Source organism: Saccostrea cucullata, unplaced genomic scaffold (assembly GCF_032062105.1).
Source record: "Saccostrea cucullata isolate Sc308-1 unplaced genomic scaffold, CSIRO_AGI_Scuc_v1 ctg12, whole genome shotgun sequence".
NCBI classification, from domain to species: Eukaryota; Metazoa; Mollusca; class Bivalvia; order Ostreida; family Ostreidae; genus Saccostrea; species Saccostrea cuccullata.
In genome coordinates this window covers 143,273-215,361 of record NW_026933001.1, presented here as the reverse complement: position 1 = coordinate 215,361, position 72,089 = coordinate 143,273, and the positions used below count along the sequence as shown (strand labels likewise).

The 72,089-nt window shown below is 34.0% G+C and overlaps 1 protein-coding gene across 2 annotated transcripts; it reads left to right on the top strand.

The window, feature by feature from the left end:
• Positions 1-11,919: 11,919 nt before the first annotated feature.
• LOC134236845 (ciliogenesis and planar polarity effector 1-like) lies at positions 11,920-70,949 on the top strand. Of its 2 annotated transcripts, XM_062718985.1 has the most exons (41): positions 11,920-12,055; positions 15,043-15,184; positions 17,095-17,214; positions 17,738-17,964; positions 20,951-21,057; positions 23,174-23,428; positions 23,954-24,136; positions 24,641-24,939; positions 25,301-26,147; positions 29,351-29,538; positions 30,423-30,482; positions 35,138-35,212; positions 35,385-35,605; positions 35,714-35,885; positions 41,034-41,259; positions 42,586-42,719; positions 45,896-46,122; positions 47,500-47,667; positions 48,938-49,168; positions 52,674-54,028; positions 54,141-54,227; positions 54,385-54,736; positions 54,953-55,729; positions 56,402-56,511; positions 56,601-56,643; positions 56,867-57,011; positions 58,145-58,275; positions 58,367-58,484; positions 58,719-58,855; positions 59,505-59,788; positions 64,276-64,420; positions 64,875-65,080; positions 65,383-65,526; positions 65,705-65,951; positions 66,339-66,807; positions 67,091-67,414; positions 67,565-67,684; positions 67,841-67,939; positions 68,707-68,826; positions 69,077-69,240; positions 70,658-70,949. In XM_062718985.1, the coding sequence occupies exons 1-41, from the start codon at positions 11,975-11,977 to the stop codon at positions 70,874-70,876; spliced, it is 9,759 nt and encodes a 3,252-aa protein (XP_062574969.1). In that variant the 5' UTR covers positions 11,920-11,974; the 3' UTR covers positions 70,877-70,949. The 2 variants fall into 2 exon arrangements, with proteins under 2 accessions (XP_062574969.1, XP_062574970.1); XM_062718986.1 differs by lacking the exon at positions 30,423-30,482.
• The last annotated feature ends 1,140 nt before the right edge of the window (positions 70,950-72,089 follow it).

The following is a 72,089-nucleotide window of genomic DNA, read 5'->3' as shown; positions in this document are numbered from 1 at the left end:
TTTTGACACCAACACCGTGCGCGACGTCTAATATATATATATTTCTTTCACAGGCACCTGCCGTTACTTATTTTTCTTTTAATAAAAAAAATATACCCTTACCTTATAATAAACCAAGCCTTGGTTTTTTTTTAATAAAAGAAAAATAAGTACCGTCAGGTGCCTGTGATTTCTTTAGTTGGAATGTAATTATTTAGCGACACTTGAACGTCATGGTTACTATTGAGAAGTTTGTAACAAATCGCGGGAATGCCGGATTACTTTACAAGACAGTGTGAAGACTGTGGGTTTTATCTATGAAGAGTGCTTGATTTTAGAATTTTTAAAGTGTTTTATTAATTAAAAATAGATTTTAATTAAAAAAAATTTAATAATAAAAAAAAATATCCTGCTCAAAGTCCTTCTTTCACCCCATCATAAGTAGTTGGCTAACGAAAGAGGCAATGTAGCGGTAATGTATAGGCCTACTTTTATATGTAGCGGTAATGTAACGTTTTTTTATAGCGGTAATTACTATGTAGCGGTAATGAAAAATTCAAAAATGTATAGCGGCAATGATACGCACCCTTTAGTGTGCGATGTTTAATGTTTAATGATACATAAAAAGGAAATCAATTTCTTATGATTAAAATATATAATTTTTTTCTCAAATGTGTTATTTTTTCAGCATGTGCAAAAAGTCGCACCTTGGTGCAGTGGAAATATTAAGTACCAGTCCACATAAAAATCAGACAAAACTGTAAAAAAGTGATACATGAAGGTTTTCAGAATTTGATGATTTTCCACTCATAGATTTATTTTGAAGTATGAACATTGTATGTAAAGTGAAAAATGTTTTGAGTCATGGTAACCATGGAAACCCTGCCAAAGAAATTTCCTTAGCAACGGGCAGATTTTTCAGTGTTGAAGGACAAAAAAATCACCTATCTTTGAGGCTTAAAATAACACGTAAATACCATGAGAATTATTCTTACTTATAGGTGTAATAAAGATACATATTTATTGTGTTCTAATAATGTAATAAAAAATATTTAGGTCTTAAGTCAGTTCTGTGGTAGACGTTGGAAGGTACACATGTTTTACAAGATTTGCTGATTCAGCATTTTTCGTGATTTTGGCAATATTCAAGGCCAAATTTTAATCAAAGTACTCAGAAGTACAGAGAGCCGGGCTCATTTACAGAGTAGAATGGATTTCTTACATGAAGAATTTGAAGTCAAATCCATAAAAATCGAATCTGTTGCCTATCATGTTTATATTCTGATGAAAAAATTATTTTAAAACTATCAATACAAATGATAAGACACTGACAGTGAATTTCAATCCTAATACCACGGTCCGATTTTGTCAGAATCAAAATTAATCTGGAACCGCAGCTGAATGTAAACAAACAGGCCAATCTGGTTCCCTCTCCTGCTTTACCTCGTATGTGTAGAGAACTACGGTAACACTGATTATCAAAAATCCTTACGCTAATGAACTATGTTCTTTGACTTATGAAGTTTTCAAAGTCATTACTACTAATGTTTATTTTATATAGATAAAACTTCGTTTTATTTTTGTTGTTTTATTTAGCGTTTGTATTATCTCAAAAGCGGTTGAGAGTAAGAACTATATTTTTGCACGTAACTTTAAAATGGCGACTATGGGGTCAACATCCTGCCTTGAACAGGATCACATAAGCCGGCAATTGCTCTTTGAGCAATAAGCCCGGCTAAAAATGGCCAGATTAATACAGTTGTTGCATGTATCTCACATTAAAGCAGAGATATTTCTCTTTTAGAATTTGAAGTCAATTCCATGGGCTCTTTTGAAGATCGAATCTGTTGCCTAGCAACAAAAATGGGCTTTCTGATGCATAAAATGAGAAACAATGTAAAAAGTTTAGGGAAAAATCAAATGAACGGTTATTTATGATAAACGAGATACAAATTTTAAAATAGTATAATTAAATTCGGTTCGCCTAGCACATTATAGAATATTGCATAATTCATTATCTCCATAGCAACGGCAGGTTCTCCATAGCAACAAGGCAAAGAAACGTAATTTTGGCGTGTATTCGTGTAATCTTATTAAGGCTTATTCAAAATAAGTCAGAAAAATCCGGTTGAGCAAAATTGACGATGAAATGTTGGTCAATCTTAATTTTTTTCCCCGTCTTTAATCAACACATGGCAACGATTCCCAGTGCATGGCAACCAATGTACCCTATGCCTCCTGTAAAGAGATTTGACTTTTGGATCAGTGTTCATCATGGAAATGAATATTAAATTAATGTGTTGATGATTGTATTTATGGAGAGTGCAGAAAAAATATATGAAATATTCCATCAATTGTTGTCATGGCAACAACTACATGTGAGTGTATTTAAAATGGGGCGAGTTAAAAAAACACAGTATAAATTCTTAAACAGAACTGTGACTGGGCGAATTTAAAACGGGGCAAAATTTCTTGTATGTGTGAACGGGCAAAAATCATATGATACCAAATTAAGGATGTTTTCCATAGATAATGTTTTAATGTAACTTGTACGATATTGTGGATTAGATTCAAGACACTCACGGTGGATGGTTTCAATGGCTGCATTTTATTTCCGGAACTGTTTTCATTTCCGATATTTTAAAGTTTTCATCTCTGACATTTTTCAAGCAGTACTTTTCTGCAATGAAAGTAGCTAGGATTTAAGACTTAACTCATGAAAAATATTACAGAATAAATCATGAATAAATTATTGAAATCCAAAATAATGAGTTTTGCAATTGACTTTGGGTTATGTTTTAAACCAAAGGCCATGATCTGGGAGGGGGGGGATTCGATATTCAGTACCAAATTTTTTCCAAACAGCACCACTTTGAATTCCTAATTTTAAAACTATTCTGCAACATGTCTGTAAAAATTGGGGGGCTAAACCTACGCAGCAATGTTCAATGGCTATACTAGTAAAAGGCTAAGGCCCTAGCCCCCCCCCCCCCCCCCCCCCCCGGTTCCGACGCCTATGTAGTTTGGTAACTTTATAACCATAGACAGAGTAGGGGAATAAAAAAAATGCATTTCAACCACTCTAAGTAATATTCAGCATTACTCAGTAGTGTCCCCACCCCACAAGAACCCCTGACCCTCAGGTCCACACATTTCACAATTCTTGCTCATCATAAATGTTTGATTAACATCATGGAGTGGATTTCAAAGAAATGATTCATTTTTAGTATATAGTCAAAGACACCCCCCCAACCCCTGCCCTCTATGATACCCCTGTTCCGGGGGGCTTGGAATTCACAGTTCTGGAAGAACGATCATAGCTATATCATAACAATATGTCTGTAGTCAGTTTGTTAAATACCTGGGAGCAAAGAAGAAGATTAATTATCAAAGATTTATTGCAATTTCACCATTTGATGATTAGAGCCCCACCCTAAGTAACACCAGAAATCCTGGTCCTTGTGCCATGAAATTCACAACCTGATCCTTTGGCCATGAAATTCACAATTTTCAAAGAGGCACTCTTCCTCATTGTATCTACGCATGTAATTAGTTGTTTAATACCCAGGGACGGAGAAGATTTTCCATTTTAAAAATGCATGTTTACTACCGGTATATAATCAAAAGAGCCCTGCACCCTAACACCAGAACTCCTGACCCTGCGGCCATGAAGTTCACGATTTTAGATGAGGCACCCTTCCTCATCATAACTATGTATTTTTCAAAGAATTAATGCATATTAACTATATAATCATTTAAGCCCCGTCCTAACACCAGAACCCCTGTCCATAGGCCATGAAATTCACGACTGTAGAACAGGAATTCTTTCTCATCGTAACTATGTACTTAATTAATTTTACCCAGGAGCAGAGAAGAAGATTTTCAAAGAAATAATGTATTTCCACTATATAATCTATTTAGCCCAGCCCTAGCATATAGAACCCCTGACCCTGGGGCAAAGAATTTTACTATTTTGGTACAGTGTAGAGGACTCAATACTTATATTACAATCATTCCAACAGTTTCACTGCTTGATGTCTAGAAGTAAAGAAGATTTTTAAAGACTGCATTAATTTTAGTGGTTTTGGTCCCACCCCTCAGGCCCAAGGGACCCTGAAATTCACAATTTTGTGTTCCTCTTTTACCCATAGATGGGTTATTTCAAATTTGGTTGAAATTGGTTCAGTGGTTCCAGAGAAGAAGCTAAAAATGTTCAATTATGTTTACGACCGCCGAATGACGTACGACGACGAACGAACAGAGATAGCAATAGGTCACTTGAAAGACGCAGATGATCTGAAATTCTCGGAAGCACATCTCCCTTTTAAAGTGCAGTTTTAAGTTTGAACTCAGATATGGAAATTAAAAGGCATACAGAAACCACTTCTGGTAAATACAGACCCTTAGTAAGCAATTTCGGGGGTGGCGGGTTGGGTGTTACAACCATATATTTTCAGTTTGGGCACTATCAACAACCGAAAATTCCTTGGCAAACAAACCAAAAAATAGAAGATCGTCAGATATTATTATTATTGAGGGGGCACATGTATATTGTAGTGAAGTTTTCAATAGTATTCTATAGCTAAGTATCGGCATCATAGCCTCCCCCTGCTTCTTACACGGCCATAGGAAAAAACAATCATCGTTGAAGGAATTCTCAAAAGACAGTAGAATGTTTTTAATACGAAGACATCACAAGTACGCCTGTACATGTAGCACAGGGAAAGATATTAATATAAGTATTATTGCTACTTGTATAAGTATGTATTGAATTATAAATATGTTTTTATTTTTTGAACATGAAATAAATTTATTTAAAATTTTATTTCCAGTTTTTTGGCAAGCAATAAAATTGTCAGAAAGGGATCCTGCAGATATCCAAGAAATACAAAAAATGTCGGAAATGAAATAAAATTGTCGGAATTGAAATTTTAAGCATGTCGGAAATCCTATGCAAAATACTGGAAATTAAATGCAGTGAAAGAAAACATGAATATGAAATGAGCAAGCACACAAAATTGTGTACACCTAATAAAACCCTTAACCCTGGTAATGTTTATCTAGCATATATTGTGTTCATTTGAGATAATTTCCATTTTTCAAAAGATAAGATATTAATTCTATAAGCTTGTATCTTTAACTTGTTGTTGGGAAGCTGACACTTATTCAGTTCACAAGGAATCTGTAGCTCTGGAGCATCAAACGCTATTACCCAGAGAACAGGCCCATAGCAACGCGTATCAAAGTAGCGGGAGCAACCTCTAACATCGCTCACCTGAGCACATGGGCTAGGTAAAAACAAATCAGCTCAGCACTCAAAAGTTTACTTGGGGAAGGGAGGGGGATGGACTTGAATTTTATACTTCTTGCCACCATATCAATATAAACTAGTGCTAATTGTAACGGAGACCGTTACAGCTGTTCCCCAAACGCTCCCTAACTCCCTTTTGATGCCATATTCCCTCTAAGCTTCATTAAAGAAGGCAAACGCTATGCATTTTAGACTTTAACAACGTTTACCCAGAAGTGTACCAAGTTCATTCAGATTTTAGCATTGCACGCGTGCACATGTGAATGCATGTACGTAATGACCATATCATCTTGTCTAAACAATCTACATGTAATTAATAATGTATGAATGTAAAAACTTTGGGCCAGGAAAGATGAAACTTATGTAGAAGCATCCTCAGGTAGTGTACATTCAAGTTTATTCAAGTTATGACCCCCGTTGGTATGGTGGGGCAACAATGGACGACCAACGTTTTAAATAGGAATGTACAGTCAAACTTGTTTTAAGAGGCCACCGTTGGGAAGTCTGGAAACTGGCCACTTAAGACAGGTGGCCTCTTATTCCAGTTTGCCCTCGAAAAAGACATTCGGGCAATGAATAAACAACATTAAGCACTACAGTTAAATTAATAATAAAATAATAAAACAGGTCAATTTAACAAAGGCTTTTTATGTGTATATATAATAATTCAAGCTCATTAAAAAATATATTAAAGAAATAGAGTTTTTTAAAGGTTTTGTGCATGTTTCTGTTCCTACATATTGGTTAAATACGAAATACATACAGTGTCTAATTATTATCCTTTTTTAGAAAGAAAAAATTACACAAAAATACATTTTAGTGGTAAATAAAATAAAGCATAGAAATTAAGTAAGAATATGTCAATAAAATTTCACTTGCATATGTTAAAAAATGGTCAGCAGTGTAACCCCCCCCCCCCCATTTAATTCATCGGCAATTAACTTACTTGCTAAAGTTTTTAAAGTCTGGTAAATTTTATTGTTTACAAAGCTGTCAGAATTTCTATGTAACATACACAAACACACAAATAAAATTAACCACTTGACCAGAGAGATGTATTGACGCAGTTGAAAATCATTCAATAACACAGGTGTCATATGCAGTAGAGCGTGACTAATCCCTATAGATCGTCTGTTGATTGTGAAATTCACGAGATAATCATCCCACATGAAGCACTTTGTTTTCACAAGAGAAGCAATTAGGGTTTCTACATGGAACCAAAATCTAAAAGGTGTGAATTTCTTTAGGTAGAGGAAAGTATCAATTGTATTTAAATTCTTTTTTATTTTTCAATCGGCGATCTTGAAAAATAATTACAATTTCATCTAACAGGTTTTTTTTAAATAAACACAAATAGAGTTCAGTGTATCCAATAGTAATTTGTTTAATTGCATTAATAGCTGGGTTAAATTGGCTATCGGGATATAATTACCCAAGCGAAGGAGTTTAAAAGACATGATAGAATCGCAGCAAGTGACGAAATGGCCGCCTATTACAGTGTCAGTAAGGCTGTTTGGGGAGGATTTGAGTGGCCGCTGGCCGCGTTACACAGGTGGCCGTTTATTCCAGTTAAAATATATAGGAAAAATCGTCGGGGGGAACTGAAAGTGGCCGCTGACCGCAAGTGGCCGTTGATTTCGGGTGGCCACTAAGACAAGTTTGACTGCATAGGAAAAATCTTCTTCTTAATAACAGCAAAGCCATGATTGGTCATGTTTATATGGAAGCATCCTCAGGTACTGTAGATTCAAGTTTGTTCAAATCATGACCCCCGGGGGTACAGCCACAATGGTTGATCAAAGTTTTACATAGGAATATAATAGGAAAATTATATAAAAATCTTGATTGGCCTTGTTCAAATGTTAGCATCCTCAGGTAGTTTAGATAAAGATTTGTTAAAATCATGACCCCCAGGATTGGGTGGGCCACAAAAGTACATAACTTATTTGGAATAAAGCCACAGTTAGTCAAAAAATATGTAAGCACCCTTAGTTAGTGTAGATTCAAGTATGCATAGATTCAAGTTTGTTCAAATCATCCCCCCATCTTTTAGGATCGGGACTACTTACGCATTTACTGAATTGATTTTTCCTAGCCACAGTGCTCAGGTGAGCGATGTGGCCCATGGGCCCTGTCTTACATGGATGAGTTCGATGTCAATTTGTTTTTGTTGCATAATATTTCCATTTTAAGATATGAACTAACCGGATACATGAAGATGACCCTCTGACCATCGTTTGCATAATTTTTGAAATATGTTTGCACTACATTAATGCAAATCTCACCAAACAACATACAAAAATAAAGTTTCTACTTGTGTGACTAGCCATGTTTTAAATTCATTTGTATTTGATCTAGCTTTTGACATCTTGCAATATTTCTTTCAAATGGTGTAAACTCGATGCGACTTTTCTTATTTTGATTTATTTTAATGTGCCGCGTCGCCCTCATGGAGCAATGGTTAGAGCGTCTTCCCTACAGTCACGAATTAAGGAGCTGATCCTTACGTCGCGGGTTCGAATCCCACTGTGGGACGCAGTAGGTGCTACCTTTGAGCTTCCGCGAACGGTTCTTTTCGTTTGGAAAAAAAACCTCTCCAATCTATGACAAGTATCAATAGAATAATTAAAACTTGATCTTCCTATTCAATTGGAAATATCATTGGAAATGTTTCCATAGTAACGTTATTCATTTTATTTATCTATTTATTTTCATGAGGAAATAATTCATACATTGTAATACTTTCTGAGAAATCTGTGACGAGTGCCGACTCTTTCAATATTAGGAATAACGACTACAGAGTATCCCATACTGAAAATGTAACATTGTTTGCTATGTGCTAGAAATAGTTGTTATGGATTAAATGAGTTAAAAATACTTTCGAAAAACAAACATTTCAAAATCATTTTTTTCTTCATGACGTGATTTAGATAAAGATTTACAGGTAACATGAATATGCGTCAAACTTTCTTTGTGTCGTTGCTAGGGGAGTGGTGTTGTTGCTATGGAAATAAGTCATTGAACAATATTCAATAACTTGATACAACATTTAAAAGTCTTTCTGAACTATCAACATGCAATTATCAGCATATTACTTGAATATCCAATTCCATGACAAACAATACAATCCCAAAGTCATATCTGTTTTACAGGAGACATAGGAACTTTGGTTGTCATGTACATGGAATCCTTGCCATATGGGTTGATTAAGTACCAAAAAAAAATAACAATAATAAAACCAACATTTCATTGTCAATTTTGCTCAACCGGATTTTTCTGACTTATTTTGAATAAGCCTTAATAAGATTACACGAAAACACGCCAAAATTACCTTTCTTTGCCTTGTTGCTATGGAGAACCTGCCGTTGCTATGGAGATAAAGAATTATGCAATATTCAATAATGTGCAAGGGAGACCGAATTTAATTATACTATTTTAAAATTTGTATCTCGTTTATCATAAATAACCGTTCATTTGATTTTTCCGTAAACTTTTTACATTGTTTCTCATTTTATGCATCAAAAAGCCCATTTTTGTTGCTAGGCAACAGATTCGATTTTCAAAAGAGCCCATGGAATTGATTTCAAATTCTAAAAGAGAAATACCTCTGCTTTAATGTGAGATACATGCAACAACTGTATTAATCTGGCCATTTTTGAAATTTGGCCTTGAATATTGCCAAAATCACGAAAAATGCTGAATCAGCAAAACTTGTAAAACATGTGTACCTTCCAATGTCTACCACAGAACTGACTTAAGACCTAAATATTTTTTATTACATTATTAGAACACAATAAATGTGTATCTTTATTACACCCATAAGTAAGAATAATTCTCATGGTATTTACGTGTTACTTTAAGCCTCAAAGATAGGTGATTTTTAGTCCTTCAACACTGAAAAATCTGCCCGTTGCTAAGGAAATTTCTTTGGCTGGGTTTCCATGGTTATCATGACTCAAAACATTTTTCATTTTACATACATTGTTCATACTTCAAAATAAATCTATGAGTGAAAAATCATCAAATTCTGAGAACCCTCATATATCACCCTTTGTCTGATTTTTATGTGGACTGGTACTTAAACTTTGAACTCTTTTGAATACAGTGCATGTAAAAATAACTCACCAAATTGCGTCTCCTTGAGAGACTTTGTACTCAAAGTTTTAAAAGTTTTGGGGCTATTGATGAGTGGCCACACAGTTATTTCTTGAATGAAATTATAAAGGAGGGCAGTTATGGCCAACAGGATATAAATTGATTGGTAACAGTTAAGCACAATGAGAAGCAATCATTCTTAACCAAAATGTAGTGGAGAGTTACTAAACAATGGAATTCATATTTTTGCTTAAAAGTATTCAACAGCTGCAATGTTAGAATTTTCTATGATTTAGGTTGTAGTTTTGATAGCCCATAGTACATATATGAATAGTCAAATACTTGCGACCTTTTGTTTATTTCATGCAAAAAAAAGTTTATGTGGTAAACTGCATAATTATAAATAGCTTTATCAAGCTATTTTGAATGGCTTGATAAAGCTATATAGCTTTTTAAAGCAATATAGCTAAATCAAGCGATTGTGCTGGACCTGATACAACTGTACTTCTAAGTGTTTCAAGATCTATACTTCAATTGGATCTTAGTTTGACAGCTACCTATAAATACCCCCCCCCCCCCCCCAATGTATAAATTATGTTAAGAAATGATGTGGCAGGCCTTGTTAAAATGTCTTCCAAAAGTTTTTTGAATGATATAAGTAAAACAAATTTTGTCATTCTTCACAGACCAATAGTCTCGTTCAACCAGACACGGTTGAACGAGACTAACGACCAAAGGTTAAAAAAAAAATGATCGGGTTCGTTGTTCAATTTTAAATCTATGGCGGCGGTTCAAAACAAGTATCAACAAGACAAATTATCATGTAAAGCTTCTCAATGCCGGTGGCTTAATAAAGACAAGTACGTAAGATTTTGTTGCAGAATCCTATTGTTTTAGACTTGATCGAATTATTTTGGAACTATTCGTTCAGCTGCCACCGCGGAATCAGGGTCCATTAAGTGAATCGCACCAATATTCTGCTCCATCATATTGTGAGGACACTGATTGAATCAACTGTTTTTTTAAAATGATTTATTGAAACTATTAAGATTCATGAAGAGGTTTTGGCTTTTCTAATTCAAGTTTTACTCGCCATTTTAGACCGCATGATACAATATCACAGAAATATACTCTCAGGTAGTTTTTGGTCAAATAATGCAATTATACATATTTCTTGAAATGAGTATTTTGTTAAAATATATATTCTAGAATCAAATGCCACTCGAAGTCTTATGTCAGCTGAATCTTTCATAATAATATGTTTTACGGTGTGACTGTTAGGGCAAGCACAGTTATTGGTGTCCCAGTCAACACAGACCGAGTCATACACCATGTACACAGACCGAGTACACAAAAAGTCAACTCATACACAAATCAGAAGTCAACTCGTATAAAAATCAGATGTCAACTCATACACAACGTTTTATTACCAATTGTTAGGAATTATTTTTATATGAAAAGTGCATAATCTAGAAAAAAATAAAATAAGGATGAAGAGAAGTACATGTTAATTTTTGAAGTTATTTCATAAATACTTTAAGTAATGGTTTAACATTTTAATAACTTCCCTTGTTATGTCTAAGGAATTCAAACAATTATTGTTAAACCAACACAAGCACGGGTGTTTCTTGGATCTGCGACAAATGCTAATTACCATATGCTCCTAATTTGGTCCAAATTTCTCCCTTCTTTAAACTTCAACATGGTGCGAGAGACATATATATATATTTATCCTGCAGTAAAACTAAGTTTTTAAAAATTTTTCTAACGATCCTACGAAACATGCTAAACAGAGTATGCTGGTACAATAGGGTATTAAAGTTCTTTAGAGTATGCTAGTAAAATTTTATAATTTAATGCAATTAAACTGCTTTTTTAAAATGTTTTTCTACATTGGTTTAACATAATAAACATATATTTTAGATAAAATATGTATGTATGTTCCTTGTTTTAGAAGTTACTGAGGAGGGGGGTACTCTGTGTAATTCAGAGTTACATGTAGATACCTTGTGTTATTATTATACTATTGGTTAAAAATTTATTACCAAATCAAGTGCCTATATAATAAAGTATTTTTTGAACCATTTTCTAAATACTGCCATTATCTGCAATTTTACTTCTATTCTCTCTCGCACAAGACTGATATTTTACTTACTTTGCTTGGTTAATGTACATGTATGTAAAACCCTACATTAATTTCAAGACATCAGATCACTAACACTCTGTGAGAATGCAAAAGTAGATTTATTTTGATAAAGGTTTAGACCACTAGACCAGATATTGTCACCATCTTTGATCAAAACTGGTCAACAAAATAAATACAATTGTGCATTCTCACAATATATGACATAAGTGGTCATCTGAACATGTTCTTAGTTTTTAACTTTGGATCCAGACTCGATTGAATACCTTTTGGTATTCACTCGTAATAATCCACTGCATTTTTAACTCTAAGGTGTTTGATTTCATTTTAATTTGTATTGGATTAAATAATTATAATAAAAAACGATTTTCTTGAATTACTCTCAGGTTAACAATGAAGATGGGCAGTCACATTCTGATGCAGATACGTGTATTTTTTAAACAAAAATGAAGTTGAAAACCGAAGTGCTAGCATCATCTAGCATTAAAAGGAAAAAGCCCTGGCCAAAGATTGTCTGGATTGGTGAGGTAAGAATCAGTTACACTAAACACAAGTAGAAAGCTTTAATTCTCAAGAAGTTGTGTTTCTATAATCCTTGGAATTATAGGTATAATTGTTCAGATAGTGGCAAAAATAAAGTTAGTGTTAATTATGTGAGCACGATCAATATTGAAGTCTTCAAAATATGAACATGATCTTGAATTAACACTTAATACAAAGAAGCCTCAAGAGTTGTACTTACATAATACGTTTAATTAATTGTTTAATTATACCCCCCGCAAACGAAGTTTAGGGGGGGTATATTGGAATCACCATGTCCATCTGTCCGTCTGTCTGTAGATGAGATTTTGTCCAGACCATTACTCAGAAACTATTGGAAGGATTTGTCTGGAAATTTGTACAAATATTATTCACCATATAAAGGTGTGCACCCGATATTTTCATTGTCTGTCAGAGCACTTCATTACTACTAGATGACCAGCTCTTTATTTTCAAAATGAATTTTATATAAAGTTATCAAGATTAATTTGATTTTGTTTAATATGATTTTTTTTTTTCAACAATCAGTTTGCGGAGTGTCATGACACATAATTGCAATATATTCTTTTTAATGCAGAAGTTAAAAAAAATGTTACAATGGAATTACAATATATTAGTATTGATGTTTTATTTGGTTGCACCTTTGTTTCATTCATTAGAAATATAATGAGCAATTATATAATTATTTTCACCGCAAATTTTTGTAAGAAAATTGTGAACACCTCTAGATCTGTAAAGTATTTGTGAATTGGCACCTTCTCTGAAAAACCCAGCGGGGGGTATTTGTCCCTACTGGACAGTTCTAGTTTAAAGTAGAGCAAAAGTATTTCTAAAAAGAGCAAAAGAAATTTGGTGAATCAAAATACTTAAACTTATATACAGTATACAAGGATATCATTTTGAATGATTTTTGTCTCGCCTGCGACGAATGTCGCGAAGCGAGACATAGCGACCATAGATTCCGTCGTCGTCGTCGTCGTCGTCGGCGTCCAACTTTTGGTTAACCCAAATGTCAAAGTTTTATAAACTGCAATAACTTTCTCAAATTTTATTCAGTCTTCTTGAAATTTGGACACAATATTCAGTATGGATAAAAATTTATATCCCAAGTATGATTTTGAAAAAAAAAATTCAAATTTTTCCGTATTTTTTCCTTAAGTTGGACTTAGTTTTTTCATGATAATTTATGGTGAAGACCTATATTCCAGCAACTATAAGTTATAGGGATATGATAATTAGTCAGTGGATACATCATGGGTAACCACAAACGTCAGTACCAGAATTAGGTCATCTTGACCTACATTTTTCTGCATGAGTGACTTTGGTTAAATTTTTGGTGGAGGTCCATATCTCAGCATCTATAACTTATAATGGCATGATGATTTGTCATTGTACAGGTTATAAGTAACCAACAACATCAGTACCAGAATTAGGTCATTTTGACCTACATTTTTCTGCATGAATGACTTTGGTTAAATTGATAATGGAGGTTCATATTTCAGCAACTATAACTTATAGTGGCATGATAGTTAGTCAGTGGATACATCATGGGTAACCACAAACGCCTGTACCAGAATTAGGTCATCTTGACCTACATTTTTCCGCATGAGTGACTTTGCATAAATTTATGGTGGAGGTCCATATCTCAGCAACTATAACTTATAGTGGCATGATAATTTGTCAGTGGATACATCATGGGTAACCACAAACGCCTGTACCAGAATTAGGTCATCTTGACCTACATTTTTCCGCATGAGTGACTTTGCATAAATTTATGGTGGAGGTCCATATCTCAGCAACTATAACTTATAGTGGCATGATAATTTGTCAGTCTACACATCATGGGTAACCAACAATATCAGTACCATAATTAGGTAATCTTCACCTACATTTTCTGCATGAATGACTTGATACATATACAGTGGATTTGATTTCAAAATGCAAGTTCAAATTATTGCGACTCATAACACGTTGCAATATTCGCAATAATAAAAACATCACAATAATTTGTGAATTTACAGGGTATATGTATATATATATAAATGCCAATATAATCGCCAAGGGATTAGATATTAAGTCAGCTGTTCCATTTCTTTATTATTGTATTTTTGAGTTATTCCTTCTGAAATGTCAATAAATGCTTCAGTTTATCAGACAATCATTTCTTACTAACCACAGCGACAGCAGGCGAGACACAGGGTTGCGGGCAACCCTTACGTACTTTTTTTTTAGCTCACCTGAGCTGAAGGCTCAAGTGAGCTTTTCTGATCACATTTTGTCCGGCGTCCGTCTGTCTGTCTGTCCGTCTGTCTGTAAACTTTTCACATTTTCGACTTCTTCTCAAGAACCGCTGGGCCAATTTCAACCAAACTTGCCACAAAGCATCCTTTGGTAAAGGGGATTCAAGTTTGTTCAAATGAAGGGCCACGCCCTCATTCAAGGGGAGATAATTGGGAATTAATGAAAATTTGGTGCTATGTTTTAAAAATCTTCTTCTCAAGAACCACTGTGCCAGGAAAGATGAAACTTATGGGGAAACATCCTCAGGTAGTGTAGATTCACGTTTGTTCAAATCATGACCCCCGGGGGTAGGGCGGGGCCACAATGTCCGACCAAAGTTTTACATAGAAATATATAGGAAAATTCTTTAAAAGTCTTCTTCTCAAGAATAACAAAGCCATAATTGATCATATTTATATGGAAGCATCGTCAGGTAGTGTAGATTCAAGTTTGTTCAAATCATGACCCCCGGGGTAGGGCGGGGCCACAATGGCCGACCAAATTTTTACATAGAAATATATAGGAAAATTTATTAAAAATCATCTTCTCAAGAATAGCAAAGCCATGATTGGTCATGGGACTACTTTTGGATTTAAACTTTTCAATAATAAACCAATTTCTACTTTTTCCTAGCCACAGTGCTCAGGTGAGCGATGTGGCCCATGGGCCTCTTGTTTTTTACATATTTTTGTAGGAGTATGAAAGCCTCCTTCTTTTGGATGAGGATAATCATCGGATCAGTGTTCTGTACGTTCCATCTGGAAAGACCAAGAAGAGAATCACCAAGTTATCTCCCCTTATATTGAATACTGTTACAGTGCAAGCCACAAAAAATGGTTTGTATGTCAAAGTCTGGGCAAAGGGAAATGAAACTATATTATAGCAGAGACATAAATAACAGAGATTCGCAACTCCGCCATTAGCATTTTTGTTTACCAAAACGTGACGATCCTAGTACTATTTTAAGAATAACTCTATTTTTTGTCTCATTTATTATTAGAAAGTAAAATCAATATTAATTATACCATATTAGGGTGTATGACTTGTAAGGTTTAAATAATTTTTAAAAGCAAACTAGGCAAATAAGAGAGGTTAATGATCGACAGTCGGCTAAATCATGGCAGTATGGCCGTCCAGGAGTCACATGTCGTAATTTCAGATTTCTCCTTTGTTATTGTATTACATAAACAGACTTATAAAGAAATAGTATTATGAATAACTTCTTGATATATATTTTAAAAAATTACTATGTATTTCCTGATAATTTCAAGGTTTTAGGTGATTTAATTTGCACGAAATTTGAAATATTAAACAATAGGGAACCCAAGATCGTGCAAGACTTTGAAGAGTTGTGAATCTCTGTTATTTATGTCTGATTATAGTTATACAAAAAATATCAAAGGTCAGCACTATGTATAAGTTTTATTACTGTAATCGTAAAATGAACTAAATACTGTAAATGTATTATATTAAGTGTGTAGGATATTTGGCCCAAATTGACTTTCGAATACATTAGCGTAGGTTTGAATTAGCACAGTTCTTATTTTGTCTTAGACTTTTATGTATACATTTAGCCTTGTACTTTATAACCAAGTGGATAAGGAACGCAGGTTTAATAAATTTATTTAGAAAAGAAAAAGCAATGGCAGATCTGAAATATATACAAATACAAATAAATTATACAATATTTTAATACACATAGACATGCAGCAATTTTTTTCTGAAGATAAATAATATCTTATAGGCTTCAAAAATAACAAAATTTTACAGAAATTAGCCCAAATTTGATATTTTCTTAGTTTAAAGTGTTCATTTCAGAAATATGAAAACTACTTAAGCTTATAACTTAATTGGACTTCAGATAAGTAAGAAATTTGATAGACATGAAGAATTTACCTTCCAAGTGGTTCCATTTCCCGCACTGATAGGAATGGGCCTATATATTTATAGAAGGAAAAACCAGTTAAACAAGATTTACTGGGGTACAAACTGGCCAAAGGAAATTGATGAGTAGAATGAATGAAAACCAAATCACGAATGGGCTATTAGCAAATATGGCATAGAAAGTAAATCATGGCTCAGCTAGTTCTTAAAAAATGATTTTTAATAAATAATCACTCTGCCACATTGGATAAGCGGAAGTTTCTTTCCACCAAAAGCGCTAAAAAGAATACAAAGCTAAATGTAGTCTGTTTACACTAACATTAATTGCTAAATATGAATCCTCTCACAATTTTCAATCCACAGTTAAAATTTACTGTTTTTGTGTAATGTGAAGCATTAATTGTTCATTTCTAGAAGAGGTATCCAGTTTTACTGTTTATTTATGATTGAGCTTGGATGCAAGATTTTAACCCTCTTCATTATTCACAATCAATTTCCTTTTTTTATTTTCCACAAAATATCAAGTTCTTTCATAAGTTTATACATGTACTACTGAAAAGGAGAAGAAGTTATTTATTTTATTGCAAAAATATTTGAAAACTTTTAATAGTGATTATGGATTCTGATATTGTAGATTTAAAATATTGAACCCATCTCAAGTGACATACCCTTGTTTTGAACAGAGTCTAAATTTGATTAAATTATGAGCCCTTTCTTAAATGAATATTATAATGCCATACACATGTACATGTTTTATTTCATTTACAGATGATTTGGCATTGTACCTCTAAAATGTTCAAACATTTTCGAGATTTAAAAACAAAAAACCAAATGACATGCAATTTTGAATTTTATTTCACAGGTCATTATCTGATAGGATTACAAAGTAATGGAGAACTGTTTGTGTGGTTTAAAGACAAAGATATTTTAAAGACCATCCCTGGTTTAGAAGGCATTGTTTCATTGAATGATTTAAGAAAAGGTGAGAATATCTACGTGCATTGATACCAAGTACTATTGTTTTTATGCCATTGACATGAAATGGTGGGTGGTGGAGATGTCAACATTTGTTCATTTCCATCCGCTTGTTTTTCTACCATTCCATCTCGGGACTTGTTATCAAAATCCATAAACCCATTCATGCCTAAATATTCACAATATCAATAGTAAGTGCAACATAACCAGGTCAAGCACAGGTGTAAAACTATCTTTAAAAGCATGCTTTAAACGTATGTATGTACATCGTATATTTTGGTTGAGAATGCATAGTACATACTGCATATTCAAGAGAATTTTCATTATAAATCAGGAAAATTTCTGATATTTTAAAGAAATCTTTTTAAATTTTGACATTTCTGTATGGAACAAATTCTACTTGTGTTGCATGATACAACAACAAAAAACACCCAATTCATAGACCATTTAAACTTTAAAATCCAAAAACATTTATGCTATGTTTGATAAGAATTTATGATGCATTTATTAATTATTGTTGTACTTTTCAGAAAAAGTTAGTCTTCATGGCTCAAATGATTGCCGTAACATTCTCCTCACTGTCGGGTCGGACCAAGTTTATGTGTGGGTCATGCAGACGGGTCAGACCTTCCTCCACTCCAATGTACCAGAGGTCAAAGGTCACTGGAACCGAATCAACGTACCACATGACATACAGATGCCCCCCGCCACAGAGTGTAGGGAACTGAGTGTGGAGGCTGTCTTCTTCTCTCATCAGGTACAGTAGAAGGGGGCGGCTTTCTGATTTAAAAAAAATTACTTACATACAGCTTTGTATTCATTGTTGTTTTTTTGACTTATTATAGTAGATTACAACTTCTGAATTTTATTGGATGTTAGATATTTATTAAGGGAAAAATGGTGGGAAATTAAGAAGAGGTAAAGCAAGATTTGTTGCCATGTTAATGGAGAGAATCTAAAGTTTTTTTGAAATACTTACATATACGGTATATACTGTAAGTTTAGTTACCAAATTTTTTAAATTCATTTTTTGCAAAATAGGTATTTTTGTATTTAGACAAAGTTTTCATGAATTCTGGTTATTGCTGTATATAATCTTTGCTGATAAAAATATATGCAAGAATGAAAAGTTTGCAAACAGACAATAATCATGTGAAAATAAAGTTCTCACAAATATAAAGTAATTTATAGTACATGTACTAATGAAGTACTCACTTGGTGTTTTGTTTATTTGTAAGCATGAATAAACATGTATGAAAGAACAAGAACTAATTTCATGAGCAGTGCTGGTGAAAGATGGAGGAAACAGCCATATTTTTTAAGAAGGCAATGCATACCTCTCCCTCCCAAAGGGGTTATGTAAAATATCAAAATCAGTTTCTCATTTAAAGTTGTACTAAAACTTATCATATACTGCACTTGTATTCTGTCATATGTTTTATTTTTGGATGAATATTTCTTTTTTGTATCATCAAAATCTTGACAGTTGTAGATTCTGCCTTTGTATTTCCTGTAGCAGTAAAGAGTCTTATGTGGCTCAACTGAACACAAATCTCCAAAACATGTATATCATTATATTAAGTTACCTGAGTCATTCACATACCTTGGGAAATTTCTAACAGGCAAATTGTTTTGTTTATTACACTGTATAATGATTTTTGTATGGTTTCTTCTTTAATCATGCATGTATCTATGTACATTTATTAGACAAACTGGATGCAAGATTATGATGCAGATAAACCTTGAACAAAATTGTGAAATAAATACCTCATAAGTTTTGGCCACATGATGGGGAGTTGGAAATAGGGAAAATTCATTATATCCCTGAAAATCTTTTTTTTTTTTATTTCTTACCACTTAGCAAACGAATTGTGTATTCTTGATGACTATAAACTTTTATCCCTTTATCAATTATGGTACATATTGTGAAATTGTGTCCTTAAGGCTCAGACCCTTGTTGGGTCTAAGTTAGTAAATGATTGAAATGCATTTGTTAATTAAATATTGCAAAAATTCAAAGAAAGAAAGTGCAGTGTAAGTTGAATTATTTTTTATTGGTAAGTAAGGAAAGGTGTAATGGTTGTTGAAAATATTTGTGATTTTATTTAAACTTGTTCATGCATTTTTCACATAGTATAAGCATTTTGTAATTAAGGTAAGTTTTTTGTGTAAGTTTTGACCAGCACATTCCAAATTTCCTCTATCCTTATACCCAAGGAAAATGAATTCCCTTGTGATTCTGGAGATGAAGACCTTTACATTGAAGTAGAAATAAAACATAAGTTCATTTAGAATTTCATACCTCATTCCATTCTCCATCCTCATTGAAATGGCACTTTATGTCAGGAGTGAACTCACAATTTATTTAAATTAATGAAGATTCACAAGTTTAAGTAATTGTTTTACATTGAAATTCACATTTAACACATAATCACAGTTTGGAATTTTAAAAAAAGGGGGGGGGCAAAATAGTCACCTTTTCCTGCAGAGCACAAATTCTACAGTAACATTTTATTTGCAGATAGTGTCACGTACAAGAGGAGTGAAGAATTTTTGATTCTGGGAAGCAAAGTATAGGAAAAGAGCAAAATTAGTAATGATGTGTAAATTAAAAAAAAACAAAACAAACAAAATATATTTATTTTTGTATATCTTATGGATATTCCTCTCATCTATGGATGAAAGTTCAGATCACATGACTTAATCTGAATAAGCTACTTTTCAAACATTGTTTTATTTATTACTTTCAAACTTAAATCAATATTGCAATGAGGTTAAAAAGAATCATCATTTTCTGTTTATGTAGAGTTAGATGTTGACTTACGAATCACATCACTAAATGAACACATTCACAGTCAATGAATATTTTGATTACTTGTATAAACGTATCACTATGGTATAATAATTTCACATGCCATAATGAATAATCATATGATATGATCATAAATCATACAATCATTTCATATGTCATGAAGATAATTATTTTATACAACTTCCAGGGAAGTGTATTAGTAATGTAATATCTATATTTTCCTCTCATCTATGGATTAAATATTCAGCAATGAGATCTGTTAGCTAAAAGTTTTATTTATTACAAAGACTTACGAATCACATTAAATGAACATCTATATGTTTTATTTATCCATATGTTGGAGGAAATCTTTTCAAAAAATAGTATGAGGTATGCATAAGAAATTCAATTTTATTAAGAGGGTAATACTGGTATATGTTACAAAATGTTATGGTTGTGTTCAAGCTCCAGGAAATCTCTTGATTTAGTTGTATTCAGTTGCAAGACTTGATGACTATTCTATAGAATATAGTATAAAGCATCCAGTGTACATAAAATGTTAATACTTGTTAAGTCTATGTGAAGTGAAAGTTTGTGTAATTTATACCTGAAGATTTAGACTACTTGTCATTAAACTGAAAGAACAGTCAGGGTTAAGTAATGGAGTAAATAAAGAAACAACAGGGGCAATTTCAGTGAGATTTTTGAGTGAGAATGGCTAAGAATGAAACATAACAAAGGAAAATCTTAACATTCTTAGCAGCATTGAAGAGAGAAAGTGTATTTTTGGTAAAATATCCCCAAATACTTGGAGAACGTTTGACTACCCCGATACATGATAAGGAAACTACCTCAAAGCTAAACAGGAAAAGTTTTTTGATTTGGTCCAGCTCATTTTCATGTGATGTAATAGATCTTGCCTGTGATCAGTATTATAAACTTTTGTTTACAGAGCCTAGGCCATTGCTGCCAGTGTTCGTTTGTCTACAATAATGGCAGCGACGTATGTATCGTCACCCTCTTGCTGCGATTTACAAGGATCGATGCCAGCCACGATGGGTAATAAGTTTGTAATGGCTATGTCACATCATATAATTATGTTCCCCAAACGGAGTTTGGGAACATATTGTTTTTACTCTGTTTCTTATTATTATTATTATTATTTTTTTTCTTATTTCTTCTCCGGTACTTTTTTTGTCCGCGAGTGTTCTCAGAAACTGTTCACCCAACTGAGCTAAAACCTTTTTAGGGTTAATAGGTGTGTAGTGTAGGTGTGCGGAACGAAGGTCATTTTGCGCGCATACGCCTGCACGTGCGTGCGCGTGAAATGAGTGAATTGACTGATATACTTAATATAGCTATAACTTTTACATTTTTTGATGAAATGATTTGAAACTCATTATATAAAGATATATTAATACTATAGATAATGTGACACTGTCAATTTAGCATGAACTCACGCGCATGCACGTGCGCTTCACTCTGATTGGCTGAAACAAAAATCTCAATATCTTTTCTGTTTTTTGACAAAATGCTATGAAATTTAAAAATTTATCATGAATTAGGATAACCTACAATATGATATGGAAAAAATTTCATGAAATCACGCGCATGCACGTGCGCTGCAATCTGATTGGCTGAAACTTTAAATGGCTATATCTCCTTTGTTTTTTGACGAAATGCTTTGAAATTTAAAACATAGTCATGCATTAGGATAGCCTGCAATATGATGTACAAAAAATTTCAAGAAATCACGCGCATGCACGTGTGCTGCAATCTGATTGGCTAAAACTTTAAATGGCTATATCTCCTTTGTTTTTTGACGAAATGCTTTGAAATTTAAAACAGTGTCATGCATTAGGATATCCTACAATATGATATAGAAAACATTACATGAAATGACGTGTATGCACGTGTGCTGCAATCTGATTGGGTGAAACTTAAAATGGCTGTAACTCCCTCGGTTTTCAACGAAACAGGATGGGATTTAGAACATAGATAGATATAAGGAACTCCTTCAAGAAGATATGATCATCATGCACGTGCACACACGTGCGTGCATATAGAACGACTGAAATTAAATATACACTTCAATGAGTGATTTTTAATACTTCTTAACTAAATGTTTTAATATAAAGTATATTTAAATATATAGATAGTGTAGACAAGATGATATGATCATTACGCACATGCATTCATGTGTGCATGCGTGCAATGCTAAAATCTGAATATAATTCGTATCCTTCTCGGATAACGTTGTTTAAGTCAAAAATGCACAGAGGTTGTCTTATTTAATAAGGCTTACAGGGAATATGGCACCAAAAGGGAGATGGGGAGTGTTTGGGGAACATCTGTAACGGTTCCCGTTACAATTAGTACTAGTTTTATTTAGAAAAACAATTTTCAATGAAGGTTTACTATTTAGGATTTCTAAGTTTTTGATCTTTACAAGTGACATGCTTCAAAAAAGCCACCCCCTCCCCCCACGATTTTGTAATTTAGAATATTACGAACAGACTTCTAAAGAAACAACAGTAAAACAAGATGTGTTTTTGAAACACATATGCCACTGTATGACAGCTTATGGCTAAGGTTGAATTCTCTCAAATGCATGTCAAACTTCAAAGGTCAAGGTCAAAAGTCTTGGTACCTAAATGAAGGACTGTTACAAGGAATACACCTGTGAAATATGAAAGCCATACATGTAGTTCTAACTGTTCAAATGTTCAAAAGTTATGACCAAGGTTAAAATTTTTAAAAAGTGGGTTAAACTCTTAGGTCCAATGTCAAAAAGTCAAAAATATCTAACCAGCTGAAAGGTCTTGTCACAATAAATGTACTTGAGAATTATGAAAGCCCTAGCTGCAACTGTTGAAAAGTTATGGCCAGTGTTAAAGTGTGGTATTTTTTTTCGTAAAAGTAGGTCGAACTCGAGGGTTAAGGTCAAGAGGTCAAATTTGGTGGTACCCAAAGAAAGGTCTTGTTACAAGGATTACACTGTGAAATATGAAAGCCAGAGCCCAACCCACTCAATAGTTAAAGTCAGACAACAGACAGACAAACAAACAGACAGACAGGACAAAAACAATATACCCCCAGGATCTTTCCTTCTGGGGGCATAATAAAATTGAAACTGAGTGTTTTGCAGGAAATTGTTCATTGTGTTTTTTTTCAGATCTCCATCATTCCATGTGGAGTGGAATGTCATCAAGTACCCCTTCAAACACATCAATTCTCGATTCCAGCCTTTGTCATCTAGAGGGGCTATTGTGACTAATTATATTAGAAGTGGGCAGATTGTGGCGGTAGCCATGAACCAGAACAGACCAGCTCTAACCAGTCTTTTGTTTGTTTCACCTCTCACTGACACTGTTCTTGTGTCCAGCCTTAAAGGTTGTGGGGTCAAGGACAAAAGGTCACTTAGAGGAAGGTAGGCAAGAAATCCCTCACATTCAGTAAACCAAATCTTTTTTCCCCCAACCAATAGTGCTTTATAGAGAGAGATGTAGATTGCATGATTTTCATGCATGTTTCTCTGAAAACATGTTAAAGTTAATTTTGTTCGACAAGCACATCATTTCAACTGGGTAGAGTAAGTTTTAAATTGAAGATATATAATCATTGATAATAAATTTGTGGCAGCCATCAAAGATTTGATTTTTGGTGACATTCTTGGCAATGCTAAGAATAAGAGTTGCCTATAATTCAGTCATAATTACAACACATGTTTGATAGATAAAGTTAACCCTAAAATTGGTCAAAATTAGCAACGCTACATGTAATAATAAATGCCCACTTTTAAGATACCGGTACATGTTTTGAATAAAATTTACAATAAATGACATGTGATCAATCTTGTAATTTAGAAAGATCTGTCACCAAAACAGTATTAGAAACTCACAAATTAACGGTAAAACACACTGTGAAATTGAAGCTTTTCTATGGATGTTTTTAGAAATTACTGGGTGGCAGATATGGCGTGGACAGCAGATGATTTGTTCCTGGTCTGTATAATGAAGAGTGGGTCAGTTTGTGTGGTCAGCCGACTAGGAGAACCACTGATCCTCAACATTCAGGGCCAGGGACTCAATCTGGGACCTTCATACTATCTCCCTCTGCATCCCTTACAGATTATCAGGTAAAAGGCAAGATGCTTTCCAGCATATGTTTTTTTTTCTTCTTCTAAATGTGATCTGTTACCTTGAATGTCACTTTATGTGTCTTAGTATAGAAGATGTAATCATGTAAAAATGACTTTAAAAAAATGGAAATAAAATAAATTTATAAGACTGCCAGAGAGCATTTTGATATGGGCAAATTTGGGGTAAATAAAGTGTGCAGATGTTGACATGAAAGAAGAGTGTTTCAGAAGTGGATCAGTTACCTCAGTGTCTTTCTTGGTATAATGATTCAGCTGTTCTTTAAAAATATATATTTGACAGGCATATCATTTGCTGTGGCATATTGCACTTTATTTCAAAAGCTTCAATTTTTACAGTTTTTGTCTAGTTTGGGTATTCAGTAAAACACATATTTGATTATCTGTTATTGTAAAATTTGGATAAGTTCAACAAATCCAAGTGCATCATTCCTATAATCTAGTAGAGCCTACAGATTCTTCAGAGATTTTTTTATACTACAGCACTGGTGAAGAAGGGAAGGTGTTTTCTGTTGATGGTAGGCCAGTCTCTCCAAGTTCCACCATATCTGAGGCGGATCACATGCGCCAGCGATTTTCTGTCACCACTCATCCTGGATTACCCATAATTCTGTTCTCTGATGGCTTCATGGTCACGGTACTCCAGATCGGTGCAGAGGTCACGTGTTTGTCACTAATGAGGGACCTGATTCTACTGTCATCTCATCACATGCAGAAAATAATGGAACAGGAGAACATGGACCACTCTGTTGTCACGGCTTACAATCTTCCTAACCACTCAGGTTTGTGTTGTTTGCTGCAAGACGCCCCCAAAAAGGCAATGAAAATAAAAGAAATTGTATTATAGCTGGATGATAGTGTAATGAAAATCTCATGGAATAATTTTTTTATCTTCTTTTCAATTGTGCCCTAATGTCTTATTAACGCAGATTCTTGTTTTCATAACTGAACGTGATATTTGTTAATCTATATTTGCTAACGAGAATTAGATGTACGAGGGTCATTTAATAAGTATTAATGATGACAAATACCTACCGTATAAGTGTGTCTACAAGACCGACTTAAATAAAGAGGTAGAGTGAGAAAAAAATGTTGATAAACAACCTTTTTAAAACACAGTCAAAGTTTTATTTCTTCCCACAGGTACAAAGCAAGGCAGATTACCTTTGTCAAAGAAAAAACTTTTTCGGTTTGAAGAACCGGATACCACACTGAACGGCACACTGGACAGTGAGGATACCAGTTTACTGGAACCAGAAAATCGGGGATTTGATGCCCTCAGTCACGGCAAGATCTTATTTGCTGAGTGTGATGATGGTGTGATCGATTTAGACAACACAGCTGGAATGACAAATATTGAGGCCATTGCCAGGCATTTTGAAGTGGCAGAAAATTCTCTCTTCACTTGTTGGAAGTTGGCAGTTTCCTTCACTGATATTTGGAATACAGAGACAGATACAACAACCAAATATGTCACCCATAATTTTGTAAAACTTTTCTCCATCATTCTTGATTTTCCAAACATGGAAGACATTCTCTCCCTTCAACAGTTAAAGCCCTCCACAGCTCAAAATCCAAGACTCTTCTTCATCGTCAACACTTTTAAGAAGATAATGGAACTTTTAAGATTTGACATTATCAATCAGCATCTGATGCCTCCTGCTTTAAAATTTGTTCACCATACTTTAGAACTTGTCCTTAACAACAGAGAACTAGATGCCTCTGACCCAAGAATCAAAACCCTGTCCGGCTGCTATGCCCTCTTGAAATTTTCAGAATCAATTTTGAACAGAGTGTATGTATGGGTGCCCAAGTCCTCTTCTGCCTACACAGGTTTACCTTTAGAGGTCAGAGGTCAACAGAGACATGCCTTTGAACCAGCCATTTTGATGAAGGCTCATCTGTCACCAAGATCTGTTGCAAGGGAGATAATTTACACTGATCCAAGAACTCTTGGTTTGGACCAGCAAGCTCAGCTCCCAGGAAAGAGGTGTTTTTTTTTTTAATTTTAGAGCATTTGAGTGTAAAGCTCAGGTGTTTTTTTTTATGAATGCTTAAGCTATAGGCTCAAGTAAGCTTTTTCTAATCACATTCTGTCCATTGTCAATCTAACTTTTCATATTTTTGAAGAGAAATTTTGTTCAAATAAAAGTCCATTTCGGCTTTCAAAGGGGTGATGGTTAGGAGAAAGGATGAAAATATGTAAAAACTTTATTAAAATGTAGATTCAAGTTTTTTTTTTCAAGTTATGACTACTGGGGTAGGGTGGGCCACAATAGGAAATCAATTTTTTTTTACAAAGGAATATATAGAAAAAATCTTTACATACAATTTCTTTGAATCTTTAATTAATAACAAAGCCATTTTTTAGTCAAATTCAAACATCATGTGTTAAATAAAAATTTAACAATTAATTGATGTCCTACCATTGGTGATGGGTTAAAACTTGACTTAAAAGGAATTTATAGGAAGGTATTTTAACAAGTTTCCGTAAGCATTTGCTTTTAAATTTTTAAAAGATAATTTCGAGGGCCGTTAAAAAATTACATGGACTTGTTGCACAGAAAAAATATTTGACGACATAATCGGGCAAAATGTCACACATGATATAAAAGAATCTTTACTTATATGGTCTTCAAAATTTCATATCAAAATGTTGTAAATTGGTATCATTTTTGAGTGATTTTTCAGGACATATCATTACGTCATGGAGCAGCAAAATCTTCGACATCACGGACATGATTAAAAAATTTTTGATTGAGCTTTCATTTTCTCAACATTTTCTAAAGAGTACCTGTACGGTTTGAGTTACCTTATCTACTCAACATCCAAACACCATTTCTTGTCAAGCTTAAAATCTGTTAAACAAGTAAAGAATATTCTTTTTTGTTTTAAAACCAAAAACGGCAGGTATTTATGAGATATAGTGTGATATTGATGACTCTCAATCACGTTCTTTACAGTCCGGATAAAGTTTTCGTCGATAATCTTCTTCCCGTCCTCCCGTATAGCCTTTTTACAGAGGTCTAACTGTCTAAAATTTCAATTTGCTATTTGTTGACGAATGTCACAAATACCCTAGTTTACCACATGTTTTATTATGCATATTTTAGATCAATGGTGCCGATTTCTCGAGCATTACACATAATTTAACAAAAGTGTGGTGCGCCGTCAATTCAGGAGACGTCATTTTCACAATTGTTTTCACGGGAATTGCATCAGAGAAAAATCACTATATTTCTGTTAGTACTTCAAATATCACTAAATACATAATAATAAAACAATTTAAAGATACATTTGAGAAAATTGTCGAAAGATATCGCGAATTATAGAAAATAAATGAGTTAAATTTTGGATTTTGCATGCTTTTGCTTCAAATTTTTTGTCGTGCTCCGTACCTCTCCATCAGCGATATCTATATACCCATAATTTTAGTATAATTTTTTTAAAATACAGAAATTGTGCCCAAAATTTATTGGAATCTGTAAAGTACATATTTCTGTGAAATTTCATAACTATATGACATCTGTAAGAGTAAATAATAGCACAGTCCACGTAATTTTTGAACGGCCCTCGTATTACACTAATTTTTTAGCCCCTACAGGACTGTTATTTCAAATCATTTGAGTATACATAACTGCAGTTGAGAAAATTGCACACATCCCTATCAATTAAAAATTGTCCAGATCATGACCCAGGGAATAGGGTTTGGACAAAATTGTCAATAAAAGTGTTATATAGAAATACTCAGAAAAAATCTTAGAAGGGCTTCTTCCCAAGAACAGCAAATCCTTGATTGTTCATATTTGTAAAAAAAAATTCTTAGGGAGTGAAGATCAAGCTTATTGAAGTCAAAACCCCTGGGGTATATGAATTAAAATTTTACAATAAGAATATGTAGGAAAAATAATCTGCTGAATAATGGAGAACAGGTGAGTGTTGTGACCCATGGGCCTCTTGCTTATCAATATCTGGTTTTTCCCGGTACCTTTAAAAAATGTCACCAGGTTGAAGATAATAAAATTTGATCGAAATCACAACAGTAAAAGTGCATTTGATATATCATGATCTTCTTTAAATGATTTAGATGAAAACAGAACAAGGTGGGATTTTACGTATGTTCCTCCTCCGCAATAAATTAATATAAGATTTTAATTATATATGTCTATCCATAATTTCTGTAATTTACTTCAAGTAGTGGATTTTTAAGATTTATGATTGTTGTAAAATGTATATTAGGCCATGCAAAGTTAATTTCTTGTAAAAAATATGTATTTTTTTTATTTTTATTGCCCCCAAAACATGATGAGGCAGCTTTTTACATTGTACAAAATCTCAAAAAATAATGAGGGAGGTGATTTGGTGTTTTTATTTTATTGGTTTAGCAATAAAAAGGGTCAATGAGGCACCCTTGGAAGAGATGAGGGAGGGCCTGAGAACCAAGAAATTAATTTTTTTTTGCCTTAGAATATGTTTTTTTCCGTGAAGTAAACCCTCTTTACAGAAGTCTCAAAATCTTCTGTTGGTTGAATGGCTATACAGTAAAACTCATTTAGTACGAATACAGATATTGCAAATTCACGGAAATAGCAAAGTTATCTTGGATTCCAGCTATATAAATTTAACGAATTTCTTATACGGATATAACAAATTACGGATATCCGAAGTAATTTCATTGGTCCCAGTGGCTTTGCTATGACCCGAGTTTTACTGTAATTATAATAAATTCATTTAAATGTGCTGGGCTCAATGTTCATTTATTTGTTTTTGTAACTTCTTGATAGGATCTGATTGATTCAGCAAAATTCAACATAAGGAGGAATTATTTTACCCTCATTTCTGGATTTCTCATACAATTTTGTCTAATAAGACATATTGATTCAGATCTCACATTTATTGATTTTATATCTCACATTTAAAAATGTTAGTTTATAGTAAATCTGGATCACTTAAAGGGGACACTTATCATAAGTTAAAAAAGCATTAAAAATTACAGTTTGAAATGACTTTACAATTATACTCCTTATCTCAGATACTGATTTTTCAAATACTAGAGAAAAAAAAACAAAGAGAGTCAGTAGGCCCAACCACTTTGTGAACTTAATCTTCAACATGTATATATCAAAATCTCTGATGATGTATCGCAGATGTTTGTTAGTCCTACCAGTACTATCCTCCCATCTCTATTGACAGACTGTGTGGGACGTGGAAGCTGCTGTATCGCGGTTTGCTGCAGTTTCAGTCTGATCTCCAGCAACACGGTGGTGCTCAGAGAGATGTGGAGCAGCTACGCAGTCTCCTATTTGCTGTGGAGCAGATCATTCATCAGATAAATGGCAGCGCTCCACCCGATAAATCGGCAACTCCTAAATTACCACAAGGTCAGAAGTCTTGTTGATATAAATGTTGCAACTTCTCAACAATCTCTTGTACTCAATTCTGAATTAAAATCTCACTTGTGAAAGAACAGGAAATCTCAGATAATTGAAAAAGTAGATTAAGTAATGATTTTAGAATATTGGTGAACTTATTATTAAATAACAAGATCGAGTAATGTAAATTAAAAACAATTATTTGATGGTTCCTTGGGGTAAATTATAGGCTTAAATTGCAGTATTTGGTATATTTCTGATGACTAGTGTTCTTACAGCATGGAAACTTTCTTTTTTCTCTGAATTCAACCCCTCTACTCACCCACCAAAAAAATTTTGAAACAAGTAAATTTGTTTTTAAAACAAAAAATAATTAACCAATTCCTGACAGTAAAAGTAGAAGTTGTAAAATGTAATTAGAAAAATAGGTGTGTTCCCATTTCGCCCTAACTGTGAAATACATGTAAGAAAAGACTCAAAAGTACTAAGGCGAAATGGGAATTTTCTTCTGATACAGTTGTATAGACAAACTTGTTGATTGACCAGATGCTTTTGTAATCATGAGTTTAAATTTTAGAGGGAATATTCTATAGGAGTATTTGAAATTCTTGTTTTTTTCGTTTGTATAATGTGTAGAAAAAATAAGCAAAACTTAGCATTTACACAGTGAATGAAATAATACACATTATACTAAATATTCAAATAAAAATATTTTATGCAAAATATGTACTAGCATACAAACAATATTTAAGACAGAATTAGGTGTTTATACAAGTTCCCATCTGGCCTTAATTCACCTAAAAGCTTGCTAAGGCGAAATGGGAATGCTAAATTTTACAGTTAAGGCAAAATGGGAACAAAACGAAATATATATATATGTTATTTTAATACAGGATTTCCTGGAGGACAACTTTATTTAAACTGTTGTCAGGAGGAGTACATGATTCTTTGTTGTAAGACGTCATCTCAAAATTATTTTTTCTTTTACTGGTATGCTGCATTGGTGAATTTAGACCCAATCCTTTTCAAATATTTTGAGGGAAATTTTGCATTTCTAAAAAAATGTATTTTTTTTTCTCAACATTTAAATATCTACCTTTTTAATACAAATACCTATACACTGTACATAAATGTTAATTTAAATGTGAAAATGAAGTGCTAATGAATTAAATTGTTTATGGCCAGTTGCACATGTAATCGTCTCACAAGTGGGTCCTTAGAATTATGAGTAATGTAGAATAATGGAGTGCACAAGACCTAGACCAACCTAGATGGTCAACTTTTTTGAAATTTCACTAAATTTCACTTTACAATAACTTTCATCTACTTGACTGAAAAAGAAAACTTTTGAGATGACCCCTAAGAAATTGGGGTGGTAAACATTCCATTTTTTTAATCTTAAAACAATAAATATAACAGTAAAAATTAATTAACGAAAAATTGTCAAAATCCTTAGGATAGAAATAATTAGACTCGGCCTCATTAAAGAAAAAAAAAACAGGCTGTCAATGCCAGTTATAAATTGCATTTTTAGCTCACCTTGAAAAAAGTTGAGATGAGCTTACTTTGGATTGGGTGTTAGTGTCTGCCTCACAGTTTATGTTTTATGAGTAGGTCTATAAATTATAAGTCCCTCTTAAACCATGGATATTGATCTTGAGATACACTGTACATACTCATGAGAAGAAAATTGTTTTCAGATTTGCCTGATGATGATAACATTTGTGGAGATGAGCTTTGTAATCTTTGATTATACCCATGTTTTTCTGTATAAATTAGAAAGTAAACATCACTATACCTCTTAAAATTTTCTAAGACAATCACATCAACTTTTGGGGAGAAATTGATAATTATTTCCAGTGGGAGTATACGTTCTGCAGTTTAGACTTTTTAATATTGTCTTCACTACTCCCAACAACAAATAGGGTACATCAAATGTGCAAGATGTCAATAAACCTTATGCCTTTTGTAATTAATAGAAATCATGGTGGTATAATGAATATAGTGATAAACTGAATTTTTCAACTTTGGGGGAAATAAGAAATATTATGACTATACTTTGAAATAAGAATTATAGGCATTTTAAACATATTTCTAAAGTGAGAAAATGTTGAATATAAATATATATATTTTTAAACATACAGTAGTTTTGTTTTTAAACAAAGTACACAATAATTATAAAATCAAGACATGCACAAGTACATGCATGTGAACCTGTATGTATGATAAAAACAATTTTGCAATGTCAAATAACATGTCTGTGAAGTTTAAAGCTCTATATGGCACATCTGTCAGCTTAAATATAAAAGTACGAGATTAAGTGTAATTTACATGATATTTGCTATCTTAGTTCAAATTAAATTTTTCACCGATTTTGAACTAAATATCCCCATGTTTCTATAGGTTAAATTAACTTTAAACTGCATGTGTTTGATATTTTTAATCTGAGTGGGAAATAAATCGGTTATTGTTTCAAATCTTGGATATGTATAAAACTCCATTGATTTAAATTGCATAATTTACAGCAAAGTCCTATCTTTATACATAAAGTAACAAAAAAAAATACATAGTTTTTTTTTTTTTTTTTTACTTAAGTCTGAACTTATCAAAAATACACCATATATGACTTTAACAACAGCTTTGTAGCAAAGCCATGGTTAAATCATATTTTACTGAACAGAAAAATGCAGAGAAAACGTTCTTGAAAAATCATAGCTTTATTGCAAGAATGACAATGATTCGAAAGGCACTGATTCAAGAATTGACAGTAATATTAATCTATCAAGAACTCCATTAAATGATGTCTGTTTCACTTATTATCTGGATCCTTAAGAACCCTCTCTTCACTGCACACTAAAGAGTTCTGATTCTATGGCATTTATTGCCGCATTTTTCTTCAGTTAGAGTGATCTGCCCTCAGATTAAAATTCTTAAAAATAGATATTACATTATATAATATTGTATATTACTCAATTTGCATTCACTTAAATTATTAAAACATTTTTAAAGAACTGGATGAATTTATTGAACAAAGTTATTTTCATCGATTTTTTTTCTATGGAAGTAATTAACAGTGATATATCTTCACTGATACTGTATTGTGTTTGATTATTTTTTTCTGGGGGTAAATGCCACGTACCATATTGTGAAAATTAAATAAAAAAGCCTAATATTAACACTTTAAAAAATATATTTTTCTCAATGTTCAAAAAATATTTTGCACTGGTGTAAAAAGGTTCTTAAAACATTTTCTAGAGAAAATCGACAATTGTGTGTACGAGGGCCGTTCAAAAATTACGCGGACTGTGCTATCATTTACTCTTACAGACGTCATAGAGTTATGAAATTTCACAGAAATATGTATCTTAAAGATTCCAAAAAATTTGGCAAAATTTCCGTATTTAAAAAAAAATCTACTAGAATTATCGGTATGTTGATATCGTTGATGGAGAGGTACGGCGCACGACAAAAAATTTGAAGCAAAAGCATGCGGAATCCAAAATTTAACCCCTAAATTTTCTGTAATTAGCGACATTTTTCGACAATTTTCTCAAATGTATCTTTAAATTATTCTATTGTTATGTATTTTGATTTCTGACATGATATTTGAAGTACTAACAGAAATATAGTGATTTTCCTCTGATGCGATTCTAATGAAAACGACTGAGAAAATGACGTCTCGTGAATTGACGGCGCACCACACTTTAGTTAAATTATGTGTAATGCTCGAGATATCGCCAACATAGATCCAAAATATGCATAATAAAACATGTAGTAAACTAGGGTATTCGTGACATTCGTCCACATATAGCGAATAGGAATTTTAGACCGTTAGACCTCTGTAAAATGGCTATACGGGAGGACGGGAAGAAGATTGTCGACGAAAACTTTATGCGGACTGTAAAGAACGTGATTGAGAGTCACAATATCACTCTATATCTGATAAATACCTGCCGTTTTTGGTTTTAAAACAAAAAAGAATATTCTTTACTTGTTTAATAGATTTAAAGCTTGACAAGAAATGGTGTTTGGATGTTGAGTAGATAAAATAACTAAAAATGTACAGGTACTCCTTGGACAATGTTGAGAAAATGAAAGCTCAATCACATATTTTTTTATAATGTCTGTGACGTCGAAGATTTTGCTGCTCCGTGACTTAATGATATGTCCTGAAAAATCACTCAAAATTGATACCAATTTACAACATTTTGATCTGAAATTTTGTAGACCATATAAGTAAAGATTCTTTTATATTATGTGCGACATTTTGCCCGATTATGTCGTCAAATATTTTTTCTGTGCAGCAAGTCCGCGTAATTTTTGAACGGCCCTCGTATAAGTACATCAATTTGAAACAACACAAGCTATAACTGATATGACATCAAACCCGTATTTTGTACACCAGGCTCTGAATTAGTTCAGTAGCCAATTCCACCATGATTTAAGTCAAACTCACAAGAACTAATCTATGACTACATTCTTTGTAATCAATTTAATGTGTGCAACTGGCCAGCATTTTAGGACTGGATGGTTTATCTAGGGACAGGGTGTACATGTGAGTGGATTGAATTGCACTACCTCATACATAGTTATACCTTCGAAACTGGTGTATACCAGTGATAGATGATTTACTTCTAGATTTCCGAAACATAAAATAATTCTTTTCTGGCAGTACATTGATTGTTCAATTTTTTATATCTTTCTACACAAAAATTGTACAAAATGCAAAGTTCAGGTAATTTTTACATGAATAGAAATGAAAATATAATAGAATTTCCCTTAAATTTAAACTGGCAATAATTTCAACATTTAGTTAGTGAAATTATTGTTTCATGGTCAAGACTATTATATAAAACCATAACTCTACAGATCTGCAGCTAATTCAAGAGTTGGTTTATTGTGATTTTTGTCTCCTTCTTATATATAACACAGTCAAAGAGACAAGTAAGCACTGGCTATTAATTGTGTTGTCTGTGGCTTGGGGGTAAATTTTATGGAAGCACGTTCATTTTGAAGATATGTAAAACTATGCACAATGGCAATACACATACCTGGGTGTGCTGCTAAAAGTATATATACAAAAGTCTTGTACATGTATTAAATGTCAAACTTCAACAATTAAAAAAAAAAAAAAATAGAAATACAATACCGATTTCTTATTGGAATGAATTTAATAGCTATTCAAGTTACTCTGTGTAACCTCAGTTGGAGCAGCTTTTGCTCTATGTTAAATTATGAAGCACTTAAAAAAATAAACTACATACAAATGAAGGTAATCAGAAAGATGTATATGATTTTGAAATGTCAATTTGAGACATATGGTAGGAAATACGATTTTAATTATATGATACATATAACCTAATTTTTTACCCAAACAAATTGTGTTTTACAACAAAAATAAATTATAGAATAAATCTTCTTTGGAAAAAATCAAAGGGAAAAGGTCACCATAAGAAAAACAGTTCAGATTAAGTCTCAATTCAGATAGTCTTCTGTTTGTCTGAAAAAAGTGTGTCTTTGAACTCTAAAACTCTTTATTATTAGTTATACCTTATGTTCTTTTCTATGATCTCGCAGACAACTAAAAATGTTTTACCAATTATTTCAGGGGAGAAACTTAGTGTAGATGGCATGCATACCAGAGCAGTGGATGCTTGGAAGCAAGAAATACAGAATATGACCGGTAGATACTTTCATATTTTCATATTTAATGTTGATTGAACAATTTTTTCAGACTGATGCTTTTTTGTGATGAACATTGTATATGCATATATTACATCAATTACTATACCTATATAAGAATCTGTTATATTTAGATTTACTTTTAAATGTAATAAAATCCTTTAATTTTGAAGATAAAGCAGAAGATGCTGAGAGAGTAAGCAAGGTGCTCCATTCTGTTTTGTACACCTACATCATGAGGGGTGAATTAGGTAAAGCCGTGGACTTTGTAGACTCTCTAGTTGTCCAGGGCAACGTTTCTGACTCGATTCTGGACCACCAGCTGCCTGCTAGTGGACCGGGGCGAGAAAAGCCCCCACTCATGACCATAGTTTACGACTCCATGAAGAGAGAGGTATAGAAAAAAATTCATATGAGTATCCAGCATGTCCACATCTTTTAAGTCAAGTATTATTAGAAATATGTATAGATTATTTCGCTTTGTTCAATGCTTGTCTTGTAGCCTTACGGGGGAGAACACCAAGTCCCTTGTATCAGGGATCGGGGAGTGAGACAGCTGGTTCAGAGCATGGCCCGATTCATGGCAGCCTACTTTACCAATGAGACCCTGTACATATTCCCTCCCCATAGTCCTCAGCCACTTCCCTCCATCCACCTGGGGGCAAAAATCAAAGGTATAATGACAGGTCAACAAATTCTCATATAGTCATCATAACAGATCTTCATATAGTCATCATAAAAGGTCAACAAATCCTCATATAGTCATTATAACAGGTCAACAAATCTTAAAATAGTCATCATAAAAGGTCAACAAATCCTCATATAATCATTATAACAGGTCAACAAATCTTAAAATAGTCATCATAAAAGGTCAACAAATCCTCATAAAGTCATCATAACAGGTCAACAAATCCTCATACAGTCTTTCTTCATAATAAGTCAACAAATCATCATATAGTCATTTTATTTCACTTTAATTTATGCTTGGTAAAATTTGACTTAAGATCTGAACTCACAGTGCAAACAACAGTAATGTAGCAAACATATTTTTCATGAAAATACAACTGTGGTAAACAAAAAAAAAATTAATTGATTGTATTTACATGTAAAAAGGCCATGAAAAAGAAATATATGTATACAGTGAATTTGTGCTTTTAATTTAATGTTTATGTACAATATACTGAGGATTACATGTATTATTGTGTAATGAATACTTGCTTTATGATAATCAATCAACCCATATCGAAAATAAATATAAAAATAATACATTAAAATAATACTAAAATAATACAAAAAAAGTATATTTTTAATGACCAAATTTGGAACCCTTTTTATCTTGGTTCCAAATTAGGTCAAAAATAATACACTTTCTTAGAAATGAAACACAAAAAAATATATTTTTAATATACTTTATTTCTCAGTAAAAATACAAAAATAATACACTTGATGTATTTTTTCTGTACTCTCGTATTTTTTCTGTATTAAATCCTTATCCAAAGTACAAAAATAATACAATTTAGAGAAGAACTAAAAAATACAGAAATAATATAAAATGTATTAATTTTGTATCAGTCTATTATTTCTGTATTATTTGGAGCACCTTGAAAAAAAAATAATAGGAAAATAATACAAAAAGTATTAATTTTGTATCAGTCTATTATTTCTGTATTATTTGGAGCACCTTGAAAAAAAAATAGGAAAATAATACAAAATGTATCAATTTTGTATCAGTCTATTATTTCTGTATTATTTGGAGCACCTTGAAAAAAAAAAAGGAAAATAATACAAAATGTATTAATTTTGTATCAGTCTATTATTTCTGTATTATTTGGAGCACCTTGAAAAAAAATAGGAAAATAATACAAAATGTATTAATTTTGTATCAGTCTATTATTTCTGTATTAAAATCGATTTTAAAACAAAAAAAATCTAAAAATAATACATTCTGAAAGATACAAAAAAATACATTTAGGAGTTCAAAAAAGGTACAAGAATGATAGACAAAAAGTACATAAAAAAGCTTAAAATAATACAAAGCAGTGCCTAGAAAAGTACTAAAAACGTGAAAACTTCTTCTTAGATGCAGCTTTCAATCAGATTTTAAAGAGAAATGGCTTTAGATTACTGATTTAGTTACTTTTTGTGCAATAATCTTGATCTTTTCTGTCTTACATACAGTATTCACTCTTCAATTGTCCTCATTTCTAAGTCATGTTTTATCAATCTTATTGTCTTTGTAAATTGTACATTTATAATGAGATATGAATTCAAAAGTCTAGATCTCTCTGCTTTGGGGTTTCTTTTGCACAGCACTTTACTTTATTGAAGAAGTACATCTCCAATTTTCTCACTGTCATCCTGCTTTGTCCTGCATAACCTTAGACTACAAAATAGAATATCAAAATGTACTGGGGTATATCAAAAATAGATGCACAGACACATACAAAAAGAAATCTTCACATGATAAGCTGATATTGTCATTTGTTAATGTTACACACCTGTAATGCTTCAAGGGGTAGGGTGGAAGGGTGGGTGGGTGGGTGTCCTATTCCTCTATAACTAATCAGCTTTTCTTCTTTGGCTCTGTAGAGGCACTCAAACTGAAAAAGTAATGATACTAATAAATGTTTTGCAGAACAGGTAGAAATACAGACCATTAAAAAATGAAAATATAAAACTGTCAATACACCTCATTGGAATTGGGGTGGGGGGTGGGGGTCATCATGATTTGAAATCTTAAACTGATATTGGGGAAGGAAAATATGGATCATCATATATTGATATAAAAAATTAGTTTGTGCCCAAAAAAATCTTTCTTACCACCTTCTTCTCAAGTCATTTTTGAAATAATTATAAGTATGCTAAACCATAAATCCATGAAGCTTAGCTGCAATGATTACCCCCCCCCCCTTCACTTTTCAAAATTTAAATGGTTGTATGCCAAGATGGTTTTATCTGTTATTATTCCATGTTTAGGCCTGAGGGATAGGGTGAAATTAATTTTTAAGTCATTTTTGGTCCATGTAAATAATATTATTTGCCATTGAAAGCCCGTAATTATCCATACAATTCAAGATAGAAAGTAGCATTACAAAACTCTCTTTCGCCACAAATCCAACATCTCCAATATATCTGCATTCAATTTGACCTACTATGAACTGGTTATAAAAGATATTATTAACATTTATTAATCTACATTTCACATTTTAAAAATTGAACCTACTGTGCTATTTTATGTAAATTCTTACCGCATATGGCGTTGTTTACACCAGGAAAGCCAGGGCATGATGCTTGAAAAACGCCAACCTCCTTCCGTTTTCGCTTTTCTTTGTTTATAAATGTGATCCATGCTAACATGCTGTAGCTAAACATCTATTTTCTACCAATTTCATCGGCGAATATTAGCTAAATTTTTATTAAACATCACCAACTCTCTCGATTCGGTTCGTCGATCTATTTTTCAAAATGGCGTGGGTAAATTACCATTAACCAATCAGAGAAAAGCAAAGAAAAATTTTAAAATCTGACCAATCAAATGGCTCCTTATTTACGAAGATTTTCGATTTTTAAATATAAAATATTTTTAATAGTCTAAGGAAATGTATTTATGTACGAAGTCTAATAAGTAATATGGAATTAATTTAATAAACCCTTGATCATTACTAGAATAATTATTAGGATCATTTCTTATAATCTTTATATTTGTTTTTAAGAAATTTTCCGATTACAGATGAAAGATTTCTGGGCAGCCATATTGTTTTGTTTTTGTTTTTTTTAATTAAACAAGTTGACCTGTAAAGTAGACCATAAAGTTCAAGAAGAAGGATCAATTTAGTGTTAAATCTAAAGCAAAATAACAAGGTATAGAGCCATGCCCCCTTTCCTCGGCGCCATGTCCTTTATTCCTAACAAAAAATTAATAAATATTCCCAGTGTAGGCAATATTCCTTAGCTGTTCTGTTTATTCAGTGCATACTGATAATCTCTTGTTTACATAACGCAACCAAGTGTGAATTCACGACAGGAAATCACTTCACGCTTGAGCGCAGCACACAGCCACCTGGCTAATTAACATGCCTCAGGCTGTCAGGGTAGAAGATTTAACTTGAGAAACTGTCATTTGATTGTATTGATTATACAAGAATTAGCCCAAGATCAAACATAATTAACTTGTAAATTATTAACTAATTAAAATCAGGATCATTTTTTTTTAAACTGAGAGTAGAATTAAACACAGAGTTGAAGAAAAACTGATATTTTATCTGAATAAAAACAACTTACTTTGTACCAAAAACTGAATGTGATGTGACAAAAGGCTAAAAAAACAACAACTTAAGTTAGTTTCTTTGAATGTAGTGATAAATTTGACAAGCTGAGGGTCAACGTTTCTTATTTAAGCCAATTTTTTCAAAACAAATTTATACATGGCATTATTTATTTATTTTTTTTTTTTGGGGGGGGGGGGATCAATTTTCACTTGATAATGTTGGTAGATTATTTTCCAAGTAAAGAGAATAGTCTCTACATGTATTTTCCAAAAATGCCCCCCCCCCTCCTTCCCTGGAAAAAAGTATTTTCGTTTAATGTTTAATTAAATTGACAGTACTACTACACAAATAACACAGTCCAAGCAGGTTAGAAAAAATTTATACTTCCAAACTTTAATAATTTTTGCACATGTTTCAGCTAACATTCTCTAGTGTAAATATCTATCTTAAACACTCTGATAATTTAATTAGGAAACCTACTAGACTTGAACATTGTAAGCTCATTTCTTGAAATTTATTTAGGATAATTTGAATATGATTCCTTCTCTGAGCGAAAAAAATGCACATGTATACTAAAATCTGAAGAAAACATCGTATGCATGGTAGTTGGGACTTTCCATGTGCACAGGTAAATCACGTGATTTCTGAATTGTAGTATTATGCAATCATTTGTTAGCCTGCAAGACCACCTGTTGTGTGATAGATCTAAACACGTGAAAGATGTAAACCCGCTGAAAAGTTAATGTAAACCCGCTGTAAAATCTTCATGCCCAAGATGGAAATATTTCTCTGGATTACCACTGATTGAGATTAACATAAATTTTAGTACCAATTAATTATTTAAGTTCTATTTAAGTTAATTTCTCTAATATTTATAAAGTTCATAAAGACAAATGTAAATAGAAAAAATATGTCTAAATTTAACCCCCCCCCCCAACAACAAAAAGAAATAGAGACCAAATATATGGAATTTTCTGTAAATGTACTAAAATCAAATTTGAGACAAAAAATACTGACCGTCTTTCTGTAAAATTACCAAGTCCAAATTTAATATAAAAATAATACAGAAAAACTGTGTAAAATCACTAAGTCTAAATTTGATATAAAAATAATACAGACAAACTGTCTGTAAAATTATTAAGTCCAAATTTAATACAGAAATGATACAGACTAACTGTATAGACTTCTCTGTAAAATTACTAAGTTGAAATTTGATACAGAAAAAATACATCTGGATAAAATTAAGTCCTGAAATAATACAAAAATAATACACTGAAAATAATGTAAGTCCAAAAAAATACAAAAATAATACACTGAAAATAATCTAAGTCCAAAAAAATACAAAAATAATACACTGTACAAAATCAAAGTCAAATTTTAATACGAAAATGATATACTGAATTTTTTGTGATAGGAAAATAATATATTTTTTCTGTATTATTTTAAGAAAGTACAAAAATGAATGTATTAAAAGTATATTAAAAATATACTTTTCTGTATTATTTTTTGATATGGGAAGTGAAAGCTTTAACATTTCAGTGACTTTCTTTACAGACAGCCGAATCATTCCTAAGTACCATGACAACATTAACTCCCAGATAACTAAGGAGGGACTGAGTCGAGTGTGGACGACAGAGCGGGCCCTAGAGTACCTGTTACTGAGTGGTCTGGTGTGTGAAGCCGCCTGGTTCGCTGATCAGATGGGGGACTGGAAAGTAGGATTCCTCCTCTCAGTGGCCTGTACTCAACACAGAAGTATTGCCCCCCAGGTGTATAAAAAGTGAGTCTGGAATAGAGGACAGGGGGATTTAAAGGCAGAGATTTTTTATCGGGTGGTAAATTCCAGGTGAGGGAGGGGCTTATTTTGTACAGGTGTGAATGCCTTGGGGGCTAGCAGTCTACCTGTGGTCATCTGTCTCCTAATCCCTATACACAGGAAGTGATTTAATACACAGTGAAATACCCCATGTGTCAAACTTTACCTGTATTGGGGATTTTGAAACAATTTTAAATTAGAAGTGAAAATTTGTAAGTAAAGTTTTTCCTCAATAATCCATATTAATCCTTTTTGAAAGTACCCCATTAAAAAAATATCATGATATCATAATATAAAATTTTATTCAAATACTTAAACAAAGATTATTTTAGATGTTTGTGTATGTGTTAATTTTTTTTTTAAAAAAGTACATTTCATAAAAAAAAAAAATAACTGGGTTTATCCCAATTTTTGATAAGGCTTTGTCACCATGAAACATGCTAAAAAAGATTGCTGAATAAGCAAGGAAAATGTAAGCAAACCATGATAAAAAACATTTATAAATATTTAAAATTTAATTACTTCACATAATGCTGCTCTAAACTTAATCAGTAACATTTCCACATTAGGTTTACCGTTTTTAACGTATTAAAATTAATATAAAAATTTCATTTGAAAAAAAAGTTTTTATGCACCAAAGTTGATTTTTAAAAATGCATATTTTATTATAATCCTATTAAATACTATAAAAAAGGTATATTTAATTCATATATTAGCAAGCTAAAATTTCTATAGTGATACAGTTTCTCTATACCATGTTTGATAAACATCAAAGGATCAAAAGTTAATTTGAAGGTCCCAACGAGTGCCAAACAAGGTGTACAGGGTATACACAGGAACCAGTAAGTAAATGTCAATCAAGTTCCAGCATCCAATGATGGACATTCAGGCACTTGATTGACAGGGCCACCCAGACCAGGTGTTTTTGAAGGCTGTGCTTAAAATCTCTGCCTTTAAATTAATTTTGAAGAGGAAAGGATAAAAATAGCATCAGGGTGTTTTTGATAAGCTCGTATGAGTCACTGTTAGGACAGAATTCATTCTCTATTTGTCATGAAAAATCATTCATTTTGTTGAATGCTATGAAAGGAAACTATGAAAGGAACTTTTTAGTGCTTTAATAATTCTAATACTTAATAATTTTTGGAGAGAATAAGGTTACTGAATAAAAAAAGGAATCAACATTTTTATAATGCTTGTATTTTTTTTTAATGAATGCATGTTTATTATGTACCTAACTAAGCTACATGACAGAAATTCTTACTGGATAAATATTGTCTTTTATTGAAGAAAGAAGAAGCCATTAGAAATCCCGCACTTCTTAGAGCCAGCCTCCCTCCTACAGAAAAAGTTAGAATCTCTTGTCCACCTCCACAGAAGAGGGGGGCAGAAAGGAAGGGCAGAGCAGGAAGCTCACAATGAAGGTAAATCACAGTACTACAGGGGAAAGGGGGGGGCAAAGAGGTAAAAGATGTAAAGGGCAGAGAAGGAGACTCACAGTGAAGGTACATCACAGTACTATGGGGGAAAGGGGGGGAGGGGGAAGGAAGGAAGGGCAGAGCAGGAAGCTCACAGTGAAGGTAAATCACAGTACTACAGGGGAAAGGGGGGGGGGGGCAAAGAGGAAGGGCAGAGCAGAAGGCTCACAGTGAAGGTAAATCATAGTACTGTAGGGGGGGGGGGGGGGGGGGCAAAGAGGAAGGGCAGAGCAGAAGGCTCACAGTGAAGGTAAATCACAGTACTATGGGGGGGGGGGGGCAAAGAGGAAGGGCAGAGCAGAAGGCTCACAGTGAACGTAAATCACAGTACTGTAAGGGGGGAGGGGGGAGCAAAGAGGAAGGGCAGAGCAGAAAACTCACAGTGAAGGTAAATCACAGTACTACAGAAGGGGGGAGAGGAAGAGCAGAGTAGGAGACTCACAGTGAAGTTAAATCACAGTACTATAGGGGGGCGAAGAGGAAGGGCAGAGAAGGAGACTCACATTGAAGGTAAATCACAGTACTATAGGGGGGGGGGCAAAGAGGAAGGGCAGAACAGGAGGCTCACACTGAAGGTAAATCACAGTACTATGGGGGGGGGGGCAGAAAGGAAGGGCAAAACAGGAGGCTCACACTGAAGGTAAATCACACTGTAGGGGGGGGGGGGGGGGCAAAGAGGAAGGGCAGAGCAGAAGGCTCACAGTGAAGGTAAATCACAGCACTATGGGGGGGGGGGGGCAAAGAGGAAGGGCAGAGCAGGAAGCTCCCAGGATAGTTAAGTCAAAGTACTATAAGGAGAGGGGGGCATTGCCCTGTGTTGTATTTATTAATGTAATCTATATTATCTTCTACAAGATGTAAACCATGTTGTTTCCACTTGTGAGAATCTTTCATACTTCACCTAACTCTATTCCCTTAGGCCTATACCTTTTCATCCTTTCCCCCTTCATGACACGATTTGACTCCAAGATCCAAACCCTTAATGAACGACTTTTGACATGTATATTCTATTGTTAATTTAGCTTAAATTCCAGTATTAACTCTGTTTCCACAATAAATTTGATGGGTTTCATAGACAGTGGTGAACAAATAAATGCATGTGTCCTAAAAGCAAGGGTAAATGTCTGCTTATTAACTACAAAAGAGGCACGTCATAGATGAACTTTTAGTTAATATCCACTGATAAATCCACATTCTTTAAATTTTGATATATTATGTATTAAATATAAATTCACCCAGCATATGTTTTATTACTTGCTTCAGTTTATTAATACAAAGTATGAAAATTAGGAGGAGAAACTTTTTGAAGTCAATGTTTTGAGGTGTAAATTGTTACATTAATGTGGTGGATAAGTGTTAATGTGGTAGGTTGTGTTTTCACTGTGGAGGAGCAAGATAATGAATTTGTGTAAATGTCATTTCATGGGAAGAAGGAAATAATAATACAAAAAATAATACTATTCATACCATTGTTTACATATTCTGCTAATTTTGAATATAATATGTCCCACATGACTCATTTTAGAGGTTTTTTTCCTTTCAGAAAACATTGTCCCCAACACGATCACCCACTTTAATTTTCAGAAAGGTTGTGTAATATCCTTTAAATTTAAAAAGTGACATTTAATTCTCAAAATCTTTGTGGGCAATGCATGCACTCTATATTATCTGAAAGGAAATTTCACTGAAAATTGAAAATTGATGTCTTTTGTTAAAATGCGGGAAAGTTCATAAGTGAATCATGTCACAATTAGCATTTAGGAGGTCATATGAGAAAAAAGATTTGTGTATTCTTACTGCATGGAATTCCTATGATTCAGAAAGGCTGCATGATTTTTTTGTTTCTTACATCACTTCTATATTTTAGAAAAATGCAGGGCCAAATTTGTATTGAAACTATACCTTGTTCTTTGTTAGCTCTACTGGTCAGAGACCAGAAGAGCTTTGCGATAGTAATGCGTCCGTCGTCCTTCCGTCTGTCTGTAAACAATTTTTCAAAATGCTACTCCTCCTTTAGTTTTGGTCAGATTTCAATATAACTTGGCACACAAGAAGACTACACTAAGATACATAATTCTTTGTGTCGGTTTTTGATTTCGATGAACAGTGTTGCCATGGTTACTAAAAATAGAAATTTTTGAAAAATTCTTTCAAATTGCTACTCCTCCTACAGTTTTGGTCTGTTTTCAATATAACTTGCCACACAGGTAGACTACACTAAGATACATAATTCTGTGCATCGGTTTTTGATTTTGATGAACGGTGTTGCTGTGGTTACTAAAAATAGAAATTTCTTTGAAAAACTTTAAAAATGCTACTCCTCCTACAGTTTTGGTCTGATTTCAGTATAACTTGGCATACAAGTAGAATACACTAAGATACATAATTCTATATATCGGTTTTTGATTTCTATGAACGGTGTTGCCCTGGTTACTAAAAATAGAAATTTCTGTAAAATTCTTTCAAATTGCTACTCCTCCTACAGTTTTGGTCTGTTTTCAATATAACTTGCCACACAAGTAGACTACACTAAGATACATAATTCTGTTTATCGGTTTTTGACTTAGATGAACATTATTGCCTTGGTTACTAAAAGTAGAAATTCCTGTTAAATACTCTCAAAATGCTACTCCAAATACCATTTTAGTTTAATTACAATATAATGTGGCATGCAAGTAGACTACACTAAGAACATTAAATGACCTAATCAAGGATCATTTTTCTATTTATTACTGTTGTAAAGTTTCAATTCCCAACTGCTTAAGTACTTTTCCTTTGTTATAAGTACAAACCAGTAGAGCTTCAGTCTCTACAGAGACTTCTGGTTTTTAATTTCTTTTCGAAGTTTGTTCAAGCAACTCAAAAATAATTCTCTGCTGTTATGTATTTGTTTCAATTTGTTGTATTTTTTTTTTTACTTAAACAACTGGTAAGGGCACTGATTTAGTTTGATTCCGATTTCTTTGGGTTGATGAGTCTATGACCCTTCTAAGAGTGCTTGTTTGTACCTTCTTTTTGAAATCATAAAAAAATTTGTCTCTTTGAAATAAAACTAGACAGTATATACAGACCTTTGAATAATTATAATCAAAGAAAAATTTAGAATTATTTGAATTTTTCAGGTTTTATTCCAATAAGTAATGAAACAAACATCATCCAGTTGTCTAGAACGATGGAAGACATCATGACAGCAGGGATTATGAGTGGTGTGGAGGTGGTACCCTGGCTTTTGACAACCCTTGTCCACCGCCTGATGGACACAGTGGCTCAGTTGTCCCCCTTAGTCCCCCAGGATTTTTATCTCCCTTCCCCTCCCCTCTACTGCCCCCAGCCGGCAGACACAGAAAAGGTGAAAAAAAAAAATGTTCTTCTGTTAAACCATATTAAATCAGTAAAATCTCTAAATTTGTTTTAAAATGCTTCTTTTTGTCCAATTTCATGTATACACAAGTTTTTGTATTAATATATTACAGTAAAGTTTGTTTATACACACAGATATAGCAAATTCAGATACAGTGGAGCCTAAACAATTCTTTGTAAAATTTTACGGTTATAACGAACTCTGATATAGTGAATTTACGGATATAACGAACTCATTTTGAATCCCGTAGAGATTAAAAATAATAAAATTTACATCTTTTATAATAAATTTTCAAAAAGTAGATTTATTACCAGTTAAACAAAATGCAAAAATAAGAAAACTTCAAAAATTATGTTTTGTAAATATCCCTCCATATTCGGAATACTTGAAAAACATGCATTCGTGATATATGTAGTAATACAAATTCTTTATACAAAAACAACGAAGTACATGTATAGTGAGTTTAGGTCCACTGTATATCACTTTCAAAATTTCAACAAAAGATGTTGCCATGTTTACAGAATGTTTACATGATGGAGTGTTAACATTTCATTTATTTGTAAACTAGGGACAGTAGAATGGCAGGTTTTACACAGGTTATATATTACAGGATAAGAGATCAGTAGAAGTACAGGTTTTATACAGGTTATATATTACAGGATGGAAGTCATTTACTTGTAAAGTAGGGACAGTAGAGTTACAGGTTTTATACAGGTTATATATTACAGGATAAGAGATCAGTAGAGGTACAGGTTTTATACAGGTTATATATTACAGGATAAGAGATCAGTAGAGGTACAGGTTTTATACAGGTTATATATTACAGGATAAGAGATCAGTAGAGGTACAGGTTATATACAGGTTATATATTACAGGATAAGAGATCAGTAGAGGTACAGGTTATATACAGGTTATATATTACAGGATAAGAGATCAGTAGAAGTACAGGTTATATACAGGTTATATATTACAGGATAAGAGACCAGTAGAGGTACAGGTTATATACAGGTTATATATTACAGGATAAGAGATCATTAGAGGTACAGGTTTTATACAGGTTATATATTACAGGATAAGAGACCAGTAGAGGTACAGGTTATATACAGGTTATATATTACAGGATAAGAGACCAGTAGAGGTACAGGTTATATACAGGTTATATATTACAGGATAAGAGACCAGTAGAGGTACAGGTTATATACATGTTATATATTACAGGATAAGAGACCAGTAGAGGTACAGGTTATATACAGGTTATATATTACAGGATAAGAGACCAGTAGAGGTACAGGTTATATACAGGTTATATATTACAGGATAAGAGACCAGTAGAGGTACAGGTTATATACAGGTTATATATTACAGGATAAGAGATCAGCCGAGGTACAGGGGGAGAGTGCCCTGAGGTTCCAGGCTTCCTCTTTGATTCAGCTGATCCTGATCGTCCTGAACAGTGCTCACATCTCCCTCCCCGTCACCCGCTGGTACATACAGGAGCTCAACAATGTCCAGGAAAGGGCCGCTCAGTTCAAGGTAAATAGGGGATACTCTCTAGTCGGTTTGATTTAATGACATATATTATTAATTATCAAAATCAGAACAAACATTTTACAAACAATTTCAAGTCTTTCTCTGTCATGGAAGACCAAAACTAAAATTTTATTAAGTAATTGATATGTATAAAACCCCAGTCACATTTCCAAAAACGACCAACGGCCGACGGGTTTTGAAGCAAAAATGGGATTCTTCGGGTGACAGTCGTCAGTCATCGGCCGTTGTCTTGCCCGTTTTATACCTCTTATATATTCGGCCGACCAATTTTGTGTCTAACGGTCCATGTTATAATTTTTTATGCGTCGGTGGCCGATTTCTTCAACTGAAAATATACGTCGACCAACCTTCGATCATCGTCCGACCATCGGTGGTCAGTTTATTAAGTCAGTCGTCCGTCGTTGGACAATAAGGGTGTTTAAAAATTCGGCCGACGCTTAAAATCAAACTGTAGCTCAGAGCTCGATGATCGGACGACGATTGGCCAACTTGTGAATATTTAACCTAGTAAGGATACATAACACAAACAAAATTTTGATGCATGGATTGATATAAATTTTTTGAACGGAAATAACATGAACAATTAATCCCTAAGATACATGTATAAAGAAATCTTAAGTATTCTTTGCTGCTTAGTCTAAAAGATATGCACCATTTGTCGATTTTTTGCAATCCCATACAAAATTTTGCACACATTTTCAACACTGAGTCACAATTTTATAAGATTATGCCACTTTGCCTTGCAAACATTACTCACGTCACATATCTGAATATAGATCTATGAAAAAATATTGCTGAATTCTAAAGAAAAAGGATTTTTTGTGTTATTTATCCAAGTCATCGGTGTCTCTAGGAATTAATGTGACTGCTCTGTGTCGCCCGACACTGTATCGGCCGATCATGTTCTTTCAGCTGACAAGACCAGAAAAATTTAGTCGCCCGACCATCGGCTTAAATGTGACCTAGGCATAAGTCCTCAGTGATATGAAGAAAAAAACCTCGACAATTTGTGATGTGCAGAATAGCCTAGTAGAGGAAGGCTATTTCTATGCCTTTGTCTTTGGAAAAAAAATAGAATAGAAATAAATCTTTTTTTTTTTTTTGGTTTTAAGTCCAGTAGATATTGTGCCTATGAAATATTAGAATGGATTTTAAACTTCAGTATCTCAAACATTGATATCTGTATACCATGGATGGATCAAAGCCCATTGGAGAATTATAAATACTTCAATAATTTTCTACTATTTTGCAGTCTACCACAGAGGGGCCTTGTTTGGAGTTTCCAGAGGTCTTACAACAGTTTAAGGAGGTGGAATCCTCACTGAGAGCTTACCTAGACGAGGATGCTGTAAAACAAGTCCTCCTGGGATTTAGAGACTTCTGTTCACTGTTATGGCTCCTCCATGTTCGCGATAAACTGTCATTTAATTTACGCAGCCGTGAAAAATACCTCAATGATGTCAACTATCAGGATTATTTAAGGGTAAGAAATTGATAATTAATAGTGCATGAAGGATAAGGTCTGAGTACCTCTCTGAATATCTTATTCTGAAATGATGTCTAGATCCCATGAATAAAGTCTGTTGTCCATCTGTCCTTCTATCCATCTGTAAACTTTTCACATTTTCAATTTCTTCTCAAGAACCACCGAGCCAATTTTAACCAAAGTTGGAACAATGCATCTTTGGGAAAAGAGAAGCTTACTGTGAATTTTCGTTGTTTCAAAGTATGAAGAGACCCATGTCCACCACGAAATGTAAAATATTAAATACATAACTGCTCAACAATTCTTCATCCATGAATTCAAATTCCCACGAAGCAAGAGATTACTCAAACCACGAAAATTTGACCCCACGAAAATATGTGATTTTACAGTAACCAGGGTTCTCCACAAGGGGTTTAACCATGGCGGCCCGCCATGGTTAAATTTATGTGCGCCATGGTTAAACGAGCTGCGCCATGGTTAAAATCGGCAGCCGCCATGATTAAGTTTTATTGCGTTTCAGTCCTGATACCTACTTTTTTAATGACTTGAGTAGTTAATTGTGTTTATACTACGACTGCCATGCAACTCGCATGTCTTGAAGGAAAGAGGACTGTGCTAAACAAACAAACCGTTAATCGGCGACTATGCTGTGAAGCGTGACAATCAATGGAGAGTCAATTAGCTGATCAGATGATCAATATTTTGAAAGTTTATTATCCTGTACACATGTAAATAATTTTGGGGAACTACAACATGTTCGCTACATGATTAGATAACGGGTTTATGAAAAATGACAATTACGAGCTTGATAATCGTCATGCATGCGATTCAAGTTTCTGTGCCAGAAAAGAATACTAGATGTAAAATTTAATATTCCTCTGTATTTAATCAATTTCCCATGCTCTGGTTTTTTAATCTTTAACTATATTATCTTTCTGATAAAATGTGAAGGCCTACGTCTCAATGACCGTCTAAGTTTTAGAGTTACTCCCCGTTGTTATGAAACTGACGCATGGCACTATTTTTAGCACTGGGGCACGTGGAGAAGTAAACAAAACTTGGTGAAAAATGCAATATGTAGAAAGATAAGATGTTTAGAAAAAAAGGGACACGGGATCAATTCCTTTGTGTATTAACTTAAAAAATTACTACCCATTCATCAGTTTTAGTCATATTTAATTAAACATTTCATACAACAGGCTACAACAATTCTGATAATTATTAATTTCTGAATAATATTGCCATGGTTACTGTATCAACAATTTTTCTTTAAATTCTTTCAGTAGATTACTACAGTTTTGGGCGAATTTTGGTTCATTTTTGAAGTAAGATACAGGATAAATCATGTTCAATTTTAATTATTATTGATTTAATTTTAAAAAGTGTTAGATATTCCATTGTTTTGTGTTGCAGTGGTTAAGTTTGAAAAATTGGAAAAACCAATCATTGATTAATGAAGATTAGGAAGTCTTAATCTAACAAGCATTCATGTTTTTGGTCACATTTCGCCCTTGCGCAGCTTCCTCCATGGTTAAATTTTCAAATGTGGAGAACCCTGAATAACTTGTTATAATAAAGGGCAAAGCTTCCTCACAAGAGGAGATAATGAAGAAAAGAATAATATAGGGACATTTAGGGTTAGGTCATTAAAAAATAGGGATGACAATTTGTAACCTGTTAATCGATTACTCGGTCAGAACGATGGCAATTGGTTAGAAAATCTGTAATCAAGTACCCCCGGTAGTCGAAAAAATAAAATATATATGTATGCGTTTGAATGCAATTTTCTTAAAATTCATTTTTAAAAATTCTGCATAAGCGTTGATTATTCAGGGTTTTCACATATCCAAGCTGACTTAGATGTAATTATGGATCTTCTGATTGAGATTGTTGGGAATTGGTCATTACGTGTTTGCAGTGTTAATTACTGTTAAAACACCAAGTTGTTACTCTGACCATCCTGTGATACTTTGATAATAATTAAATCACCGTTGAGCATTGGAATTAGAATGTTTTATCTTTTGCAGTTATCCATCGAATAAAATACGAAACAAACATTGTACATTAATTAAGTGATGTACTTCAGACTTAGTTTTGACAATGGAGAATGAACTTATGTGAAATCTACTTTTGAAAAATATCAATGTCTGATTTCTCAGACATGATTCGTGGTTTTATTAATTTTTTCTAGTCTACTGAAACTGAATAAAAGATATATGTATGTATGTATTTAGTTTTCTTATCAAGAATTAAGACAAATTGAATGATTAATAACTTCTAGACTTTATTAGTCTTCTTTTGTATATGAATAGCCTTTGGGGTGTACTTAGGAAAAAAGTGTATCAAGAAAATGTGTACTTTGATACGGTGACTGATTAATTTGTGGGAACGCCTTGTGGTTAATCAATTAGCAATTCTGTATTCAATTGCCATCCCTTTAAAAAAATCTTCCCAAGAACCACTGAGCAAGAAAAGGAGAAATTTATGTGAAAGCCTTTGGGGGGAATGGGTAAATTCTAAATTGTTTAAAGCATGACCCCCTGAATTGGTGAGGCCACGAAAGGGAATCAAAGCAGGGGAAAATATGAAAAACACCCAGACCAAAGAGACTCAGGTTAGCGTTGTGGTCCATGGGTCTCTTGTTATCATTTATCACAAAACTTTCAAGGCAACTTTTTTAGATCAACTCTGTTTTTATGATCGTTTTTTTTTTTTCAGAGTGATCTATGAATCCTAAAGTTGTATTTTCTTCAATCCTTAAGTTATGTTTTTTTCAGATGCTGGAAGTAGTAAACAAAATCAAAAGTTGATATGCTATGTTTTATGAAATAGTGTCCTCACTAAAGAACTGAATACATAGACATTTTTTTCATATAATCAATGATTTTTTAATCAAGTTTTGTTTTCCATGAACCTTATATCTTAGATAATTCTCTGGTGAACCTCAATGAGAGAAACAAATTTAGCTTGTCCTAGGTGATAATTGATATATTACGCCTCCAATGTTGATATTTACCTAAAATGCATTGTCACTGGATATTAATTAAAGGACATAGAGTGAAGCTGTATTTCAATGCCATTTCATTTTCTATCAATTAGCAGTAGAAGCAAAACAATTCAATTTCATATTGTACAAGCTAGATCGAAGAATTTTTAAAATTACAAAATATCTTGCAGATAAAATTTTCAAAAAAAAAAAAAAAAAAGACAGAGGGTTAGAAAATGATTTATTTCATGCTACAATGAAATTTAAAACAGCAATATTCAAAAACTTAAACTTTATAGTTTAATAATTTTACCATTGTCCTAATGGTTCATCATTAGTTTGAAACAGTATTTTGGTAATTAGTGTCATTTGGTCATTATTAAGGATACACGGTATTGTTTAGAAGAGGAAAGTTGTCTTTTAATTAATTTTTTTTGTATTGAATTTTAAATACTGCAGTAATACATGGTCATTTCAATGTCTTATCCCTTAAAGTAGAACTTGTTATGTTAACAGGAGAGCTGGGAATCCAAAGAGGGTGAAAAATGGAACAAAGAGTGCTTCACAACGCTTCAGTGGGCCGTTCACATGCTGACCTTCAGTCGCTTTCTCTCTGATGAGGGATGCATCTACAAGGTCATCTTGTCCCTCCTGTTGGAATTCCCCCCTTCAGAGGACACAGCAGACATCTTGGCAGAGCATTTTTATGACATTGAGATTCTGGATGCTGAGGTGCAGGAGAAATTGGAGAAATTCCTCAATGACTGGCAGGCTGTGTTTATAGAACCAGAGGATGATGGGAAATCAGCTAAACCAGAGCAGGAGGAGGACGATGAAAATGATGGGAGAAAATCGGTCACGTTTTACCAGGCTTCACCCAGAGGGCAGTCACTGTCTATATACTTTTCCAAGCAGTGTGAAGCAGTTCTTAAAGTGCTCAAAAAGAAGAGGAAGGTGTTTGGAGCTTTTGAGGAGTTTGTATTTGACAGTAGTGGTAGAATGCCAGCTGGGAGTCTTACATCTAGTCTGCCTCAAGAAATGCTAGGATTCTGCATTGGGTCCAGACCTTTTGAGACAAAACTATCTTACTTAGAGTTCTTGGACACATTCTGTGCCATCTCTTTCATAAAGGTAGAGGATTTTGAGAAACAAAGCACTGTAAAACCTTTCCCACTTCTCATGCCTTTTGCAGAAGATATCTGCTCCAAGGAGTTTGAAGATCTGGATAAAATCAGCAAACCCAGTGATGTGAAGACAAACTTAGTGGTGATGTCTTCTCCAGGAAGAGTAGATAGAAGTCAGAATGTTGGGTCAGCAGAACAATTGGCTTCACCTTCACAGGCCAAGGCCAAGCTGACAAACCTAGCATCCAAGTTTTACCAGTCAGAGGAAGCTTTGTACAGAGGTCAGGATGTTGGTAGTGAAAACCTATGGTCGGTTGAGGCAGATTTTGGCTCCAGATATGCCCGCCTTCAGAAGTGCTTGGACTGGTTAGCTGTGTGGTGCAAAAAGCAGCATTCATTGGGACTTCAGTGGAAAAGTGAACAAGACTTGGAGTTCCGACCAACCATGAAGATTGATGTTTCACCACGCCTTGTGGTTCTGGCACTATGGCTACTAGAGAATAAGTATAGTACTGCTCGGAAATCTGCAACAAAGAGTATGACCCTGAGGGAAAGTAGAAAAACAGCAGACCGACAGTCTTTAGATAATCTTCTTGTGCAAGTGAACTCAGAAGTGACAGGGGCATTACAGAAGAAAACTCGGAGACCAAGGCGGAGAGCTGATCATCCAATCAGAACCAGTTTAGACCAGGAACCAGACCAAGACGCCAGTCAGATGCACTCAGCATACGAGGAATTATTAAATGGGTATGTTACAATCTGTTGGAAAATTTATGTTATAGCACTATTTAATTTCAGTATAAGATTGTATTTAATATTTGCATCTTAAAAATGAATGCATTTTAATATCTTTTTGTAGCAAGGATGAAAGCAGTTCTCTCGAAGTTAGCTCTCTTGATCAAGAGGCTTTTACAAGAGAGTTTCAAGCCACAACTTCGCATATCAAGTAATGCTACATTACTAACTTGTACATTGATCAGATTCTAAGATGAAACATTTTTAATTGCTGTTTTAAGTCAATATTTTTTTAATAATGAATGGGGCCAAGCATATCATTTGATGTATTGAAAAGTAAAGTATTTTTTGTTTCATTTTTACAACAGAACAGGAAGCAGACCAAACTCCAGGGAAAGATATATTGAATACGAGGATTCCTACAGAAATATAGACATAGATAAACAGTTCTCCAGTAGAAAAACCCCAAGCAGACAGAATTCTACAAATGGCAGTGAATCTCTCAGGCAATCAACATATGATGAAAGCAGACGGTCTAGGGATAGAAGGAGTTCTGGGAGAAGGTCACCACAGGTCAGAGGTCAATCTCCCAGTCACAGAGGTCAACCTAGTCATGTCTACCAGCAAGAATATCAGAGACAACCGAACTCCTCTGTTCCAGGCAACTTGGCTTCTGAAATCCAATTCATCATCAGAGGGGAGCTAAGAAAGATGATGGAGGTAAAGTATTTATGATAATGAAGTTTTGGATATGTGTTTTATAATCATGAAATGTTTTTTGTTAATTATGGAAAAACTTGATTAATGTTGCATGAACTGAACTCCTAGCAAGGAAGAATGTACCGGGTAAATACTTTAAAAGTATGAATGTAAATGATAAAGAAAAAGATAATTGTTACATTTCTATATTGCTTTTTGTTTATATTTCTTATCTAGGCACAACATAGAAGCATGATGGCTATGATGGGAGCTTTAGAGGACCCAGTGGAGGAACCAGTGACTCCTCAGAGACAGTCTGCATATCACAGTCCTCCAGGAAGGAACGACACCAGGAACACCATGGTCCTAGAGGAGCTAGAAACCACTGAGGACAGGAGGAGGGCAAGGAGGAGATCACCCAGAAGGAGACAGGATTCCCCAGAGGACCAAACTAGACATCAGATACGGAGAAACAGGTCCCAAGAAAGATTCCAAAGAACTGCAGAAGATCCAGATTTTATTCCACGATATCTCAGAGTGGAGGCAGAGAGAGATATTGAGGAAGAGCCATTCAGATTGCCTCCCATTCCAATGCCAGCGTGGGCTGAGGAGTCACAGAGGCCTTTACAGGAGGACCAGTATGACATCCCTCTGCTTCACCTGGGCAGGGGTGGTGCTCCTCCCATGGTATATACAGAACCACACAGGGCATCTGACTACAATGTGTCTCACTTCTCCCCTAGTCCAGCATCTCACCCCCCTCCCTCATATCAAGAGAGCTTCTTCATTCCACCTGTTACTCAGAAACCTGAGAGCCAACCCCAGGCAGTGCCCCAGTCCATTGAAATGCCTCTGCTGAAATTAATTCCAGAAGACAAGCCTTTCCTAGGGTCCCAGAATGCCTCTAATTTTGGTCGCTTGCTGGATCCAGCTTTGCTTGTGGCTCATGAACAGGAATTACAGCAAAAGGAAACCCTGAAGTACAGGCATGCCAGGGAGTTTTTCCAACAGCAGGTCAGTTTCCTATATTTGAAGTGACCAGTTAGATTTTGGAGAATGCTTCAAGCACCAATGAGTTATAAGAGTGTCTGCTATAAGCATTTTTACATGTATATCTGCTTCAGAATAGTTTTTTCTCGAACCAGGAAATTAAACCTCATGGAAACAAGTGTTTTTTCATACAATGATCATAATAATCAAGGGGTTTTAAAAAAGAAATTACAGAATAGTTACGGTATGTCTTTTTAATATCTCTGAGAGAACACATTTCATAACATTTATTTTGAGACGATATGGACCATGAAGTTAGACATTTTTAAATGACAGGGTGTGAAATACAGAGAACTCACAAGAATATGAATAAGAATTCCTTGGCTAGGAAAATGATAGAATCTGAAAGTGTTCAATTATTTTAAATTTTTCATGAAAGTATTATTGATGAATAGTTGTTATCCTTAGTTGTTTTTTTTCTGGACATTTCTGAGCTGTTTCTTTAATGATATAATATTGCTCTAATGAGCAGCACTTTGAAATTCAATTATGAGCAGCTCAATAAACATTCCATGCAAAGGGGCATAATTCAAACGTGACTTGATCATTCTTTGATGACATCCATCTCTCTAAACTAGCCTTGTTCATTTACAAACTTTTATCTGTATGAGTTGAATTTTTTGATAACCCTTTTAGGTGGAAAATCTGGAAGAAATGGAGCAGAGGCAGCTAGGAAGTCAATTGTTACAGGCTGATTTACATGCCCCGAGGCAGAAAGTGGAGGCTGAAATGGATAGGTCTCTCAGGTATGTATATACAGCTTTATAAATGTGTTTTGAATATACAATGAACACTGAGATGACACTTAAACCTGCATGTTTTATTATTTTTTAAGGAGAAGAAAAACCAGGACAACCAAAAAAGAGGAATCTGAGAAAGTAAGCAAAGACTTATCCTCAAAAAATGTTGAAATGTTCAAAAGAAGCTTGTAGATGTATACACTTACAGTAGATAGAAATATTATAATCTTTGTTCTTTACATTCCTTTGGGATATGAAGCTCACAACAGAAAAGGAGAATACAAAGTAAATATTCTAAGAAATGCATTAGAAATTAAATATGCCTCATTAGATTTCATTATTTGTAATGTACATCTTTTAGGCTTCCTCTGAGTCTCCAGAATCTGTTAAAGAGGAAATGTCCAAAGAGGCGGAAAGATCTGAAGGGGACGTGACAGAGAAATCCGACACAGGGGAGGAGCAAGAGGAGGAGGAGGGCATCCATGACGGATACGCCATCCAACCAGGTCAGAGTCTTAATGCCTCTCATTGGAATAATAATGTATCAAGATACCTTAATGACGGGTTGTTTTTATAAAAGCAATAATTAAACTTAATTAAATGTCAGATCAATTACCATGTAATTTCTATCCTGAGGGACGTCGAAACCGCTTTAATGGATTATTGAAATGCTTAATTAAACAACTTTTATGCGCAAGAAGATTTTATTCTTCCAATTAACTGAATACAGATTTACTAACTGATTTACATTCTTCTATTAATCGGTAAATCAGTTACTGCAACTTGTTATCCCTAGTTTATAGGGAAGTAAAATGGGGCCACAATAGGGAATCCAAGTTTTACATTGGAATATATAGGGAAAATCTTTAAAAATCTTTTTCTCAAGAATCACTGGGCTAGAAAAGCTGAAACTTATGGGGAAGCATCCTGGGGTAGTTGGTAGTGTATATTTTAAATTGTGCAGAGCATGACACATGGAGGTAGGGTGGGGCCACAATGGGTATTGCAACAGGGGAAATCTGGTAAAGAACAGCATGGCTAAAGGTACTCAGGTGAGCAATGTGGCCAGTGGGCCTCTTGTTCAGGCTGTGATAAAAACTAGTCTTTTGGGCTGGTGCTCCAAGTTTTTTTTAATCAGCCCATCAGTTTCTTGTACAAAGCAAATTTTGAGAAAGTTAATCAAATGGAATATCATCTTGCTAGTCCAAGTTTTAGAAACTGTAGGAAAGTGAATTTTTATCCTAGTTCAGCTTTGTGTCTGTTGTAAATTTTGATGCACCCTGGACCACACTGCAATTCATACAGAAATTTTTTCACAGTGTCTAAACCATTAAGGTTGATTTTGTTAACTTAACAATAATTGTTATCAGCAAATATTCAAGTCAATTCATCAATTCATGTGTTTGAATGCACAAATAAATGTGGTTTAAAAAAGAAACTAACAAAACATGAGATGAAAGTATTTTTGGGGGCTTATGAGCTACAGAATCTGTAAGAATTGCTTCTGATGTTATCTTTTTTATCGAGTTTGCTTTTAGAGGTAAATGCAGCACTTCTTAATTGGTAGATAGTATTTTATTACGGATTGACAAGAACACTTTTTGCAGGTGTTAATTACAATGTGTTCTAAATTATGCAGGTGCCTTTGAGAATTACCTGCATATGAATGAGGGGGATTTTGAGGCCGATACTAATGCCAGGGTTCAGTTCAGGACAGCCATGCTGATGAAGGAACAGTTGGCCAAAGAAAAGAAAGAGAGAAGAAAGAAGGTACAATTTCTCAACACTTAAATTTTTTTTTAATATAAGTGTCTTACACAGAGAATTGAAACAAGATGAAAGTATCTTTGTCTGTTTAAAGGTGGACTTTGCCACTATGACAAAGAACTATGAGGATGCTCAGATTGAGACAGGAGCTTCATTAGAAATAGACAGTATCAGAACAGCGGAGGTGGCTACATCAATTACCAAGGACACAGGTAGGCCTGATTCATCACTCCTGGTACCACACATGGTTGTGTAATAACAAATCCTCAATACTTTTTTTTATAAATACCATTCTGCATTTAAATTTTTTTATTACTATAATTGCAATTAAAGAATTTCCTGCTTTGTCATTGTAAATATTGTGTAGGCACTGAGTAATATTATTACATGCCATGCACTTTTGAACCCAATATCAATGACTAATAATCAGTTTTCACTTATTGTAGGTGTGGATCCAATTCAGGAAGCCATTATGGAATACAACAGAAGTCGGCAAGGGAGGGCACTGCCCCCAGACATTTTCCTTGGACTGCGATTTGCTGATGCTAATGGCCAACCACCTGCTCCAGATGTACATCAAGGGGTTAGTGATGTGTATTCGGACTTTTAATTTTACATTAATAAAAATAGACATGACAAGACATCATTGTGAATGTTTTTCACCAAAAAATTCTTTGAAACTGTTTATTAATGAATAGATTTTTGTATGCCTACAGGTTTACAAGACGAGTGCTTTCTAGGGCTGTCACGGGTACCCGAAATGACCCGGAATCGCGGAACAATTAATTTGGGTCGGGTACGGTTCTGTTTTTCTGGAATTCGGTTCGGTTCCGATTTGTATAATAGAGTAGGTTTTACTATAAAAATGGCGTCAAAAACGGGAGATTTGTTAGTACATTGCCATTATGAGATGATTAAGTAATTTGATATAATTGTTTTCTAGTCAGGAAACTACTTTAAACTAATTATAATGTTGCTATTTCTAAGATTAAATGAAAATATTCTTTTTGTTGTCGAAAATTATAGAAATTGTGAGTTTTTATTCCATTACCTACCGGAACTGAAAGACCCAAAACCGAACTTAAAAAATGAGAACCGACCCAACCCGAAAAATGTTGGAACCGTGACAGCCCTAGTGCTTTCACAATTTTTGTGTGTGTGTGTGTTTGTAAGATTACCCATAAAAATAGCCTTTTTGTTTTTTAATGAAAATGTATTTTTGTTTCCTGTAGGAAAGACCTAAAGGCCGGTCCTATATTAATGTTGTGGATTTAGACGCCTCGGCTGTACTTCATGACCTTGGCAAACTGCCAGAGAAAGAGGATAAGCAAGGTGATGACCTAAGTTTGGCTCCTCAGTCGGTTACCATGGCAACAGCTCAAGGTCGTAACCTTGAAGAACTTGAGGAATCAATGAGAGATGCACTGAGACCCACTCCAGCTCCTGTGGAACGTCCATTTAAACAGGATTCAGTCACAGTCAGCATGTTTGAATCTCATGTTCCACACCATAACAGGTCAGAGACTTGTCCTTGCTAAAGTAAAAAATTTATCAAACTATTAATAACTTCTTCATGCAGGTTTTTATACGCCCGTCTTAAGTCGTGTCCGTCCGTCTGTCTGTCTGTTAGCTTTTTCGTTTCCGGCTCATAACTTCAATACTACTAGGCCTAGGATTATCAAACTTTGTCATATGATGCATCTTGGGTAGAAGGTGTGTCGCGCACAAAGAGTAGGTTGCTCTGACCTTTAATTAAGAAGTTATAGCCAAATATGGAAAAATCCTTTCCGGCCCATAACTAGAAAACCATAAGACCTACAATCATCAAACTTGGCCAGTTTATGCATCTTAGGTAGAAGGTGTGTCGCGACCTATTTCAAGGTCACCCTGACCTTTAATTTTAGTGAATTTTTTTTTTAAAATGTGTCTTTTTACTATTCATTTACACATCCCAAATAATGTAAGAGTATTGCACTGTCCTTATTAAAAAAGTGTTAAATCAAGAAAATACTTTTTTTAAGCATATACTTGACAGCAATCTATAACAAATATAATGTATGTTAGAGAAATCCTACCTCTCCCATGATTGTGATTATCAAGCACTGGTCAAGAAGAATTTTGATAACAGAAAATTGCATGTCAAATTAGAGAGAAATTAATGGATTTTGAGTGCAGGAGCTAACTGACAGAGCATTGGTGTTATCTATATCCCTTGAGTATTGGGCAAATGGGTAAGCCCGTTTGATTAAAAATAGCTCTTGTTGACTAGCTTAAGTTTTAAAATGAATTTGATGAAAAGTAATTAAAACTAATTTGATATTGCATAATAGACTAATCTGATATTATTATGTAATATTATTAATTAAGGTCTTCCGTCTTCAGCGGAAGACCTTCTAGTGATTCTACTGTTTCTTATTATTATTATTATTAAGGTCTTCCGTCTTCACGGAAGACCTTATAGTTATTGCTCTGTTTCTTATTATTATTATTATTATTATTTTTCTGACACGATTTCTCGACAACTACTGGATAGAATTACATGAAATTTTCAGGAAAGATGTGTTGTAAGATACTCTTGAAAGTTCCAAGACAGTTTTTGGAAATTCCTCTCTGGTGCCAAGTTTTGGACCATTTTCCTGATTTTAAAACGACATTTTGTCCACGATTAAACTCAAAAACGGTAAAAGATATCAATGTGAAACTTTCAGAGTTTATAGATGATGATCAATACTTTCCAGGACGCAACTTTTCGTTCGTCGTCAGTACTTTCTGTCGCTACCGGAAGCCAATTAAAAAAGTCCAAATTTTCAACTTTCTTTGTTTTTCAATATTTTTCATTTATTTTTGGAATATTAATAGAGACACTTCTATTGATGCTTACTATATAAGTTGTTTTAATATTGGTTAATCTGAACTCTAGATATTAATATTTGAAAATCTGAAGCGGGCCCAAGATGGCGGCTGTCTCTGTCAACTCCGACATTTCGCGAGTAGGGGCTTATGGAGGCAGCTGAGCGTTTGATTAAACCATTCTGACATAAGGATACATGAAATGCAAAAAACTACTTGGACTCTCACGTAGTAGTACGTTGCAATTCAGTGTCAATCTTAAAAAACTTAATTTACGTTTCACTGCTTTAGTGTTACTGGGCTAGATACGATATGTAATGTGTACAATGTGTTAAATATACTTTCCTAACGCCGAAATAAAATAAAGGTGATAAGAATGTTTTATTTAATTAATTTCATTGAAGCTATTGCACCTCTTTAATAGATCAGTACAAAGAAAAGGTGTGAATATTTACGCTTAAAGCAGTATTCCCAATAGCTAAATGGTTCGCGCGTTGGGGAGAAAAGAGAAAAAAAAAGGCGCATTCACGTTGGCGACTTGGATTCACTCCTTCTTGTGATCAAAATTTTGAATCACTTTTTAGTTCGATTTTACAAGTTTTTTTTCCTGAATCGGACGGAAGACCTCTCGTTGCTCGCAACGAGATCGTATCTAGTTATTATTATTATTATTCTTATTTTTTTCCCCAAAATTTTGTGCAGGCGATTTCTCGAAAACTATTCGGTGGTTTTCAATGAAACTTTCAGGAATTATGCGTCATTATATGAACTTTGTTCATCAGAAGGAAAATTTGGAATACTCACCTTCGGTTCCAAGTTATTGACCGTTTTCTGATTTTAAAATAGATTTTTGTCCCCCCTTTTTTACGAAAATGGTCTAAGATATTAACTGGAGACTTGTTAGAGATGATAGATGATGACTTTTAGATATGTGAAATCACCTTTTCGTGTGTCGTCAGTACTTCCGGTCGCTAGCGGAAGCGAATTTAAAAAGTCCGTATTTTCTAACTTTTTTGTTTTTCAATATTTTTCATTTATTTTTGGTATGTTAATAGAAACCGTTCTTATAATGCTTACTATTTAATTTGTTTGAACATTGATAAATCCAAGTTCTAGATATTAGCATTCAAAAATCTGAAGCGGGTCCAATATGGCGGCTGCCTATGTCAACTCCGACATTTCGCAATAGGGGTTTTCAGAGGCAGCCAAGCGTTTGCTTGAACGAAAGTAAATAAGGATAAATGAAATGTAAAGGAATACGGGGATTGTCACGATGTAGTTACGTTGCAATTCTGTGTCAAACAAGTTTAAATCCATGGTCGCCAGAATGGTCTTCTATTATTGGTTTTGGCTGGTTCTCAAAGTACATGTAGAAAAAGAAAAGACTGAATGTGCAAATGAAATACATACCTACTATCATTTGTTTTGCGGAAAAACAGATCTTAAATCATAGTTACATATAATAGTTTTAAGAAACAATATCGATGTATATAGTAAGTATTAAACGTATCCACTGTTTTGCTCATGCACACTTGAGTCATATTAAACTAATAGGAAAGACAAACATAAGAAAACCATTTTTTAGAAGAATTGAGTTTATATTAATATTCTTGTGTCAAAGATATGGTTTAAGTTACTGAACATAAATGGTATCTGATTCCTTGACCATCTTAGGACGACACATTTCAACCTTTTCATGAAAGTTTAACTAATCGGGATAGTTCAGTAAGGGGATAAACAGGAAATTTTAAAAAGTAAAAAAATATAGCAGTTTCGCTGATTTAGTGTTACTTATCTATTTACGTCATAGAATTTGTAAATGTGTTAAAAACAATTTCTTTACCTTGAAATTTTAGCTATAAGAACGTTCTTTTTTTATTTCCATTGAAGCTATCACACCTATTTAATGGGATATTCCAAAGAAAAGGCGCGAATATTTACTTGTGGCGTTTGACGCAAAATTATGAATAGTGACCGTCTTTCATTATTCTAAGACAGATGTACTGTTGCAGAAGTATATTCAAGTAGATTTAGAGCTGTGGCCCCAATAGCGTAATAGTAAGTGCTTTAGATTTTCATGCTGGCGACCCGGGTTCAATACCCTTTATTTCCATAAAAAGTTTTATCACTTTTTCAGCTCGATTTTGCGTTTCTTTTCAGAATCGGACGGAAGACCTCTCGTTGCTCGCAACGAGTTTCTTTTCTAGTTTAAAAACTAATTTTATGGGGTGGGGTGGAATCAGCATGTCCATATGAATTACATATTAAAACCTGTTGGACATTAAATCTCAACCAAAAAAAAAATCTGAGTATTTTATATGTTTTTAAAAAAAATTTATAGTAGATAGTGCAGACCCATTCATCTCTTAGTAGTAATGAGTAGACAAGCATCCAGTTAAAAGATTAATTAATGAGTTCAATATAGGAAGGCTAGCTGTCTCAGTTGCTCTGATTAAGCAGTCTTATCTGTACCCTTTGGGGATTAGACAGAAGAACTGCTGGTCAGTTTATAACATATGTCATTTGATGGCCAGCCTTTTCTTTTCAAAATTAATTTGGTATAGATTAAGTTGTTAAGACTAATTTGATGATGGGCATTTGACAAGGTCTAACACACCCAGCACAGAAATCTATCAGTGATGTAATATTTATTATAATTGATGCCTACATCACAGGGGATGGATAAATATTTTAAGGAATGGAAAAATCATTGAAATCTTAGAATCAAGGTTGATGTGATTTTCTTACATCTAAACTGTTCAAGAAAATTGTAATTTTTTGACGGGCGTATCATGCTGTGGCGCAGCACTTTATCTTTAACTGGGATATACTCTTTTGTTAAATATGCTGTTGTCATTTTTCATGAGGATTTTATACAGCTAATGGTTTTGTAGTCAAGTGGTACACAGACCAACTCATTACACAAGGCTTTGTTCTCTTATTTTCTTGGTAAAAAAAAAAAAATTAAAATATTTTTAAAAACCTCAGAATTATTTAATCAAAATTCCCTCCTGATCTTGAATATGAACAAAAAATGTATGCATGTCTGGGTTGATTGCTTTGACTTGCTTTTGAGTCATTTTGTGTTTGGCTTGCCTGAACACCATTTAATATATGAAGGATACAGAGTGGATGTGATATTGTTCTGTTTAGAGTATCTGTGGCGGTGATGCCAAGAGACAGCGTGGAGGGATCCAGAGGAGCGGTCATTGAGCGACTCAGGGATATGGGCAGACATATGTCCGCTATTGACCAAATGGCAGCTAATATTGAAAAAGACTTCCATAGTACAAGACTGGTAGGATGTATAAACTTATAGAATCATTACTTTGTAATACAAAAAATGTATTACTATACATGTGTTCAGTATGCTTATGAAGAAAAAAATTCATTGTGAATACCTTTACTTAATTACCAATTTGGATATATAAAAATGTATACTATTTACAGGGAAATTTTCACCCCGTTTTATTTTCGCCCCTTTCGCCTTACTCTCGTTCGGGCGAATTTAAAACGGGGCAAATTTAAAGAATACAGTATAATTTAAAGCAAAACTATGATTGGATGAATTTAAAACTAGGCAAAATTGTTTGCAAGTGTGAAAGGGCGAAAATAAAACAGGGCGAAAAATAACCCTGTATACAGTAATGATAAAAATGGTTTAAAATTTCAAGCACCGATTTTTAGTTGAATTGCTATGTGGAGATTATTTTACATTGAAGTTTATTGACCTCCACACTTGACTGATTCAGATGCTGAACACTCTTGATACACTTACTAATGTTGAAGACACCAGACCAGAGGCAGAAAAGGACAAAGAGCCTGTACCAACTCCCAAATCCTCCCGCAAAACTGTACGTACACCCAAATCCTCCAGAAAATCCCCCACCCCAAGGACCGGGAGATCGACACAAAGGACACTACCTACCACTTCTAGTCTAGAGGAGGAAAAAGAAGGGTAAATATGTATTATAAATGGGATATAACCCCTGTGGAAAAATGTGCACTTTGTTAGGGTTAGGGTATCGATCATGTTTTCTGCTCAAACTAGTAAAAGTGAACTTTTCCTTCCAAGTGAAAAAAACTTTGTTAAATCTTTCAACATGCTTATATGTGTAAACAACTTTTGTTTCAATGAAAAATAAAAAAATGAATCAAAACAACTAAAACATGAAAGGTCTTTATGTGAACTCTTCAAAGTTTTTAAGCGGAGAACGTAAATGGACCTTTTTGGATTATTGTTATCTGTTTTGTTGACAGTACTGGGGAGCTGGTTAAGATGTCTGGGTTGAGTGGAATCAGTGACATCATAGGAGAGATGGTGGAGAAGGGAGACATTGACCTGGAGGAAGCTGGATTTACAGAGAATGAGGCGCTGAAACTGGCGGAACGAATAAAAACTAGGTACGGTATCAGATGCTGTTGTTTTTTTATTTAAGTTATTGAACATCTTAAAGAGTTTTTTAAAAAATCAGGTTATAATTAAGTTTCATGACAGGTATTGGAATGGATTATCATATTAGTTTAAACTTTCTAATCCTTTTTAAAAATAAATGTAAACTGATTGTGTCTCATTTCTTAGTGCCAGGACGGATCACACAGAGGAGGAAAGGGAGAGAATCCGACATAGTCTGGAGATTCTAGAGAGGATGTCCAGGGCTCCAGACAGCAGAGAGGAGGAACAGAGAAGACTGGAAGAAAAGGAACAACTGAGGGCATGGATGATAGAAAAACGTCACGAGAGGATGGAGGAATACAAAAAATACAGATTTGAGCTCAGGGAACATGAGAGGAGACCCTTTAAACCAGACTCTAGTTCTAATTTTAAGGTACATGTATAAGCTGTTTTTAACTTGCTAAATCTAAAAAAATGGCTTGAAGAGACCTACTTCATTTTCTAAAATAAAACAAGTCTACAGTCAGACATGCTGGTTTAACTTCCTGGTACCGTTAATGTATTTCTTTAGAATTACATTCCACCCCGAAATATTTAAAAAAAATCATTTGACAAATTGTATTATTTACATGTAAATGTTGAAGAAACTTCAAAATTGATACCATAAAGTGAAAGATTTAGCATTAACAGGAGGTTAAGCAGTCTGAATACCTGCTATGCATGTATTGTAAAGTCATAGTAAAGTATGAACACACATTCAAGTAATCAATGAAAGAACAGATAATTCACCATCAACATTATGTATTGCTCAATTATAAAGGGAACATTCAAAGTGTCAGAGAAGGGGGCAACAGGGAAAGAAAACATGCAGAAAAGACTCCGAGAGGCACAGGAATTACTGGGAGACATATTAACAGACAAACCAGAGCTCCCCCCAGAGTTACCAGCCAGAGAAAGAAGTCCCAGGCGTAAGACATCCAGATCTCCTCCCCGGGAGAGAATCCTACACAAGACTTCCCCAGTCCGAGACCGCAGCCCTAAGGTCAGCAGTTCACGGCCAGTGTACAGACCCCCCAGTCCTAAGAGGCACCAGACCGTCAGAATATCAGCCGAGGTAGAGAAACTGGAGTACGACGACATGTTAGATGAGGCTGAGGAGATTGTACAGATACAGCCAATCAGACCCCCCGTGAGGAGGGCGCCGAGTCCTAAGTCACCTACCAGACAGGTGCCCAGGCTAAGGCTAGTGGATTCTGACGAGTTCCTTCAGAGGACCGGGGAAACAACAGGTTAGAATTCCAGATATTCAGCTCTCTAAGTACAAGAATGAAGTACATTCTTGTATTTTATGGTATCAAAAAGTAGTTTGTTGTGAAATTATTCAATCACAATTTTGTGGCAGCACTCTTTGTAGTGTTCACATACATTTTCATTTATGTTAAATCAGATAAAAGTTTTTTTAACATAAATATTGGTGCAAAATTATGTGAAAAGAATCAATTTTACTGATTTCTTAATGCAATATCTTGAAAGAGGGAAAACATACAGTCGAGAATATATTTATATCTGTAGGTGAGATCTCAGCATATGCAAGAGCTGTGGAAAGCATGGAGGCCAGCCAGGATATCACTGTGAGGGACAGGGAACCAGAGAAGCAAGAACCAGTCAAGGTGTACAAACAAAAGTCATTCAAAGACATGGTGAGGTTACAGAGGCCAGAGGTCACCAGGAAAGCTGCTCGGATCCAGGTGTCAAGGGAACATGTGTGGGAGGAAGAACCTAAGGAGGTTAAAAAGTCAGAGAAAGAAACTGTACCCAAGGCAAAGGAGCCAATAAAGCAGGAGATGGAAAGGGAACCAACTGACAGAACCAGTCAAGATCAGCTGACTGTTCAAGGTTAGTGGCTCATGCATTAATACATGTGCAAAATATACATGTATGGGTTTTAAAAAAAAAATTAAAGAAAGGAAAATATGAAAAGAACTAATAAAATACCACATATTTGACTTTATTTAGTTCATGCTTAACTTGACTGTCATTTTGCAGAGTCAAAGAAAATGGTAACTCCAAGGAGGGTGAAAACTTATGCTGAAAGGCTTAAAGACATGCGAGAAAACCAGCCTAAATTTAGCACACCAATTGTTCCTAGAGTGCATGCACCGCCAGGTAAACTAAAATCTAGTATGTGAAAGAAATCAAAATTGTTTAATGAAATTAAAATTGGTACCCCTTGAAGCTTATATTTCAAATACATGTACATTATCCTACAAACAAATGAATGAATGGTCATTGATATTGACCAAGAAAAACGTTTTATTGCAGCAAAAACTACAACAGTACAGAGGAAGCCTGTAGGACCGTCCCACAAACCCAAGACCTATGTGGAACAGTTGCAGCAGCTAAATCCAGGCAGCAAGACACGTAAGAATTCTTCAGTTAACTGTCCTGAGGTACATAAATTGTCTGATGAATACTATCCAGAGGTGCCTTAGAAAAGATAAATTACAACAATTTTAATTACACATTTTTGCAATCTGAATGATTACTTTGAAGAACCTTTAGTATACTTGAGAACTTAAAACGCTAGTTAGAATAATCTAACTGTGTCTCGGGACAAGCCCTAACCACAGTTAGAATACCACCCATATACATGTACTTGCAATGTAGCAAAAAATTGCAGAATCGCACCGAAACGATTTTGAAGAATACAAACGGATTTGCACTGAAAATAACTTATGAATTAATCAAACCAAACTTTTTTGGGACTGCTTAAGTATTTAAACCTAAAGTTTAGTCTATAAAGACGAAAATTCAACTAATTTTCTCAACTTTTTTTCTCGTTTCAAATTTCGCCATTGTTTACGTTCGGAACTCACTTGATTGTTCATAGTAAATGCACTAGTACGAGTTATTGCCTGTGTTTACTTTGCTACATTGTGAATACACGGAACGCATTCTATCGTTAAACTGGGTCCGTAGGACATTTATCATTTTAACGATAGAACATTCTATCTATTAAAACGCCTGCAGTGTAGTGAATCTATAAGGGTCAGTTTTACTTCAGGTAGAACAGGGTGTCAAAGTCATCCCCTCTAAATCTTAATTCATTGACAAAATTTATCTATACTGTATTATTGTTACCTGTTGTCATTTTTGATGTGACATTACTTATTTCTTTTATTGATCAGGATTAAGAACACCTGGACCAAGAACAGTTCAAGGTCACACATTCCTTAAGTCCCACAAACCTCTACACAAACCAAAGACATATGTACAGCAGCTTAAGAACATACAGGCTCCATTTAAAGGTACCAGACAGAACACATGATAAAGTATTTATTTTATTTCTCAAGGAAGATAACTCTATCTTATGGTTGAAAAAATATTGCAACTCCTTTTAATTTTTCTGTTTAAAAAAATCAATCGTATAAAAATTGCATTGCTTCAAACTGGCTTATGAAAAGGAAAGAGAGAAAAACTCCAGTCTGACAATTATTTTTTAATCTTGAACATTTGAATCCTTTAAATCATGTATGTTTGCCTTCTTTGCCTCTGTAGAACATCCCAAACCAAAGAGGGTAGTGGCAGCCAGAGGTCAGGTACGTCCCCGACCTTATGCTGACCCCTACAAAGACCAGTGGGATAGAGAATCGGTGCTCAGTGATTGGTCAGTGGATGATAATGTCAAACGTCTGCTCTATGATGAGGATGAACGCTCAACAGTAAGTGTTAATCAGTATTAAATATCAGGTCTCAATGCAAATGTATTGTTTATCTGGATCATATATTGTTTATCTGGGTCACTTGAATCCATAGGTGTTAAATTTTTGTCCCCCGCTTTCGCGAAAGCGAGTGGACATTAAATCTCATTCGTCTGCTAGTCTGTCCCTCCGTCACAAAAACTTGAACCTTGCTCATAACTTTTGATTAAGTGGAGCTATGACCTTCATATTTCACATATTTATTCCTAGTGACAAGACCTTTCTTTTGGTACCACCAAATTTGACCTTTTGACCTTGACCTTAGAGTTTGACCCACTTTTACACAAAAATTCCAAATGTATACTTTGGCCATAACTTTTGAATGGTTGATACTAGGGCTTTTATATTTCATATATGTATTCTTTGTGGCAAGACCTTTCATTGGATACCAACAACTTTGACCTTTTGACCTTGACCTTGGAAATTTCCGTACTTATGAAAACACTTTAACCTTGGCCATATCTTTTGAACGGTAAGGGCTAGGGCTTTCATGCTTTACATATGTAATCCTTGTGAGGAGATCTTTCATTGAATACCAACAACTCTGACCTTAACCTTAGAGTTTGACCTACTTTTTGAAAACTTTAACCTTTACCATAATTTTTGAACTGTTTGGGCAAAGGCTTTCATACTTCACATATGTAATACCGGTACTTGTGACAAGACCTTCATTGGAAATAAAGAACTTTGACCTTGACCTTGACCTACTTTTTAAAAACTTTAACCTTGGCCATAACTTTTTAATATTTGATTGAGATGAGATAGGACTTTCATATCTGACATGTACATTACATGTACCTATATATGACAAGATTTGACACAATATGTCATTAAAAATAACATCGCATCTACAAAGACATCGAAAGCAGGGGACCACAATTCTTTGAATTTGCTTGTTATCCTTGTTTTCTGAAGAAAAATCAGGTTATTTTATGATGTAAGTGGCAGACAAGCAAATGACTTTCAAACTTGTGAAGTCCCTCAAGTAGGGAATGCATCTAGATTGAGATAAGGTTGTTTTATACTGAAAATGTATAAATCTATACCTCACAACATTTATTTAGGAATAAAAAAATTAAACCTCTGCTGTATGTCTCATTGATAAGTTGTTTGATGATGCCTCTTTATGTGTTAAAAGTAGTCCCCTTATTGAACATAAGACTATCATTTGTCTCCTCTCTAACTTTTCCACCACTAGTGATTTGAATTTGTAAAAGAAATATACAGCTGGGTGTTTTTTTTTTTTTGCTACTTGTGCTTCTTTTTGTATGTTAGTTACATGTAATTTGTGTTGTTGTGTTGTCTGCTTGCTTGCTGTGGCTCAGAAAGTGAATTTTTTTTAGGAAAAAATAATTTTAAAGCATTATTTTATTTTCAGATGTATGGCAGAGCATCAAATACTGGAATCTCAATGGACTACACAATATCGGAAGGTGTCTCTGATTATTACGATGCTGTGATGGATGATGAGTATTTAGGATCTGTAGATATTGACGAGATCGCCCAAATAGCAGACGCGGCATCAGTCAGGAGTGGGAGCGTCATGAGTGTCATTGATTGGGACGCAGTGGAAGATCTCATAGCAGACGTCAAATAATATACAACTCGGAGGATTATTTCAGGATGGGAGGGGGGGTTGCATTTATTATGAATCTTTAGTTAAGTTATATGTAAGTTTATTCCTATTATGTAAAATTAGAATCCATTTCTACTAGGTCAAGCCAGTTGAATATCTATTTTTCCTCAGATTACCATCTAGAATAGTGATATTATTTGAAATACGAGTAGATTAAATTAGGGCAACAAGTAAATGAAGTAATTTTTCAATAATATAAATGGAATCTATGAAATGTAATATTTAATCCCGATTGAAAAAAGCTTTAAGTGCTAGAATTTAGTGGTATTCAAATGTTTTAGAGTTTGATTTAACACCATATTATTGTCATAAACATTCTTTAAAAATTACAAAATTATTTTGAAAAATGGACAAGATCTGTAAATTCTAATTTCTTTTTATTATACAGTATTTGAAATTTCCGTCCATTTTAATACTGTATGAACAATTTTAAAAGGTATCATTTTATTGAAATATCTGTGATATTGATATATAAAACTGTTAAATTATTTCAATAAAATAAAAAATTAAACTATATAGATTTATTATTTATTAACTAAAAACTGAAACATACCATTAGTCATTATATGATCACCTGGGGCTGTGACAGGTTAGTTTCATGTCCTAGACATGTTATTGTTTCTCGGTGTCCACTTTCTCTGTCAGAAAACTTTTCTTGACAAGAAACACCGCATGTTAAATGTTGAATATTCTCATTTGTCTACATAAATTCTTTTCATTAACAACTGATTTCGAAAAACAACAAGATGCGTTTGTGAAACACTGATGCCCCTGTATGGCAATATAGTGAAGATTAAACTTTTCTTGGAGACAAACTAAATATCTGTACCCAAAGTAGGGTCTTCTCACAAGAAATACAATTATCAAAAATGAAAGCCTTAGCACCACCTGTTCAAAGTTATGGCCATGGATATGTTTTTGAAAGGTAGCTCAATGTTCCAGGGTCAAGGTCAGAGTTGTTGGTTTATAAAAATAGGTCTTGTCACAAGGATTTTATATGTAAAGTATGAAAGCCATAGCCCTAACTGTTCCAAAGTTATTGCCGAGGTTTAAGTTTTTATAAAGTAGGTCAAGCATCATGGTCAAAAGGTCAATGACACTGGCATCCAATGAAAGGTCTTCTCACAAGGATTACATATGAGAAATATGAAACCTTTCAACAGGTCGGAGAGAA

What these genes read in the sequence shown, in the direction of transcription:
- LOC134236845 (XM_062718985.1), top strand. Translation starts at nt 11,975, where the DNA reads ATGAAGTTGAAAACCGAAGTGCTAGCATCATCTAGCATTAAAAGGAAA. An exon ending in ACTATCAGGATTATTTAAGG is followed by an intron (nt 49,169 to 52,673) that starts GTAAGAAATTGA and finishes TTATGTTAACAG; the next exon opens with GAGAGCTGGGAATCCAAAGA. An exon ending in TACGAGGAATTATTAAATGG is followed by an intron (nt 54,029 to 54,140) that starts GTATGTTACAAT and finishes ATCTTTTTGTAG; the next exon opens with CAAGGATGAAAGCAGTTCTC.